Raw genomic sequence first — 72,089 nt, 5'->3', positions numbered from 1 at the left:
GATTGTTCCAATATAAATGTAGAATTCGTGCTAATTCTTGGGCTGCCCTGGTGAATTTGCATTAGGCAGAACACTCTCCATCACGTAGCAGCAAGAGGGGAAAGCCCTGGTTCAAATACAAAGAGCCCTTCCTGTTCCGGAGCACGTCCATCATCAGGACGAACCAGGTTGGATCCTAACAGAGGCTTCTTTGCCAGAGCCTGGGTTTTCATCATGTCAGTGATTCTTTCTCCTTGTAATTACTGATAATGTTGCAGGGTAAACTGAAGACACATTGAATAGGGAATTAGATGTTACATCTCTCTGCTGCAGAACATGTAAAGACAGCAGCCTTGCTATTTACATCACACAGACTTCAAATGCAATTTTTGGATCAGTGCTCCCTGTTCTCATTTTCACTGTCATCCATTCTCTCCTCATTTGCCCTGTGCAATATACTTTGCACATTTGCATGTCATCTGCACTCTTTGGAATTCTTATTGAAAATCAATACTATATATACTATGACTCCAACTAAACTTTCCTTTGAAGTATTCATCATTTGCCAATTGTGAATAATGAAATAACTACTTTTTTTTATGCATTGCTTACCATAACCTCAGGAATGACTTAATCCATCAAAAATGCACAGTTGCTTGACATTTAACCTAAGTGTATTGATGCTAGGATAGAAAAACATCACTGCTTTGCCATAGATCTGTCCACAAGTTCAGAGTTTTGTGGCTACAGGAACTGGCAGGTCAATCATGGAGACCATTTCAGTGACACATATACCCTGGTAACTATTACTATTCCCTGTGGCAGGCCATTTGTGAGTTTTCAAATATTTTTTTTCAAAACCTTTCCTTGGAATCAGAAATAAATTTGATATATACTTTTAAAATTATTTAAAATATTTTTAATAGCTTTTATTTTGCGAAGTTCTAAGTATGCCTTATAAAGGTAGCCATTTCACATCTTCTGTAGTGAACTTTTTTTTTACTTTGTCATCAGTTGTCTACTCCTTGAGACCAGTAGACTCTTTTCTTGACTTCTTTTGATCTATTATTTCTATACTTAAGGACCTGGCCCAGTTTTTGTAGTCTAGCTAAACTGGGGAGTTCTAGAGTTACTTTGGATTAACCATTTGAGTTTTAAAAGCTTACCTGACCCTTGATTTTAAAGTATCTTGAAGATTTCTTTTAGTGAATTGGAAAAGTGAATTGCTGTTCTCTCATTACCCAGACCTTTCTACTGAACAGAATTGTACTTAATTCTAACCTTGGATTTCCTGAAGTTTGAGTGGGTTCAAATCTCAGTATATATTCCTTTCAAACCAAATTGCTACCAAGAACACTGACACCTCCAGATGCTGCTAGGTTTTCTAAAATCACCCAAAACTCTTTAGCATGTACACTGTAGAAAGAAAAGCAACAGCATGTCCTACTGAGCTGAGATTGAGGTAAGGAAGGGGAACAGCTGTTAGAGCCTCTTTTCTGTTTCCTTAGAATTAATGTAGGGATGTGTCCTGTCGTAAAATATCAAGAGCTCTCTTCAAAATAGTTTTAATAAATTTCAACAGGAAAGTGAAGGGAGAATAATCCTTGCACAAAGGGGCCACTTTAAAAAATCTTTTTGAAAAGTAAGGAGAATGATGTTTTACTTTCTCTGATTGGTTTGTGCAGAAGAAATCTAGAAGTCCTCATATCTCTGAGTTTTAATTCCCTTTTCTTAGATTTGAATGAAAATAATATCAAACAAAAAAATTAGGCTGTAAGGCTATAAAAAAATCCTGAAAATTGCTCTCTTGAAGAGATACGTGAGTTACATAATCATTTTTTTATTTAAACAAAACACAACAAAAACTCCTTTGCAAGGGCAACTATAATGCAATGAAATGAGACATCAAAATTACCACAAGAGAAAAATAATGGAAAAAGTTATTTCCTTTGCTTACTGTTATATAAAAAAGTCAGCCTTAGCTATAATCCTATTTAAATATTTCATATAAAATATCAGGTTGCCTTGAAGAGTAGGCTGAGAAATTTTACTGGGCTTATGCAATATAAGGTTTCATTTTTTGAGGTGCATTTCAAACAGCGATAAAGAGAGATGTTCAGGTTAAAATGGCTGATTCAAGCTGTATCATAGCTTGAATGAAAAACTTTCCACAATGGCGAATGAAAAACTTGATAAATCCCAACAACAACAATAACAAACAAGAAAAAAACAAAAAACAAACTAAATCAACCAACCAATTAAGAAACAAAACAAGGAAAGAAATGGAATATTCTGGTAAGAATTGGTTGTTAACCATTTTTGTATTTCCTGGGAAGAATTTTAATGAAATAAAAATATTTCCAAATTTGGAACAACTTAAACCATCTCGGCACTGTTTCTCTTCCTTTTTTCAACTGAGTAGTAAGGGAATGAGTATTGGGAGTAAGGTTGGGATAAATTAAGAAAAGAAAAATAAAGCAGTAATTCTGTCACACAGCGGATTTCATGGCTGCCCAATACATTGTTGAATGAAATGGAAACTTGGAAGATATTCCTCCATGGAATCATATATGTCCTCCAATTATATAAAGTGAATCTTGGTACAGAATATTTAACTATTTCCCAAGGAAGAACAGAAGCAAATATTCCAACAACAACAACAAAAATTGTACCACATTAACAATTATATGGGCCTTCTCCTAACACAGAAGAGCTTTGTAGATAGAACATAAATAATCACTGTTAATCTGTCTTTCAGGGAGGAAAACCAGCAAGTCTCAGATAGAGTTGTAAATATTACACATGTAAATTGTCACAGTATTGTATCAGAGCAAATAGAAGTTTTGGAAAGAAATCCCCAAGCGTGAGCAAGATGAAAATAAATGATGAACTTTTTGTATAAATAAAGTACAGGCAAGAATTCAGTAAGAAATAAAAATGGAAAGAGAAGGAGAAAAGGAATGAAGAAAAGGAAGAAAGAAAAGGGGAGGGAGGGAAGGAGGAGGTATACAATAGGCAAAGGGTTCTACCTAAAGGAAAACAGAACTCAATGAACAGGAAGACATTTTCTGTATTTGTTTTATTCCCTACTTTAGCATCTTACTAAAAATTAATTCAATAACAAAATTTCAAAAAATAAAATGGATATATGATACAAAAAGAGAAATTACTGATCTAATGGCATAAAGGACCAAAATAATTTCTCTGGAGAGCAACGTTAAACTGTTATCATTAGTAGTTTTTGTTTAAAATGATAGGAAAAAATTCTGAGAAAATGTAAAGGGAAAGGATAAATATATTAATGGAATCTAAAGCTAGTAGATATTGAAAATAATTAGGGATTATTGGTACTTTGAGGTAGAGAAGCCAATACATGACAATAAATGCTGTTCGAAGTAGAAAATGAGGACATATTTTTTCTGAAGTAAGGATTCTACATTTGCTGTTTAAAATGAAATATTACAGAAAAGAATCAGGCATTAAGCTATTTACAAGAAGGCAAATGTCCCTCAGACCTCAGACCTCTTCACAGCAGTTTTTGTTGTGACAATATAGCAAGATTTTCAGGGATCCAAAAGTATTTTTAAATGTATATTCAAAGTATATTATACCAATGCACACCAGTCACAATATTGTATCAGAGCAAATAGAAGTTTTGGAAATAAATTTCATTTATAAAGGAGCCCATTTTGAGCTTCTCAAGTTATTCTGTTTTGATTTCACAATCTATCATTTCATTATTTTCTTCACAATGTATTTTTTCTATATCAGACCTGCAACATTGAACTATGCGTGATATACTTGAGAGCACAAAGAGTTGCTCAAGTTTGGAAGACATTTGAGGATGGTAAGATTGCATTCAGTCATTCAACTAACAAGCAAACAAAGACAATTGTTTAGGCCAAATAAGAATGCCAGTGTGTGGACTTGCTTCCTATGCCTCCTTAGGCCCTTAAAGATCTGAATGGACTTGGTAATCACTGTAGCCTCCAAGGAGAGAGGATCCCACTGGGTTAGGGAACTAGAAGCTTGGTCTAGTCAGCTTACATACCATTAGGCTGGAGGTGAGTTGAGGTGGAAAAACTACATCACTACTTGACATACAGCCTGATAAGAACATTTCTATCCTACAGATTAAATTTTCTTCTTATTTTGTGCTGTCTCGTCACACTTACATTTAAATGAACTATGGTTTGTTCCAATATGTATTAACTACATTACATGATCAAATTGCTAAAATATCCTTCTCATTTTTGAGACACACTGTTAGTATATGGATGATAAATTAATTATCTTTTATATTTTCTTTTTATTGTCTTCTCTAGTTTGGGTAACAACTACAGAAAGAGATGCTGGCTGTTAGATTCCATAAATGATAGAATAAATTTGAATGTTATTTATTTATTCTTAATGTTCATCTGTGACTTAAGATTTACTTGTAAGTACATCTGACCTTACATCTGTCCTCACTCTAGAGAATTTTTATAGTAAAACAAAATTAAAAGAGTCCATGAACTGAGCTTTTGATAAGGGAGATACTGATACTTACATCTCAGTAGTGCATACAAGTAGAGAAGTTGAGATGAAAAAATCCAGAATGGGATGAGTTCTTGTACCTTTGGTACATGTTAATGATATTTCAAAGTCAGATGCACCACACAAGGATTCTTAGCATCATTCAGTGAAGTACAATTTTAACTTATGATGCATTTTTCTGTTATTGAGGAGTACAGTAACATTTTCATCCGGTCATCTACCCATCCACGTGCCTGTCCATCCATTTATTCAAGCAATATCATTCAAATTCTCCTACATGTCATGTGCAGTGTTTGATGAGTAACTATCAGAAAAGACAACAAGCAAAATCATTGGCATCATTTAGCAACATTTTGAATAGTTAGCTACACTCTGTGTAAGTATATTCCATGCTTCAGTAAAGTGTATCAGGTTTTAACCTAGATCTTATGTCATACCATTTGCTGTAATCCCTCCATACTCTCAGATCCGCGTGTCTCACTCTGTGATTTTCTATGTTTCCAGCTCATTCTCTCTGGTCCCAAAATTGTAAAATTTTCTTCACTGGGACCTTCATTCTATTGGTCCTTCTAGCTTTCACTGTCCTTCACTTTGTAAAGGGAAAGATGAGTTTTCTCTCGCTTTACAGCTTAGATTCCATAGTTAACCATTATAATTACTCTCTGCGTTTCATTGACTTCCGCACCCTTCTCTAACTTCATTGCACTAACCTACAAAAATCAGAGCCTTTGTTAAATCTAACTTTGCCTGTTCTACATCTGTTACCATTTAGCTGTAAATGACTGGAACAAAACATGCACACACAAACAAACAAACAAACGAACAAAAACATGTGTATTTGAAATTCACAACACATACCTTGATGAGTTCTTAAGGCTACTTGGAAATAATTTTAAATTTCCTTAATAGTTTCACATCTTGCTCTATTCTAAACCTTTATTGCATCCTCCCGACAGCTGACTTTTAGATAGTAACTTAATTTCTTATTTCAAGGGAAAATACAACAAATGGAGAAAAACTTCATAGACCCACAGACTTCCACCAGCACATATACTCACTTCCAGCATTCATTTTCTCTGCCTTTTAGCATTTCATCATAGATGAAATTTTCATCGTTTCTGAAACTAGTCACTCAATTCATAGCTACATCCCATCCCTTCAATCATTCCCTGTAGTATAAAAACATGCTTTTATGTCTCTCAGTTTTTAAAAGCCTTCTCTTGAATCCACCAACTCTGTTCCACTTTTTATCCCCTTTGCAGAAAAGCTTGAAAATATCTACACGATTGCTCTTCAATTTTTTTTTTTTCCTCTCATTGTCTGTTAAATTAATGACTATAGTCAGGATTTCACCCTCAGCAGTCACTGGGGCTGTTGACTTCTCTCTTGCTGATGTCAATGGACAATGCCCAGTCCTTTCAGCAGAACTGGACAGAGTGAACCACTCACCTTTTGAAGAACAGTCTTTACTTGGATTCCAAAAGCCTGCTATTCATTTTCGTTCTCCCATCTCCCTGGTTGTTCCTACTGCCTCTCCTTGGCTGGCCTCTTTGCTTATCTGTGACCACCTTAATATTGAAGGTTCCCATTCCGTGGTCGTCTTCTCATCTCTTCTCTAACAGTCTCTTCCAATATTTTCTATGATTGCCATAATATTTTGAAAAATATTCCTGGAGCAATGGAAGTCAACACAAGAATGTATAAATGATTTTGATTCAATTTTGAATTATTGATATCCTTCTTTCAAGTCAAATTGAAAACTATTTTCTTGAGGAAGCTTTTGATAAATGGGACACTTTGCTAATAATGAGTTGCCCAAAGGTCATAACATCAAAGCATTTAGAAAGAAAATAAATAAGTCTTCAAGGCAGAATTAAATGTCATAGAATTTGAAAACTTTCAAGTAAATCGGTCAGTCATCTGTTGAAGAATATGGGCCCAAGTTAGATTACTTTATTAAGAAACAGTTATCTATCTACTCTTCTCTGACATAAGTGTAAATAACATATAGTAAATTATTGCATTTCATGAGATGTCACATAATGATGGGTATGACAATGAGAAAAGTTTGGATTATTTTGCATGTAATAGTACAATGTTTCTGAATTTGTTTGTTGGTTCCCTTATAATTTTAAATGTGTGTGTCTATTAAAATTCAATTTTTTCCCCTTGAGGAAGCAGTTTAAAACTTTAGTGACTTTATCAGGGAGAATTTTGTTTGTGTGACAGTTGCTTTAACAATGGGCTTTCTTCTCAGGAGGGAAAATATCAATGTCATGTGGTATGTCAGTTGCTATGGTAACTATAACTCATTCCTTTTTTAAATAACAGTTTGAACTGGCTCTTAAACCTGAGCAAAACCCTGCCCTGCTGAGGAGTAAATTGCTGCCTCACCAGAGCTCAGCTCTCAAACCCTACTCCCCCGCCCAGCCTCCCCCACCTCTAGATGCTTATTTGATGCTTATTCACGGATAACTCTTATTTACTGCACTTAGTTAGCTGTGGAATGCAATAAGAATTAGATTCATTCGAGATTACTAATTAAAAATGAAGAAAAGGCCAAGTTTTCCAGTTTATCTCTGTTAATGCAGAAAATGGGTTGACTTTATTTCTCATTAACCTATCAGATTTCTTGACTTAATGTATTAACTCCACCTCTACTCTTCCTACAGAACTCTGGTTTGAAATGTTTGACCACAGTTCTCTACCTCAGTCTTTGTAGTGGCCATCTGAATACAAATGAAGATCAAAATAGACTTGAGTGTATTTTAATTTCTTTGTAATTGAAATGAAGTTTGGACTACCAAATCTCTAATGTGAAAGCAAGTAAAGTACACTTTGACTCATGTCGTAAAATAGCATAGAGAAATCTGATATCCTCTCCACTGTTCCTTTTATAACTGCTTGTGAAATAAATCATAAAGGACTTAACAGTTTATCCTACAATCATGATCTTTATTTTTTTAATTAATTATTATTATCATTATTATTTTTTGAGACCATGTTTCACTCTGTCACCCAGGCTGGAGTGCAGTGGCATGAACTCAGCTCACTGCAACTTCCACCTCCCAGGTTTCAAGGATTCTCCTGCTTCAACCTCCTGAGTAGCTGGGATTACAGGTGTGCACCACCACACCCATCTAATTTTTGTATTTTTAGTAGAGATGGAGTTTTACAATGGTGTCCAGGCTAGTCTTGAACTCCTGACCTCAAGTGATCTGCCCACTTTGGCCTCCCAAAATGCGGAATTACAGGCTTGAGCCACCGCACCCAGCCTTTAATCATGATCTTTAATTAATAAAGTTTATTTTATTGTGATGAATGAACTTGTCAGTATTATAATAGTTTTTATTTTAAAATTCCTGTCGGCCAGGTGCGGTGGCTCATGCCTGTAATCCCAGCACTCTGGGAGGCCAAGGCAGGTGGATCACCTGAGGTCAGGAGTTCAAGACCAGCCTGTGCAACATGGTGAAACCCAGTCACGACTGAAAATACAAAAATTAGCCAGGCATGGTGGCACGTGCCTGTAATCCCAGCTACTCAGGAAGCTGAAGCAGGAAAATCTCCTGAACCTGGAAGGCGGAGGTTGCAGTGAGCCAAGAATGTACCATTGCACTCCAACCTGGGTGACAGAGCAAGACTCCATCTAAAAAAAAAAAAAAAAAAAAAATTACTGCCAAGGACACAGAAAGATCTAAATGCAACATAGCTTATTAATATAAAGTTCTGGATTTGTGTTCATATGTCCTTCAAAACATACACCTCAAAATATATGCAAAATTAAATTTTTAATCAATCATAAGTGTTAAGTACTATTTTTATAAGAGGATAAAATAGATGATATTGATATTCTTACATATATACTATCATTTTACTTGTGTTATATTAAACACTGTTATTGTATTCTCACATAGGTCTTGAAAATATTATCTTCAAATATGCATAGGGAATCAGTAAAATATAGCCTTCCAAAATCTTCATTACATGTATATATTTTACATATTTTTATATGTAATAGGTATAAATATGTAAGTATGTGTGTGTTTTATAAGGTATATTATATTTGTGTGTATATACTATGCACAGTATGAAACATGCCCAGAAATGTAGAATCCAAATATTATGATTAATGTTTTTAACGGCAAACCAAGATCTATTTTATTGAGAATAAAGTCCTCATCACATTCTCCTGTCCCCAGAATGAATCAGGGAATATGAACTAACACAATGACTAGAGTCCTGACAGGCAGCCTGAAGATTTAGGATGCAGTTGAGGGCTTAGTTTGCTAAAGAAAGACCCTGCATTTTCTTTCAGGCCAATCGTAGAGGTAAAATGAATCTTATTCCCTGTAGCACACTACCTCGCTTCTTCCCATTCCTGCTATAGGACCCCTAGAGCACATGGCCTACAGGACTTGTGGATTCTTGAGTACATACACAGTGTGACTCTTCTCACATAGCCAATACTAAATTTTAAAGAGTAACCCAGGGTAGAAAAGGAGAAATAGCCCCTTCTGTAATGTAATACCTAGTATATTAGTCAAGGGTAGCCAGAGAAACAGCAGCAATAGGATAATATAAAGAGATTTATTCTAAGAGATTGGCTTGTATGATTCTGCAAGTTGATGAGATCTAAGATCTTCAGGGTGAGTCAGCAAGTTGGAGACCGAGAGGAGCCAGTGATGTGGTTCCAGTCCAAAGCCTGCAGGCTCGAGAGCCAGGAAGATCCAACGTCATTCTGAAGGCCATCAGAGAAGAAGAATCCCCTCTTTCTCTGGGGAGGTCAGCCTTTATGTTTTACTCAGACCTTCCGCTTAATGGGTGAGGCTCACCCACATTAGAGGGAGCAATCTGCTTTACTCAGCCTGCCAGTTTAAACATTGCCGTCATCTAGACACCCTCATAAAAGCACCCAGAATAATGTGTGCCCAAATATCTGGGCAACTCTTGGCCTAGTCATGTTGACTCATAAAATTAATCATCACACCTAGGTTATTTTCTGGTTCTGCCGCTACCTAGCAATTAAACCTTGCCAATCACTTAACCTTTATGGACCTAATTTTATTACCTAAAAATGAAGAGATTGAGTAACATAAATTATAAGATCCTTATTCATTCTAAAATATATTCTTATGCAGGTACAGCCAATTTAGCAATATTCATTTAACGTCCCATGGTCAAATACACAAGAGAATCCATAGTAGAAAATCTGCCAAAAATATTTATTATCATTAGGTCGGAAACACCAATACCTTGTTCTTCTATTAATCTTTAACTTCATTTCAATTGTGAAATCTGAAGAAGACTTTAAATAAATTATCACAAATAGGACCAAGGACACCTTTGGGAAATTAGCAGGAAAATGAAGAAAAAGGTTCAGTAAAAATGAAACAATGCATTTATACTCAGATAAATCCATACAGTTTTTGAGCTGTTACTTACCTCTTTCCCCTGTCTTGCATACAATCTTATTATCACTCCAGTGAAAAACTTAGGAATTGACAGCTTTCTAAGATATTGAGACACAGAAGAACTTGAAAATAAGAGGTATCAATGTGGTGAGAATAACCACGAAAAAAAGTCCTTGAGGTAGTATGTGAGATAATGGACGGGATGCACTCAATTCCCATCTAAACAAGTACAGTGTCTGTAGATGTATGTATTTAAATGAGAGAGCAATCACATGAATCCCTGGGGATGTGTTGATAATTACACATTCAGATGCTATTTGCTCTTAGCAGTAACTTAAGAATCATTTACAGTGGTTTCCAAATTCTTCGCTTTGCATTTCTCACCAATAAATATTTCTAAGTATGCCCCCACGTACATATAAAGAATATAAAGAAAATGAAATTGAAATAAATCAGAATGGAAATTTTAACATTTTTTTCCTCCCTCAAATGGAACATCTCTCATTAATCTCTCAACTCTACATGCATCTATAATACACTGATATCACGTTGTGCCATTTTGAATAAAATTTATTCCTAAAGATTGGTGGGGAAGATAAAGGAGGAGCTGGTACAGCAGCCATTTAGAAATGAGAGAGGATTGATCACATGACATTAGGAATTTACTAAAGTTAGGATTTGGAATGTTATGTATCTAATCAGCATTCAAGTTTTCTCATTCTTAAAATGAGATTGTTATAGTCTATTGTTTTCCTTTAGCTCTAAAACTTCAGTTCTCAACCACCAGTTTCTGGTGCAGCATATAAAGAGCATCGAATCATCAATCACATTCTCACAGCACCAGAAAGACCAATCAAACCCTGAAAATCAACAGCTCCTCTTAGATCCATCAGGAAATTAAGATCCCATGGCAAACTACGGCAAGACTGGGAAATTCAAGAAAAAAGTGGCAAGACTGGGAAATTCAAGAACCATGGCATAAAAGGAGCAGAAGCCAGAAGCCAGCAGCTGAACTGACAGGAGCACTGTGACTATAATTGACAAATTACCAGAGGCTCAGACTCGAAGGGTTTGAGTTAAAACCTCCAAAGAAAAGGACAATCTTAGGAGTGTCTTTATGCTTTCCTGAGTTTTACCACCAAGAACCCCACCAGATTCCCAGGGTGAAGACCAAAGAAAAATCCTCGTTTATTTCAGGCAGTGAAAGGAGAAAAGAACCATTGTGAAATATACCTGGAACATATTGTTCTCCTTAAGAAAGGACTGCCGTCAAAAGAAGCAATTATGCCAGAGCCTAGCCCATTTGGGTTTTATCAGAACCTGGCTTCTCTGAGGGAAGAAAAATGCTGTAGTTCGCCCTTATTCACTGGGAATAGCTTCCAAGACCCCTACTACATGCCTAAAACCAGGGATAGTACCAAACACTATATATACTATGTGTTTTCCTATACATATATACCTATGATAAAGTGTAATTTGTAAATCAAGGACAATAGGATGTTAGTCTTAATAACAAAAGATAATTATAATAGTATAGCATAAATTATGGAAATATGGTCTTTCTCTCTGGGTCTCAAAATATCTAGTTGTACTCTACACAGCTGTTTTCTGACCTCAGTTGACTGTGGGCAACTGAAACTGCAGAAAGAGAAACCGTAGATAAGGGGGAAACTGAGGTACCCGACTTCTGCTCACACTAGACTTCGTGCTTCACCTAAGGAAAGAAGGACCTAAGAAGCACTTGTGAAGGTCACAGTCAGAAAGGCACAGCCTCCCTGAATGACAGAGCTCTAACCATAGGATTACAGAGCACTTTTCGCTGCCCACACCTTCCCACCACATCAGTGGGGCTCCTAAATAACAACAAGGCTTACAGAACTGCAAACCTCAGACACTACTTAGGAAGGAGCCTCTAAGAAAGCCCAGAGATAACAGAGGAGACAAAACCAAGGATATTAGAAGAAATTTTAGTCTTTGCCACACAACTACAGCAAACAATAAGCAGCATATCAACCCTAGCCAGACAAACATAAAACCTCAAACGAAAGGCCTATTTTTCTCCGATTCTTTTACCTGATACATCACGTCTGGCTTTCAACAAGAAATTTAAAAACATGCAAAGAGGCAAAAACATAGTTTGAAAAATCAAAGTAATATCAGAACCACACTCAGATATGGCAGTGGTTTCAGAATTATCAGAACGGTAGTTTAGAATAGCTATAATTAATATGCTAAGGAGTCTAATGGAAAAACATTCAGGAACAGATGGACAATTAAGCCAGGAGACAGAAACTCTAAGAATCAAAAGGAAATGCTAGACATCAAAAACACTATAATAAAAATAAAACGTGCCTTTAATGGGCTCATCAGTAGATTCAGCATGACCAAGGAAAGACTTAATGAGCTTAAAGTTATGTCAACAGAAACTTCCCAAACTGAAATGCAAAGCTATAGAAGAATAAAAAGTATGGAACACAATATCCAAGAACTGAGGTGCATTATAAAAGATGGAGCCTGCCTCTACTGGGAACACCAGAAGGAGAAACAAAGAATATTTAAAATAATAATGGCTGATAATTTGCTAAAATTAATGAGACACCAAACCACAGATCCAGGAAACTCAGATACTAAGCAGAATAAATACAAAAAAATCTGCACCTAGATTTTTAAATCCAGAAATTAAAATTACTAATATCAGAATGTAAAAGAGACCATAACTACTGATTCCATATACATATTAAACTGCAAACTGCAGAAAATCAAAGGCAGAAAAATCTTGAAAGACATCAGAGGGAATAAAAACACAAAGGATAAGAATTGCAACAGACTTCTCTTAAGAAACCCTACAGACCCTTCCAAGAAGAAAATGTTATGAAATACTTAAAACACTCAAAGGAAAAAATCACCCACCTAACATTCTATATACAGCAAAATTATCCTTCTAAAGCAAAGAAGAGAAAAAATGTTTTCTCAAACAAAGATTGAGTATACCTGCCTTGCAAGAAATGTTAGACGTTCTTCAGAAAGAAGGGAAATTGTATAGGTCAAAAATTTGAATCTATATAAAGAAAGAGCATTAGAGAAGGAATAAAGGTAAAATAAAATATCTACTTTTCTATTCTTAATTGATCTAACAGATACAATTTTTTTCAAAATAATAACAATGTGTTGGGTCATTATAGTTTGTGGATCAGTGAAATGAATGACCATAATACAGTGAGGCGCAGGAGAGAAGAATTGGGAATACTCTGTTGGGATGCGCTTGCACTACTCATGAAACAGTATAGTGCTATTTGAAAGTGGATTTAGAGTAGTTGTAAATGTACATTGAAAACTTTAGGCCAACCTCTAAAAAGTTTTTTTTAAAAGAAATATAACGGATATGCTAAAAAAAGAGAAAAAATTGAATAATGTGAAATTCTTATTTATAGCCAGAGAAGGCAAAAAAAGACTGGAAGACAAAAAAGGGAACACAGAACAAGGGCAGTGAGTAGAAAATGGTAACATATATGGTAAATATTAGTCTAACTATATCAATAATAACTTTAAGTGCAAGTGGATTAGATGCATCAAATTAAAAGACAAAGACTGAGTGGATTAACAAAGAAGAAAAAAGATTCAATTCTATGTTGTCTACAAAAAACCTACTTCAAATATGAAGATACAGGTAGATTAAGATATAGAAAGATATACCAGGCTGACACTTCTCCAAACAAAGCTAAAGTAGCTGTATTAATTTTAAACTAAACAAATTCAGAGTCAGAAAAATTATCAGGAACAAACAGGTGCATTACATAATGATAAAGGTCAGTTCCCCAAGAATAAATAGCAAGCATTAACTTGTGTATGCCTAACAACGGAATGCCAGAAGATGTAAGGCAAAAACTGATGCAATTACAAGATGAAGTAGACAATTCCACAGTTATAGTTGGAAAGCTCAATACCTCTCTATTAATAAATAAAATACCCAGCAGGCAGAAAACCAGTAAGGACATGGTTGAACTGAACAGTACCATCAATCATTTGTATCTAATTGACATTTATAGAACGTTTCTTCCAACAACAGCAGAAACCATTTTCTTCTCAATATCACATGGATTATTCACCAAGTTAGTCCACATTCTGAACCATAAAGCATTTCTTAACAAATTTCAAAAGAATTGAAATCATAACCAACTATGCTCAGAGACCACATTGTATTAAAGTATTAATCAATAACAGAGAGATAGCTGGTAAATTTTAAAATATATGGATATTAAACAACATACTTCTAATAAGACATTAATCAAAAAATTCAATCAAAATTAAACATATTTTGATGAAATAAATACAAAAATGCAAGCTGTTAAAATCTGTATGATGCAGCAAAAACAGAGATTAGAGGGAAATTTGTAGCATTGAATGAATATTTTAGAAAATAAAAAAGACCTAAAATCAATAAAAGAAGCTTCTAATTTAGGAAACTAGAAGAACAACAACAGATTTAATCCAAAGTAAGCAGAAAAAAATGAATAAAAATTAGAGTAGAAATCAGTAGCAGTGAAAACAGAAAATTCATAGAGAAATCAACGAAGCCAAAAGCTAATTATTTGAAAAGACCAAAAAATTAATAAACTTCTAGTCAGCCTAACAAGAACAAAAGAGAAAATACAACTTGCTAATGTCACAAACAAAAAGAGATGGTAAATATTGACTCCATAGACATTAAAAGGATAGTAAGGGAATATTATGAATAACTCTGTACTCATAAATTTGATACCTTAGAAGAAACTGACTTATTTCCTGAAAGGAAATACCTACTAGAACTCTCACAAGTAGAAATAGATCATTTGAATCGGCCTTTATCTATTGAAGAAACTGATGAATAATTAATAGTCTTCCAAAAAAGAAAACACCAGGGCCACATGGCTTCCCTCTGAATTCTCCCAAATATGTAAGAAAGAAAGAATACCAATGCTCAATAATCTCTTCCAAAAACGAGAAGCTGAAGAAAACTTTCTAACTCATTTGATGATGATAGCATTGCCTTAATAGCAAAATCAGAAAAAAAATTACGAGGAAAAGAAGTAAAAGACCAGCATCTCTCACAGATATACATGCAAAAATCTTCAACAAAATATTAGTGATTTTATGTAACAATTTATAAAATGAATTACCACAACAAAGTGTGATTTATCCAAGGTATGCAAGGCTGGTTCAACATTCAAAATACAGTTAAGTAATCCATCACATCAACAGGCTAAAAAAAAAAAAGAAGAAAAATGAAGTGATCATATTGATAGATACAAAAAAAAAAAATGACAAAATGCAATGCCGATTTATAATAAAACCTTTTAGCAAACTTGGAATACAGAGGAACTTGCTCAACCTGATAAAGAACATCTACATAAACCTACAGCAATCAGCATACTGAATCGTGAGAAAGTAGATTTCCTCTTAAGATCAGGAGCAAGGAAAGGATGTCTCCTGTCACCACAGTAATATAACTTCTTACTAGGAGTCCTAGCTAATGCAATAAGACAAGAAAGAGAAATAAAATGTGTGCAGATTGGGAAAGAAAGAATAAAACTTTATTCTGTAGTGGCATACCATGATTTTCTATGTAGAATATCTCAAAGACTCAACAAATAAAACTCCTATAACTAATAAGTAATTATAGTGAGGTTGCAGGATACAAGGTTAACACACAAAAGTCAATTATTTTCTATGTACTAGAGATGAATAGTTTGAATTTTAAATTAAAATATAATCCACTTACATTATCTCTGGAAAAATATCAAAATAGCTATGTATATATAACAAAATACATACTACTTGATGTGAAAACAACTATAAAATTCTGATAAAAGAAATTTTTAAAGATACACAGATAGCAAATATGCTATGAAAAGATGTTCAAGATCATATGTGCTCATGGAATTGCACATTAAAACAATGAGATACCACTACACACCCACAGGAAAGGCTAAAATCTGATATACTTACAACACAAAATGCTGGCACCCGTATGAAGCAACAGGAACTGTCATTCATTGTTGGTGGGAATGCCAAACGGAACAGTCACTTTGGAAGCCAGTAGGGCAGCTTCATACAAAGCTCAGTATCATGTGACCATACAGGGCTATAGTCATACTCCCTTGTATTTACCCAAAAGAATTAAAAACTTATATCCAAAAAAAAAAACCTTATGAGTTTCTTCATTATTACAAATTTGGAAGCAACCAAGATGTTTTTCAATAGGTGAATGAATAAATCAATTGTAGGGCATACATAGAATGAAATATTTTTCAGTGATTAAAGGAAATGAACTACCAAGTCACAACGAAAGACATAAAGGAAACTGCAATGCTTATCACTAAATGAAAGAAGCCAATCTGAAAAGACTATGTATGATTCCAACCATAAGAAATTCCAGAAAAGGCAAAATTCTACTCGATTAGACAGTAAAAAGATTAGAGGCTGTCCGGGCTTCCAGCAAGGCAAGGAGGATGAATAAGTGGAACCTGGGAGATTTTTAAGGTTAGAAAGTGTTCTGTATGGTACTGTAATGGTGAATACATAACACTGGGCACTTGCCAAAGCCTGTAGAAGGGTACAACATGAAGAAGTAATGCTAATAAGAGCTATGAACTTCAGTTAATTAGAATATATCAGTATTGGCTTGTCAGTTATAACAAATATACCACACCAATGCAAGATATTAATAAAGAGGAGATACTAGGTGTGTAGGAACAGGATGAGAGTGTATATGGGAAACTCTACTTTCTGTTCAGTTTTCCAGTAATCTAAAACTTTTCTTAAAAATAAGGTCTGTTCATATGTTTAAACAAGAGAAATTCGATTCTGTAAACGCATGATTATCGAAGCCTCGTTGGTCTCTGCGTAGTGCGTAGCCCAGGTTGTACAGAGGCATGGAGCTAAATGAAGTGTTTAGGAGGAGATTACCTACACACACACACACACCTGTGTATATATGTATGTGTATATGTATATTAATGTATATATGTAGTTATGCATGGCATAGTGACACTCTGGTCAACAGTGAACCACATACGTGAGTCTGCCAGGGCCACTTCTAGTCTGACACACTCCATTCATGGTAAGTGCCCTATACAGGTATAAAATTGTTATGTTTTATATCATATTTTTACCCTTCCTTTTTATGTTTAGATACAAAATACTGTGTTACAGTTGCCTACAGCATTCAGCAGTCACATGCTGTACACATTTCTAGTCTAGATACACGAGGCTTTACCATATAGTCTAGGAGTGTATTAGGCTCTACCATCCATGTTCGTGTGAGTACACTCTATGATGTTTGCCCAATGACAAAATTGCCTCACAAGGCGTTTCTCAGAACAAAACCTCATCATTAAATGACACATGACTAAATGTGTGTGTGTGTGTGTGAGAGAGAGAGAGAGAGACATCTTCTCATAACTATTTTATTTTATTTTATTTTTTGAGACGGAGTTTCGCTCTTGTTGCCCAGGCTGGAGTGCAATGGCGCGATCTCGGCTCACGGCAACCTCTGCCTCCCGGTTTAAGCGATTCTCCTGCCTCAGCTTCCCAAGTAGCTGGGATTAAAGGCATGTGCCACCATGCCCAGCTAATTTTGTATTTTTAATAGAGATGGGGTTTCTCCATGTTGATCAGTCTGGTCCTGAACTCTAGACCTGAGGTGATCCGCCCAACTCGGCCTCTCAAAGTGCTGGGATTACAGGTGTGAGTCACTGCACCGGGCCCTTTTTTTTTTTTTTTTTTTTTAATTTTTTGAGATAGAGTCTCGCTCTGTTACCCAGGCTGGGTGCAGTGGTATGATCACAGCTCACTGCAGCTTAGCCCTTCCAGGCTCAAGCGATCCTTCAACCTCAGTCTCCCAAGTAGCTGGGACTATAATAAGTGCATGCCACCCTGCCTGGCTAATTTTTGTATTTTTTCTCGAGACGAGGTTTCTCCAGATTGCTCAGGATGGTCTGGAAATCTCCCTACCTCGGCCTCCCAAAGTGCTGAGATCACAGGCGTGATCCACTGTGCCCTGGTCTTCTCATAACATTTACGAAGAAACTGTTCCCATGTTAGGGATGAGGAAATGGAAGTTCAAGAAGGAAAGAATGTTGTCCAGGGTTCAACAGCTGCTAAAAAGCTAACCCCATAAGTTCATGTTCTTTCTTTGATGAAACATTTTGGGGTTCGGATTAAAGTCGTTAATGAGAGAGTGCCTGGGCTTGCTCTGGAGATTTGTGTCCAAATTGGCCCACAAGCATGTGGGGTTAAGTATAGAAACAAAATACCTGAGAACCAGTGAAAATGCAAAGGAGAAGCGGCATTATTGGTTTCCAGCCTCCCAATTTCACTTCAACATTATCCACGAATCCTGGCATGTTTATGGAACTTGTCTCCACTGGGTTAAAAAGACCGTATTCTTTCGAACCACTGTGTTCACCTTACTCTTAGCACGTGACGTTGACTGACTGTATAGAGTTTGATAAAACCAGCCCCTGAAATTTATAACAATATGTCCGTGATAATACCTGTCAAAATGACTTTTTTTTTTTTTTTCCGGCTTGTTTTGCTATGTTGAAGACATTTTTAATTCCTCAAATTAAGGCTCATGAATATTTGTCTAAAATGAAACCACTCTCTTTAACATTGTAAAGTGAGTTAGAAAGGGTTCCTTCCTCCTATGTACTTGGAGTTTGTATAGAATTGGGATTAATTCTTATTTATATATTTGGTAGAATTTGTCAATGAAGCCATCTGGACCTGAATATGTCAGAGGGTTTTTACAAGGAATTCAGTTTCATTAAAAGATATAAGACTATCCAGGTTCTACTTCTTTTCCTGTGAGATTTTGTGTCTTTCAAAGAATTTGTTCATTTCATTTAGATTGTTGAAAATAGTTTCCTCATTGGAACATTTCTTAGTTTCCATCTCTCTACTGATATCCCTCCCCTTTTTGTACATATTTTCCATATTTTAAAATGGAGCCTTCAATATTTTAATCTATTTACATTCCCTATATAATAGTTTCAACAAACGGTGATCTGTGAATCTGTTCTCTATATTGCCATGTGTCATGATGAATTTCTTTTTTTTATTATTGTACTTTAAGTTCTAGGGTACATGTGCACAACATGCAGGTTTGTTACATATGTATACATGTGCCATGTTGGTGTGCTGCACCCATTAACTCATCATATATATTAGGCATATCTCCTAATGCTATCCCTCCCCCCTCCCCCACCCCACAACAGGCCCCAGTGTGTGAGGTTCCCCTTCCTGTGTCCAAGTGATCTCATTGTTCAATTCCCACCTATGAGTGAGAACATGCAGTGTCTGGTTTCTGTTCTTACAATAGTTTGCTGAGAATGATGGTTTCCAGCTGCCTCCATGTCCCTACAAAGGACATGAACTCGTCCTTTCTTATGGCTGCATAGTATTCCATGGAGTATATGCTACCAATGTCTTTATTCACAGAATTGGAAAAAAAACTACTTTAAAGTTCATGTAGAACCAAAAAAGAGCCCGCATTGCCAAGACAGTCCTAAGTCAAAAGAACAAAATTGGAGGCATCACGCTACCTGACTTCAAACTATACTACAAGGCTACAGTAACCAAAACAGCATGGTACTGGTACCAAAACAGATGCAGACTAATGGAACAGAACAGAGCCCTCAGAAATAATAACACACATCTACCACCATCTGATCGTTGACAAACCTGAGAAAAAGAAGAAATGGGGAAAGGATTCCCTATTTAATAAATGGTGCCAGGAAAACTGGCTAGCCATAAGTCGAAGCTGAAACTGGATCCCTTCCTTACTCCTTATACAAAAATTAATTCAATATGGATTAGAGACTTACATGTTAGACCTAAAACCATAAAAATCCTAGAAGAAAACCTAGGTAATACCATTCAGGACATAGGTATGGGCAAGGACTTCATGTCTAAAATACCAAAAGTAATGGCAACAAAAGTCATGATGAATTTCTTTTTTTTTTTTTTTTTTTAATTTTGTATCTATGCTGCTGAGTGTCTCATAGTGCTTTACTCAAGCCAAATATCTTATGTAGAGCAAAGGACACGGAGGTAAAAAGTACTTCCAACTACAATTGGCATTTAGTGTTGGGGATTGAATCCACCTAATCTAGAATTGATCTATGGCCACATTCTTTGCACTGCTGGTTTCAAATTACTCCAAGAATGATTGAGGCTGTGTGAGGGACTGCAGTGCTGGGGGTGTGGGGTGTGTCCAGTGTGCTCTGCTCTAAGGTTTGAGCCACCCCTTACATTGTGCCACAGAAGGGTGCAAGCTCTTGCTCTTCTCCCCACAGTACAGCACGGTTGCTTATTACTCAGTGTTCCAAGGTTGATGTTGCATGACACAGGGTGGGCTCTCCGCATGCCTGGTCCAGACGTAGTCTCAGGTCAGCTGTGTGTGCCAAAGACTTTGGGGTGAATTTTTCTCATCATTTCTCCTCTTCCTCTGTGTGCCAAGTTTCTTCCCGCTTCTCATCCAGAGGTAGGAGACCTCTGAGAGTGTTCATAGAAGATACTGGTACCCATACTTTTTTTCTGCCCTTTTGAACCTTTCCCAGTTTCAGAAGATTCTGTTGCAACCCCTTCAGAAAGGGATAGGACCTCAAGGCTCTGTTTGCTGCTTTTCTCTCAGAGCCTTACGTTTTTTGAGAGAATAATCCCTGCAGGTGGGTAGATGTGTATGCCTTTCTCCTGTTCCATATTTATACCAACAGGAAAGCCTCTCACCAGTCTTTGTTCCACCAATCTTTCTCATGAGCACCCAGTGGAGGTTCATGGAAATCTTCCTGCAAGTGGGTACATGTTTCCCTTGTGCCTGAGACTTCCAGGGGTTCTGTTTTCCCATATCAACAGATACTCATCATTTTGCAATGAGTTGATATGTTATGTTCTGGCCCTCATGCCTATGGTATGGTCTTCCCATGTTTTTCGACAGCTAAGACATTCTACACATGTTATTTATCCATGGGGAATGGGGAGCTCCTCTTCCTTGGGCTTTGAGCTATGTAGTTGCCCTGTGACCTCAGCTGTCTGAAAGTCGTGATTTTATAGTTTATCCTACTTTTTATTTTTGTTAGGATGGGAGCAATATTTTTCATTTTTCTGCATCTGAGCCAGAAATGGAAAACTCCAATTCTCTTTTATATTTTCAATATTTTCTTCTAAATTGATTTTTCTCCAATAAGATTTAAAGATTTTTTTTCTTAACACACACACACATGCCCCCGCTCCCCCAACACACACACACACACTCCTACTTACTCCATATCTCTTTCCAAACTATTTTTAACTGCTTCCACTTGCTCAGCTTCACTCACCCCTTTGGGCAGTGCAGTACGGCTGGCTTCTGACTTCAGCACAATAGGAGCAATTGCTTTCCTACAACCTTGTTATGGCTAAATACAATAGTCTTAGGTCAGCTGTGGACTTAAATTTAGTTTTGGAACAGAGTCAATAAGTCATCAGAGTAAGGGAGTTCTCAGACCAAATAAGGTTCTAGAATTTATAGAATGTTAGCAGAAAGTATTTCTTATAGGAAACAGTTTACACAGGATAATACTTGTGTAAGATTTATTGTTCATGGAGGAAATGAAAAAAAAAAAACAGAAAAAGGGTAGACAGTGGAAAAAGTAATAGAGAAATGAATAGCTGAGTGTGAGCAACTATTAGTCACTTTGAAGAAGGACTAAGTGGCTAAAAAGAATAGAGAGAAAAAAAAAGAAACTGAGAATCATTCTGTGAATTATAGTATAGAATGTTCCAATGAGAAGGACTCAAGAATAGGAGTACTAATAAAATAGAAACAGCAATGTATGCTTAAGCAACTAGGAGTCTACATAGGAAATAATGTGAATAATACCGAAAAAGTGTTTTTGCGATGACACACATGCACACATAACATTATATGAGATAACAATGCAGATTTCCACAAACACTGACAGATCCTTTTAGAAGCAAGGCAGGAGTGGGTCAGGAAGTGGTTGATATCTTGAATAAGATAAATGAAAATGAGGAAGAGGTATTTGAACACTGTATTTTAAAATAATACCTTAAATTATGTGAGAGAATGTTTATACCTGGAGAGCAAAGAAAGCAATCAGTAAGGATTTTCTCTACAGAAAGAGATTTCACCATAGGAGGAGTATCTATATATATATATTCCATAAAGGGAAGGGTAAGATTTCACTTTGATAAATTCACACATTAATGGGAAAGGGGGGTGGTGGCAGGAGGAAGAAACAATGTCTTGCCAAAATTTCCTGTGAAAAGATCTTTGCAAAACCCAGTAGCTTTGCACAGCTCTGTCACTTGTTCACAGTCAGACTCTTGAAATCACCTTTAGGGCCTTAGGCTATTCCTCCCCTTGCTTTGAGTCCCACCTCTAAAAATTACACAGAAAACGAGAAATGCTTGCTCACAGGAGTCTAATCATCAGATAAGTATTACCTTTCTTAACTCTAGCACATACCCTCTCAGGAGAGCCCATCAGTCATATCACTGCATGAACACCCCAGACATGGTGGGTGACCCTAAAGAGCAATGAGGAAAAGGAGAAAGTTTGGTTTCTAGACCTTTCTCTTTGCTCCAGAACCATTGAGTTGGCTGTGGGATCATTGTTTAATGAGATTTAATGAAACATTTTTATTGTTTTAACTTTCCCCCAAAAGGTATAACAAGTCCAAATTTTGTAATTCGTGTTTTAAGTGATCTAATGCACATTATATTATTCGAAAGCATCCAAACGGTACCCCAGAGAAGAAAGAGACCAGTGCTACTGCCTACCAGGTCTCTAGAATGAAAAAAAAAAAAATGAGCCGAATTTATTAAATTTCAAACTTCTATGATAATTTAATATGAATATGATCCTTTGGTTTATATGTATTGCATACAAATGTATCTGAAAGTTTGCTCTAAAGTAGTAAAATAGGAAAGATGACTTCTTTTAGAAGAAGAACTAAGCATCAAACAAGGACACCTGTGTGCCACGTTAAGCACATTTCTCTGGGGGAAACTTTATGGCACAGGTTGTCAGTGACTAAATATTATAGCTCAATATTCTCCTGTAATACTCTCCTATAACTTCCCGATGGTCCTAGTGTAGGGGATAAAGAAAGGCCAAGGATACTGGTGAAAGTCATGAATCCTTTCTAGCCCAGTTTTCTGTTAACTCTTCAATGAGAAAATGTCCAGTGGGAAGCCCACACATACTTATTATTTTTCTTTATTTTCAGTCCAATAAAACTGCATCATTTTATCATTGAAAATATTCTGTTACTTCCCAGGAGCCTTGGTTTGGTTTAATTCTACAATTCCTTCAATTTTATGATGATAAAATGGCCTACCGACCTTTAAGTCTATTGCAAATTCTAGAATATGAACTGATATTTTTCTAGCGGTTTTGCAATTTGGTGTACCTGGCAATTATTATAGGCTCTGAAAATGTTTAGCTGTAGTGAAACCTGGTAAAAATAGCATTTCTTATTTACATTACTTTTAATCTTCTAGTTCAATATACTAAAATGTATGTTTTTTTTTTAATACCACATTATTGGTTTGTGGTGAGACAAATAATTGAAAAGGAGTTAGCTTTCTGAAGTAGTACATTTTGGATGATAGTGTTTTTCTTAATATAATATTGTGAGTATTTTCATATCATTAAATGGTCTTTAACAGGCTTTTTTTTTTTTTTTTTTTTTTTTTTTTTTTTTTTTTTTTTTTTTTTGAGACGGAGTTTCACTCTTGTTGCCCAAGCTGGAGTGCAATGGTGCAATCTCGGCTCACTGCAACCTCCACCTTCCAGGTTCAACAAATTCTCCTGCTTCAGCCTCCTGAGTAGCTGGGATTACAGGCACCCAACCACACCCAGCTAATTCTTGTAGTTTTAGTAGAGATGGGGTTTCACCATGTTGGCCAGGCTAGTCTCAAAACTCCTGACGCCAGGTGATCCACCCGCCTCACCCTCCCAAAGTGCTGGGCTTATAGGTGTGAGCCACAGTGCCCGACCTTAACATGCCATTTTTATTGAGTAGTACTATTTGATATTGCAAATATGCTTTATTTGCCTCTTCTATTTTGTACATATGAAACACATTTCAATCCTTCCTTTGTAAGTAATCTTGGAATTTGCACCTTTGTACATAATAATATTGCTTTTCGGCCTTTTGAACAATCATTTTTGCCTGACACATTTCTGAAGAAAAACTTATTTACAATTATGGCAAATACTGGCCATGGTGATGGGGGTACTGTGACCATCCATTGCACTTCTCACCTCTGATAATTCCCACGATCTAAAGAGATTGAATTTGTTTTTGTTTTAAGACAGTGTCTCTCTCTTGTCACCCAGGCTGGAGTGCCGTGGCATGATCTAGGCTCACTGCAACCTCCACCTCCCTGGTTCAAGCAATACTCCTGCCTTAGTCTCCTGAGTAACTGGGATTACAGGCATCTGCCACCATGCCTGGCTAATTTTTGTATTTTTAGTAGAGATGGGGTTTCACCATGTTGGCCAGGCTGGTCTCAAACTCCTGACCTCAGGTGATCTGCCTGCCTCCACCTCCCAAGTGCTAGGATTACAGGCTACAGGAATGAGCCATCACACCTGGCCCTAAAGAGATTAAATTTGATATTGCACCCACACTGGGGTCAGGTCAGGCTCACACCGTGCTTTTCTTATTACCCACGCAGGAAAAGGTTGAAGGCTATGAGGTGAAAGAATCTCAACATGAGTTCCAGAAAGTTTTCTGTGAAAAACAGTTAATCAGGGCTGTATCTCAAGAATTCCCAAAAGAGAAAGCAATCAGAACCTGAACATAAGGGGCACAGGATTATTTTTACAATCCTTCTTCTTAAACTTATTTTTTTTTTAAATCAGTCCATTAGATTTAGAAGAGAACACTTGATGAGCTGCCACCATTTAATGCACATGAATAAATGCATGTACATATGTTGAATCTAGAATGCTTTTTAAACATGCTAGCTCTCTGATAGTTCAGGAAGAACACAGTGGTTGTTAGTTGACCTTCATTAGCTTTTGTCATTGGGAAAAAGTGTTTGTGTGAGCATTTTTGCGAGAATTGTGTGAGCTTATGAACGTGTGACTGTTTGTGTCTCTTTTTTTTCATCAAGAATCTTCTATTTGTTATTTACTTGGCAGGCTTATTCCTATACTGAGGAGGACGAAACTCCAAAAGCTCAGGATTGCAAGCTCTTCAGCAGGAACTCACCCCTGTTTTCTTCAACAGCCTTCCGTACTGATCTTTGGGCCTCCTTAAAACTGATTTTATCAGAGATGCATAGAATGCTGGATCTATGAGGTTAGTTCAATTCTTTCGCTTACTCATGAAGAATTAAGTCAACAGAAATCACATGCAAAAGATCATGCCTTAAGTGAATAATTGAATTAAGAATGAAATGTGAAGTATTTGGTCCCTGAAACTCTAGTTTGGTCAATAAACTAGCTTAAGGGATATTCTGTCCCACTGGTGACGAGATAAAGCAAACCAAGAAACACATCTTGGAACTAGAGCAGGGTTTCCCAAACCTTAACCTAGAAATGAATCACCTGGTGGGCTTTGAGATTCTGCTTTACTAACAAACAACCAGGTTATTGCTGGTTTGGGACCAAAGTTTGAGTAGCAAGAATTAGAAAAAAAATGGCCGGTCCTTTTGCCCGTAATATAACAGTTGCTCATACTAGAACCCTTTTTGTGAATGTGGAAATGTGCATGGAAATATAAGTGGTATCTCAGGATAAGTAAGCTTGAAGAAAGTATAGATAACCTGTTATATTTTAAAGATGGTTAAATTCACACCTTCACATCTTACAATCAGAAGTACTGTCTGATTTAATTATTGAGTAAGTAGGAACATTGTGAAATATACCATGATGCCCTATGAAAATATAACACTAGTTTCTAATATATACTTGAAGAAACACTAATATATTCTTCAAACCATAAAAGGAAGTATGACGTTAAAAATGATTTCTGTGTTATCTGACACAGATTCAAAGGCAAAAAACCACAGCTTGGAAAGAAAAATGGCTTTGCTTTAAAATGAAAAGTCTAACTGCTTATGTTCTTTGTAATCTGGAGCAACTTATGAACAGTAGGGGCCTGAGCAACTTTGAAATAATATCCTTTGCAATGGTCTGAATGTTTGCACTTCTCCAGAATCCAGACATTGAAATCCTAACCTCTCAAGGTGATGGTAGTAGGTGGGGTTTTGGGAGATGATTAGGTCCTGAGGGTGGAGCCCTCATGACTGAGAGCAGTGTCCGTATAAAAAAGCCATAGAGAGCTCCCTTGCCCCGTCCACTCTGTGAGCACACGGTGAGAGGGCTGTCATCTGACAACCAGAAAGTGAGTCTTCACAAGCTGTGAAATCTGCTGGTGCCTTGATTTTGGCCTTTGCAGCCTCCAGAGCTCTGACAAATAAATGTTGGTTGTTTATAAGCTGCCAAGTCTATGGTATTTTATTATAGCAGCCAGAATAGACTAAGATATCCTCTAATCTCCTACATTCTCTTGTCCTATCCTGTGCTGTTTTTCTAGCAGGCCTTGATCCCCATTCTTCTCATGAAACTCATGAAACAACCTGATAAGCTCCTTCTTACTGAGATCACTTACGGTCTCCATATTACTTCCTTCCCAGGGATAGTTGCATCTGGCCACACGTTAGAATCTGTGTGTTCCTTTTAAAAATGGCTAATACTTAGGCTCTCCCACCCACCCTCCCCAGTTAAATTAAATCAGAATTGAATTTCTGGGGTAAGTCCTAGACACTGGTATTTTCAGAAGTTCTCTAGGTGATCTTAATGTTCAGTTACGCTTTATAACCAGTGTTTAAATAAAGACACATAGAAAGAACACAAATTTGAACTCAGAAGTTAACTGGAAGACTTTCAGGGGCAGAAGTGCTGATGGTGTATGAATAGGTGATGTGGTGGCATATGCATTGTGTATTTATCATTTTTGACCCATAAAAGAACATCAAAATATGAAAGACATTTTGGGCAAGGAGATTGTGATGGTTGATACCGAGTGTCAGCTTGATTGGATTGAAGTATACAAAGTACTGATCCTGAGTGTGTCTGAGGGTGTTGCCAAAGGAGATTAACATTTGAGTCAGTGGGCTGGGAAAGGCAGACCCACCCTTAATCTGGGTGAACACCATCTAATCAGCTGCCAGCATAGTCACGATATAAAGCAGGCAGAAAAACATGAAAAGACTAGACTGGCTTAGCCTCCCAGCCTGCATATTTCTCCCATTCTGGATGCTTCCTGCCCTTGAACATTGGACTCCATGTTCTTCAGCTTTGGGACTCGGACTGGCTTCCTTGCTCCTCAGCTAGCAGACAGCCTACTGTGGGACCCTGTGATTGTGTGAGTTAATACTACTTAATAAACTCCTTTTTGTATATATATTTCTATTAACTCTTCAATGAGAAATTGTCCAATGGGAAGCCCATACATACTTATTATTTTTGTTTATTTTCGGTCCAATAAAACTGCATCATTTTATCACTGAAAATATTCTGTTACTTCCCAGGAGCCTTGGTTTGGTTTAATTCTACAATTCCTTTAATTTTATGACAATAAAATGGCCTACCGACCATTAAGTCTATTGCAAATTCTAGAATATGAACTGATATTTTTCTAGCGGTTTTGCAATTTGGGGTACTTGGCAATTATTATTTATAGGCTCTGAAAATGTTTAGCTATACTGAAACCTGGTAAAAATGGCAATCTTATGTGGATTACTTTTAATATTCTGGTTCCATAGGCTAAAATGTATGTGTTTTTAAAAATATATATTTAATAAAATACAAATATATATTTATATTTTTATATTATATAATAATATAAATATTTAAATATTTAAATATAATAATATAAATAATAAAATATAAATATACATTTATTTTTTATATATTATATATTTATATATAATTTAATAAAATAAAAATATAAAAATATATATTTAATGAAAAAATATATATCCTATTAGTTCTGTCCCTCTAGGGAACCCTAATACAGAGATCTTCTAAATACAATTTCATTTATAATGTAAAGGCTACCTACAAAAGGAAAGGAGAGAGTAAATCCTGTGATGCTGTAATGTATTCCCTGTGTTCTCACCTCTTGTTAGCAGTTTGTTTGCCACACCCCACAGGACAGAAAATTACCCAGCCAGGACTGCTCATTTATATTAGTTTTTTTCTAGTACCTCTGGGTACTTCCTTCTCAGAACTAATTCTAGTCATGTGGAAGAAGTAACTAACCAAAGGGAATTCAGCAGCAGCATTAGAACTTTTCCTGACCTGGAAACTGTGTCCCAAAGTGACATATTGGACCTTCAGTTGGTAGCCAGATCTCCCCCATCTAATCTAGTTTTAACAGCAGGACGTCATCCTTGATCCTTACACCTGAGATCATATTCTTGCAGCTTAGGTAGCAATGCAGTCCCTTCAAAGCCAAAAGACCTGCATGGCCCATCCCATCTATAATTGCAGCAGAAGCAGATCTCCTAGACTCCTGCCCCACTGATAAGGAGTAACGTTCACAGTTCAGGGCTCAGATGCACCTTGTCTGCCTGTTTTATTTTAAACAATGGCCTTACCTGGATGATAGCCAAGATATAACATTCTGAATACAAATCTGTGCAATCTAAAAATGTCACATAGGACTCCCCTAGAATTTGTTACTCTCCTGCCACTGACACTGAGCTACTGCATTTGAACCTTTACATCTTTGGTGCTCTGTGTCTGCTCAGTGGCTCCATTCCTCATCAAATTCTTCTCAGAAGAGATGAGCCAGTAGACCTCTAAGAAGTACTGTATTGCTCAATTTTCATACTGCTATGAAGAAATACCCGAGACTGGGTAATTTTAAAAGAGAAAGAGGTTTAATGGACTCATAGTTGCACATGGCTGGGGAGGCCTCACAATCATGGTGGAAGGTGAAGGAGGAGCAAAGGCACATCTTACATGGAGGCAGGTCTCAGAGTGTGTGCAGGGGAATTCCCCTTTATAAAACCATCAGATCTCGTGAGACTTAATCACTATCACGAGAACACAACAACACCATGGGAAAAGCCTGCCCCTGTGATTCAGATACCTCCCACCAGGTCCCTACCATGACACATGGGGATTATGGGAGCTACAAATCCAGATGAGATTTGGGTGTGGACACAGCCAAACTATGTAAAGCACATTCCAGTTCTCAAAGCTCACATAAAATACTATAGCATCAACACACACACACACAAACACTAAAAAGATGTAACCCAAGGATTTCAATAGCTATTCCTGCACACAATTGGATTACATTATCTTTAAAAACCCAAGATCTGGCCAGGCATGGTAGCTCACACCTTTAATCCCAGTCCTTGGGAGGCCTAGGCAGGCAGATCACTTGAGGCCAGGAGTTTGAGACCAGGCTGGTCAATATGGTGAAACCCTGTCTACTGAAAATACAAAATTTAGCCAGGCATGGTGGCACACGTCTGTAATTCCAGCTACTCGGGAGGCTAAGGCATGAGAATCTCTTGAACCCAGGAGGTGCAAGGTGCAGTGAGGTGAGATTGCGTCACTGCACTCCAGGCTGGGTGAGGGAGGGAGACTCTGTCTCAAAACACAACAACAACAAAAAACCCCAATATCCTTTTGTTAATTCATTCTTATTATTTCTTCTAAAAGTCACAAACAAAAGTGAATTTACTTACCTGTCAATTAGTTGGTGTGTTTTTGTTTCTTATTCTTATGACTGGATCCCACCTGTCTAGATTATATTGATGTTGCTTTAGAAATCCTCACACTTTCTACTTTACTTTTATCGTTTTTTCCACTTGTGGAAACTTTTGTTTTTGTTTGTTCCATTTTCTTTACATTATAGAAGTAAATTCCACTTCTGCCATCTTTCATTTTAATATGCATTTAGCTTTTTGCTTTAAGAACATTTAATGTTAGGGCCAATCTGTGATTTCTCTAATTTAAGAGCAATTCCATCTACTCCTACTATGTGAATGACAAATAACAAAACTTGGAATAACTTTACATTTGTTTCTTTAAGATGATACCTCATTTTATCTTATCAATAAAGAGGCATGTTCCTATCATACAGATATGTGAGTCATTTGCTAAAATATAAACTAATTTCTCCAAATTTTCTGTATTCCCTTTGTTCAGATTATGTTTGGTTTTCTCCTAGGTAAACTCAGGAGTATCCTGTTGTTCGTTGGTGTCTCATATGCATGTTTAGCAAAAAGGAAATCTCCACGTAGAGTACCAAGTACACTTAGCTGCTGAAAGCTAGCGATTCCTCAAAAGCACACATACTATGTCAGTAGCACAAATGACCAACAGACCAAGAAGGCAGAGAATATAATCAAGTAATCAGACAATGGCTCTTGTGGTGTAACCTAAAATATACTGCCAGTCAGATAAGATAACAGCAGAATTCTAAATGGCCAAATCTTATTGCATTTTTTTTTTTTTTTTGGTATCAAGTGTATGTCAGTGATAAACAAATAATAAAATATATGTTCAATGACTTGAAAAATAGCATGATTTGTTTTCTTCTTTTTTTTTTTTTTTGAGACTGAGTCTCACTTTGTCGCCCAGGCTGGAGTGCAGTGGTGCGATCTTGGCTCACTACAACCTCTGCCTACCAGGTTCAAGTGATTCTCCTGCATCAGCATCCTGAGTAGCTGAGATTACAGGCACACACCACCACACCTTGCTAAGTTTTGTATTTTTAGTAGAGATGAGGTTTCACCATGATGGTGAGGCTGGTCTCGAGCTCCTGACCTCGTGATCCACCCACCTCGGCCTCCCAAAGTACTGGGATTACAGGCACGAGCCACCGCGCCTGACCTATTTTCTTCTTTTTAATAGCCACTGAATAATTCTAAATGGAAAGCTTAGATAATCCAGAATTACTATATATGCTTATGTAATATACCGTAAAATTATATCAAAGTATTTCTGGTTGTGTACTATAAAATATATCATAAAATTAATTAGTTTTGGTTTAGTTAAAAGAAGAATTTAATGTAGTGGGAATATCTCCTAGAGTGTTAGAAATGTTATAAAGTGTAGAAAAGTTACTGTTGTAGAAGGTTGAATATTCTTGCCAAGAATATTCAGGTAATTAGAGTGGTATGGACACGTAAGAGATTAGACAATATGCAAAACATTCCTCTCCGACTTTGAGTGATGTTTTATGATAATGGTGCTCTCTAACATGGTAATCAGTGATTTTAAGGCCTGTGGTAGAAACATCTGCACCACAGGGCAGTAAAAACAAGACAAATCCTGAGAGCTCCTTGTATATAACATTTTGAAACACACTTACACAGAGATAACTTCATACATTGTGTTCATCTTTTGGATTCTGGCTTTACAAATTTCTGGCTGCCTGGTGTCTGTCCTTGTATAAAATGCATGAAGTTATTATGCATTTATGTGTGTATTTATTTGGGTTTAGCTGGAGCAAATGATGACATATCCTCCTGTCATTGAAATAACATAATCTATCTTGATTCACTTGTATTATTTGTTCCCAGCCATAAAATTCATCTTATACTAGTCTATATTTACTCTATTGAATTCAACATTTTTTAATGTCTGAGTCTCAGCTCCTTGAAAAGTCTCTGTGCAATAATAATGGTATTGTTAACATTTTTATTTCCATATACATGCCTTATCAAACCAATATTATACATGATTTTAATTTTCTAATGCTCTAGAGTAAATGGGCAGCTTGAGAAAGAGGTGATATAAATAATAAACATAGTATTTATCGTTTTTACTTTTAGTGCTGGGTTAGCAGACAGTACTTAAATTGCTTTGTATACATTGTCCTATTTATAACTCTCCTAACCTTAGGATATAAGTACTAATCTCTTATGAAATTTATTGACAAAGAAAATAATGATTCTCTCTCACATATGTATATATATACACACACACACACATATATACAGAAAGAGTATAATATACACTGCATATTGAACATTATATATAGTTTTTGTATACTGTATATAGTTCATTTTTGTGTTGTATACTGGCTTTCATGTCTGCTGTGTTCTTACTGATTTCTCTCTACTTTTTCTGTCACTTGCTGAGAGTGGAGTATTAAAATTTCTACTATATATATGATAGCATATATGTATGATATATATAGTTTTATATATATATATATGAAATTGTAATACTCTCCTCTCAGCAAGTAACAGGAAAAGTAGATAGAAATCAGTAACAATACAGCAGACATGAAAGCCATACACAACACACCAACTGACTGACATTCACAGAGGATTCTACCTAACCAAAACAGAATATAAATTATACGTTCACAAAGCTAGACTCTACGTTTGACCATAGAAGAAAGCTCAATACATTTGAAGTTACTGAAATAATATATATTATGCTCTAATATCATAATAGAAATAAATTTAAAAGGAATAATAAAGGTATTAGAAATGTTTCTAACATACTTCTCAATAAATAATGGATTAAAGAAGGAGTTAAAGGGAAAACTAGAAAATATATTGAAGTGAATGAAAACAAAAGCAAAACCTATCAAATTTATGGGATTTGGTTACAACACTGATTAGAGAGAAATCTTTAACTTTTAAAGTTCATTTAAAAAAATCCCGAAAAGTTTAAATCAATGATTATTGTTACAAGGTGGAAAAAGAAGAATAATTAAACTACTGTAAAAAGACAAAAAGAAATTAAGATAAGTAGGAATCAAAGAAATAGAAATGAGTAATAAAGGCAACTGAATCGGAAGCTTGCCTTTAAAAAATCAATGAAATTAATAAAACTCTAGTCAGAATGATCAGGATAAAAGATATAAATTAAGAAGTAATAAAAGCGGGACTCATGACAGCTACTGTAGGAACTTGTACAGTATTAGGGAAAGTAAATTTTATGAACCACTTTATGCCAACCAATTTAAAACTTAAGTAAAATGGGCAAATGGCTTGAAAGACACAAACTCACTGAAGAAACAGATAATCTGAATAGTCAAATATGTAGGAAAGAAACTGTATTGCTAATTGACAATCTTCTCACAAATAAAATTTCATGACCAGATAGATGATTTTACTGGTAAATTATATCACAGTTAAGAAAAAAATACTAAGAACTCAATTTAAACTTAAGGAAAATAAAGGATGAGGGAACACTTATTTTATTAGATCAGCAGTATTCTCAGATCGTACCAGACCAGATATTATAGAAAACTTTTTAAAAGCCCTACAGATCAGTATTCTGTGTGAACAAAGATATACATTTCTTTGAATAAATATGAAAAAATAGTAACCAATCATCCGCTAAAAAAGATGATATATCATGATTCAGGAAAAATTTCTCACCCACTACCAGTTTCATGGGTGAGGCACCAACAACAAAGATGGGTTAAGAGGAGAAAAGTGTATAATTTTATTTAATAGAAGTTTTGCATGACAGAGCAATCTCCTTAAGGAAATGAGGACCACAAGAAAAATTGAAACTCCTGTGTTTTTTATGCTTAGGTTAGATGAAGGGTAGAAAGTCATGGAGAGAGGTGATGGGAGGACAGAGTTTATTCATGATGATAGACTAGGGGGAACTTGGCAAAATCTTTTTCTTCAGATTATTCTTTTCAAAGATAAGGAGTTCCTTTCTTCTGTATATAGAGTGAAAACCGCTCCACAAGGGTCTTATGACCTACTTCAAGAGAATACCAGAAAATTCTTTATTTATGTATTTCTTTTTAATTTTTTATTATACTTTAAGTTATAGGGTACATGTGCACAACGTGCAGGTTTGTTACTTATATATACAAGTGCCATGTTGGTGTACTGCACCCATTAACTTGGGTCATTTACGTTAGATATATCTCCTAATGCTATCCCTCCCCCCACCCTATGACAGGCCCTGGTGTGTGATGTTCCCGACCCTGTGTCCAAGTGTTCTCATTGTTCAATTCCCACCTATGAATGAGAACATGTGGTGTTTGGTTTTCTGTCCTTGCGATGGTTTGCTCAGAATGATGGTTTCCAGCTGCATCCATGTCCTTACAAAGGATATGAACTCATCGTTTTTTATGGCTGCACAGTATTCCATGGTGTATATGTGCCACATTTTCTTAATCCAGTCTATCTTGATGGACATTCTGGTTGGTTCCAATTCTTTGCTATTGTGAATAGTGCCGCAATAAACATACGTGTGCATGTGTCTTTATAGCAGCATGATTTATAATCCTTTGGGTATATACCCAGTAATGGGATGGTTGGGTCAAATAGTATTTCTAGTTCTAGATCCTTGAGGAATCGCTGCACTATCTTCCACAATGGTTGAACTAGTTTACACTCCCACCAACAGTGTAAAAGTGTTCCTATTTCTCCACATCCTCTCCAGCACTTGTTGTTTCCTGACTTTTTAATGACTGCCATTCTAACTGGTGTGAGATGCTATCTCATTGTGGTTTTGATTTGCATTTCTCTGATGGCCAGTGATGATGAGCATTTTTTCATGTGTCTATTGGGTGCATAAATGTCTTCTTTTGAGAAGTGTCTGTTCATACCCTTCACCCACTTTTTGATGGGGTTGTTTTTTTCTTGTAAATTTGTTTGAGTTATTTGTAGATTCTGGATATTAGCCCTTTGTCAGATGAGTAGATTGCAAAAATTTTCTCCCATTCTATAGGTTACCTGTTCACTCTGATGGTAGTTTATTTTGCTGTGTAGAAACTCTTTAGTTTATTTAGATCCCATTTGTCAATTTTGGCTTTTGTTGCCATTGCTTTTGGTGTTTTAGACATGAAGTCCTCACCCATGCCTATGTCCTGAATTGTATTGCCTAGGTTTTCTTCTAGGCTTTTTATGGTTTTAGGTCTAACATTTAAGTCTTTAATCCATCTTGAATTAACTTTTGTATAAGGTGTAAGGAAGGGATCCAGTTTCAGCTTTCTACATATGGCTAGCCAGTTTTCCCAGCACCATTTATTAAATAGGGAATCCTTTCCCCATTTCTTGTTTTTGTCAGGTTTGTCAAAGATCAGATGGTTGTAGATGTGTGTTATTATTTCTGAGGGCTCTGTTCTGTTCCATTAGTCTGCATCTGTTTTGGTACCAGTATCACGCTGTTTTGGTTACTGTAGCCTTGTAGTATAGTTTGACGTCAGTTAGCGTGATGCCTCTAGCTTTGATTTTTTGGCTTAAGATTGTCTTGGCAATGCGGGCTTTTTTTTGGTTCCATATGAACTTTAAAGTAGTTTTTCCCTATCCTTTGAAGAAAGTCATTGGTAGCTTGATGGGGATGGCATTGAATCTGTGACATGTTTGTATATTTAGAAAACCCCATCATCTCAGCCCCAAATCTCCTTAAGCTGATAAGCAACTTCAGCAAAGTCTCAGGATACAAAATCAGTGTGCAAAAATCACACGCATTCTTATACACCAATGACAGACAAACAGAGAGCCAAATCATGAGTGAACTCCCATTCACAATTGCTTCAAAGAGAATAAAATACCTAGGAATCCAACTTACAAGGGATGTGAAGGACCTCTTCAAGGACAACGACAAACCACTGCTCAACAAAATAAAAGAGGACACAAACAAATGGAAGAACATTCCATGCTCATGGATAGGAAGAATCAATATCGTGAAAATGGCCAGAAAATTCTTTCTATGTTTTATGACCTGCTTTAAGAAAGAAAAGTGAGGGGAAGGTGAGAGAGACTTTTTTGCTTCGACTGTTTTCTCAAATACCAATGTGCCATATTTGGGGGAAGCATGCCTTGAACCACATCACAGACTTAAGTGGAGATTACATCAGCAATGAAAAGTTTGTGTAACACTTGAAAATCAATCAATATATTCATTCTTCATTTTAACAACATGATGGAGAAAGGGCATATGATCATCTCAATGGTGGAAAAAAACAGACTAAATTCAGCATTTATTTATTATAAAAATTACAGAAAACTAGAAATAGATGGGAATTTTTAAACCTGATTGAAGGAATGCACAGTAAGACAGGTAACATTTTAAGGTCAGGCATAAGGCTCAGATGTCCACTCTCATAGCTTTTGTTCAATAGGTACTGGATGCCCTAATGAAAACAGTAGAGTAAAAAAGGAAATCATATGAATGCATATTGGATAAAAAGAAGTAAACATGTCTTTGTTCACAGACAAAATGTTTGCAAAAAATGTATAAGTTTTCTCCAAAAATGTACTCTATACCTAATATTTAACAGGGTGACAAGATTATTATACAAAATTTACTGTTTTCCTGTACATTAGCAACAAATAACTGGAAATAAATTTTAAAACATAACATTATTTACAACATTCAATTTCATAAAATACTTCGGTGAGTATAAAACAAAATATGATGCAAGACTTGTAGAAAAAACAATTTTGAAGAATTGTAACATATTACAAATATTCAAAATGCATCACTCATTTCAGGCTGTGATATTTTCACAATATTCTCTCCAAACAGACATTTAAATCCAATGTATAAATCCTTGATCAAAGCCTTAGCAGCTTTTTTGTGGAAATTATCGTGCTGAATCTAATATGCATATAAAAATGCAGAGGATATAGACCATCCAAAATAATACTGCAAAAGAAAAAAAAACATTGGATTTTGAGATTTGCTATAAAGCTACACTATTCAGGACAGTGTATGATATTGGTATAAAAATAAACATCTAGATTATTGGGACATAATAAAGTCTCAATGGACTTTGGACAGTGGTGCCAAAATTTTCAATGGGAACACGGGGGTGTGTGTGTGTGTGTGTGTGTGTGTTTGTGTGTGTGTGTGTATGTTTGTGTGTGTTTGTGTGTGTATGTATAAGTCTGTGTGTCTTTTTACAGATGGCACAGGAAACAACAGAATACTTCTCTCTATCTGTATCTATAGCCACCCTTGTCATTTTCTTATGCTATATACAAAAGTATTATTTTAAAAAAAAAGCTATACAATGACTATTTTCCTGTTCCAGCCCATTTCTGACACACCGAGACTCTGTTAACTTGAGTATAATAAATTCAACACACCAAATTCTTCTACAGAAATGATTTGCCTGGCCTCCTCTGTTTAACAGATGTAATCAAGAGATTATATGGATATTGAAAATAATCAAATTGTTCTCAGGTAGCTGTGGATGAATTTATAAGGGAAATATCAATGAGTATCTGATTTGTGGCAGTAGTTCTTGAAATTTTTGGATAATCTGCTGAAAACCATATCACTGAATTTTAAACACAATTTCAGGGATTTATGGATTATCTGAAACCCACTCATGGATCGAGTTTCAGTGAAGTACACATAGTATGTAGCTTAATTCTATGCTATTTTTTGTCATACTGTCCAATATTACCAGCAATTATGCTTCATCTCTCTCACTGACATTAGAATTTTAAAATACAGTTAAAATGTATGCTGAATTAATTAATCTTTATCCCAAACATCAATAAGCTAAAATTCATACAAATTAACAAACCACTCAATAAGCCCAGCCTCACAAAATAGATCTAAGAATGAGCAGGAAAATGGAGCAACCTGGAATATGAGGGCAGAAACAAGAAAATACCTGATTTATCTTAGACTTCATAAGGTATTACACAAAGGTAAGAAACCTGGAATGATAGAAATTCTTGTTTTATCGGGGAATGTATTTATTTTAATAATGTCTCATTGGAACCAAGTGATTTGAATTCCCTGGAGATTTGGTTGGTATATGGATTTTGCTAATGTCATCAAGATGGAGTTTAAGTTCATTCATTTTATTGAGCATCTGCCATGCAGTAGATGTTGTGTTTAGGCTGTGAATATGAGGATGGATGAAACACAGAATTAGAGTTTTGGCTCTCAAAAAACTTGCAGGAACAGGAACAAAATACACCCTAAGCAGAAAAGGAAATGATTAAATATTAATGGAAGTTGACTGTGGAACTTTGGGGAAAGACTTTCCTGGAGAAATAATCTCAAAAGTGAACTTTGAGGAAACGATTTGCTGAAAACAACTGATGATTTGGTTATCAATTGATAACCCATTCTTTTAACTGGTCACTTGGCACAGGGAAGCCACTGAAATGTCATTATAAACCTCATCGTCATAAATTAACTAATTTGCATTATACAGCCTCTTATGTAATAGAGAAAGCTTGTTGTTCTTAAAGTACATGACAATTAAGCATAGAACTACTGCTGTGGAAAAGAAGTGTTACAAAAAGGCTTAGAGGTGTAAATCCTTTTATTGCTCCAATGGGAGTCGTTGCATGGAGAAAAGATTGAATTCTTACTGAAAAGCAGACCAGAGTTACAAACCCTTCAAATCCTTTTTTTTTTCTTTTTGCTTTTTCTTCTTTCTGTGATACATAATCCCTCTGCAAGAAGAGATGAAAATCAAGTTGTGTATATGCAAATATGTTTAAAGCAATTAGGTAACTGACAATAACACCATGTGACATTTTCACAGTAGGCTGGTCTATTGATAAGAACCATCATTCAAGATGCCAACCTCAATATAAACTAAAGACGCTGTTGTGAATAGGCTAAAGGCAGCAAACAATAGATTGCAACAAATAAAACCTTGATGTTTCTAAGCCATGAATCAAGGGCTTTGTGTCCTAGAGACAGCAATGACCTTCACCTTGTAAATGCTTGGCAAAATGAGTCTGAAGAGTATGACTGATGTAGATCACACAGAGCGGTTATAAAATTACAGTATATTATCTGCCAAATCACAAATGAAGATCACCTTTTATTGGATCTAAGAAAATCAGTGTTTCTGAGTCTGAGTTAAGCATTCATAATATTTGTCAGCATCCAAGAGTTATGCTTCAGGCAATCTTTTCCTTTTATTAAAGAAGAAGAGGGAAATTAATTTGGGGTCAACTAACCACTAGAAGCCTTTATATTTTCTATCGGTGAAATACTTGAAGGTCTTTTAAAGTGTTGTTCAAAATAAAAATGAAACCAGTGACAATGTGGAAATGTCTAAAGTAAGGTGAGTAACTACCAGGCAGCCTTCTCCTTCTTGTTATAGTTTGTATCTTGTTGTTTTAATGAAGAGTGATGAGACAAAACAGAGCAAAGAGAAACCGAGGCAGAATGTTAGCAGTTCTTGTGTAGTAGTGAGATCTGTTAGAATGTGGATGGGTTTCCATGGGAAGCTTCTTCACCTGAGTTACTTAAATCCGAACTGGACAGAGAACATGCCATGTGTACAATCTTGCAGTAGAGCTGGACATACTAGATTACCTAGTAGTTCTTTTTTTTTTAAATTATTGTTTCATATATATGAGTTTTTGCTCAACAAAAATTCATCTCAAGAATGAATTATATCAAGACAACATAAACCTTCTGCTTAGGGTGTGAAAAGACTTGAACTAATTTATTGGCCTATTATGGGCCAAACATTATGCTAGGTGTTTTTCTAATAAATATATGAATATATTGTCATGATAGAATTATTACTCCAATCGGATGAAGATGCTTATTGACAGAGACTTTAATGTAACATGCATAGTCTGGTAAAAAAAAAAAAAAAAAAAAAAAGATTGAAGAATGAATGAATGTCAGCTGGTGTTGGACCAGTGTCTCTCTGCCATCAGTCTTATGCTATTCCCATTGCAAACCGTCATACCATCAAAAATCAACCTAAGCGTCTCATTCGAATCTCCAAATATTGAACATACTATAATTACACAAGTTGATAAGAAATCACTCTTTGGATGATTACCAGATATCCCAACCTGGTCAGTGTACTATGATCTATTAATTCCCAAATCCGACTTAACCTCTCATTAGTTTCTCTATGAGGACAACTCTGATTACAGGATGAGTGACTGAGGTTGATGTCTTCCACATGCGATGAGGTGATGAGGGTAGAAAAATTAAAAAGGGTTAGAGTAAAACATGCACAGAACAATGAAAAGTCCAAGATAATTGTCATATTCTCTCTCATTGAAATAATGGAGACTAATAAATCATCTTTCTTTGCCTATGCAGAGAAGTCATGGTTGCCTAACTGTGAGAAGCAAAAACGATGTAAGAGTTTCTTATACATATTTGCAACCAAAACTCATATTTTCAACACTACTACTCATGTATATTAGAAAAAAAAGAGATAAAAGTAGAAAACAGTGTTTTTTATTTTAATTGATTTTAAATTATGACAATAATTTTGATAATGAGGATAAATTATGAAAGGATCAGCAGACAGCCCCTTCTGCCATGGATGAGTAAATCAAAGGAAATTAAATCTAGTCAAAAACAAAAAACAAATTGCCCTCCTGATGTAAATAAGTAGAAACATAGGAAAAAAATAAGAAAACAAGTATTTTCAGACATTGACTTTTAGACTGCACTACTATCTTAGAAAAGGGAGACAAATGAAGTCCCAGCTTCATAAATCTTTCTGCCTGGGGTCTATTCTAGAAGTGCAATGCAGAGAGAACCCAGATAGAGCCTAACCATCTTGCTTAGTTGAGAACAGAGAAATCAGATATCAGGGATACTTAAGTGCCTATGATATACTAGGCAGATTATTGATAAGCAGAAAGTTATCCTGAGACAGTGGCTCAAAAATCCTTATGGATCTTTCTCTATTCTTTGGATGATTATGAATCTGCACATAAAGACTTTAGGGGTGTGTGTGTGTGTGTGTGTGTAGGGGGGTGTGGATGTGGGTGTGTGTGTGCTTTGAAGATACTATTCCATTGTCTTATGACTTGCATAGTTTCTGATAATAAGTCTGCTGAAATCTTCCCTTTGTTCCTATGTAAAGTATCTTTTTTTTTCTTTCTTTTTTTGTCTGGCTAACCTCAATACTTACTTTTTCTCTAATAATCAGCATTTTTAATATGGTGTGTCAAAAGGGTTTTGTGTGCTTTGTTTTTACTTAGCCTGCCTCATGTCCTCTGAGCTTTGTTGACATATGATTTAATATCTTTCATTAATTTTGAAAGACTATTGGACACTATCCCTTCAAATTTTTTTTGTCCCATTCTCTCTTCTCCTTTGGGATTTCAGTTACACACATGTTATACTGTTTGGTGTTGTTCACATCTCTTGTTTTTGCTCTATTCTTTAAAAAAGCTACAGAAATCTTTTCTTTCTTTTTTTTTTTTTTTTGTGGGTGGTTTCCACTGACCTAATTTTAGTTTACTAATTCTTCTCTTAAGCTGTCCAGGAGTTTGTCAAACATGTATTTTTTAATCATGTTTTTAATTTTAGCATTTCAATTGAATTTTTTAGTTATGTTTCTGTCTCTCTGCTGAAATTTTCCATCTGTGCATCTGTATTGTTATCTTCTTAGTCAAGAGACTCTTGCACTTTAGTCATAGCTATTTTAAAACTCCCTGTCAGATAGTTGTAACATCTGAGTCATCTCTAAAACAGATTTCATTGAATACTTTGTCTCTAGAGCATAAGTTTGTAAATTTTTTCTTGCTTTATTGTGGGTCTCATAATTTTTTTTTGTTGAAGCTGGATATATTGTATATGACAGTAGAGACTGATTTAAATAATGTATACCTGAGATTGAGCATGCCTTGATTTTTGATAGGCCTTTGTTGGGCTATTGAATTAACTTGGTCTGTTTTTGAGCTGGGTTTGGGGATTGTTGTGTGTAGTTACTCTCCTGCACCATAGGTAACAATGATTCTCGGTTCCTGTAGCATTGTCTTGCATTTAGGGTGGGATTCTTTTGACAAAAGACTTCTTAATATCTGTTTCACCTTTGTGTTAGGTTTTCCTCTTCTTTCTACACCTCAGAGAAGGTCTCCACCAATCTTCTTGCTCCTCTCCATATAGTATATTGTTGTTAGTTACTACTCAATGCTTGCTAACCTCATGGTAGAGATGGAGGGTTTTCTGTTTTTCCGGTTCAGCCTCAGTCTTCATAGGTGCTGTGTCACTGGGTCTTGGAGGTAAAGTCTTATCATTGAACTTTTTCTTTGCTCAATGGAAGGGAACCTTTCGTGGTCTCGGTTTATGATGTTTTCTTTCTCCTTCTATGTTAGAGTTTTGTTTTGTCTTAAATTGCTATATCAGATGCAAAGGGTGCTACTGTTTCCATTGTGATGAAATCATTGCTCTGTAAGGGAGAGAGAGGATCTGGACCCAAGCAGAGCTTCGTACCTTTCTTATAGTTACTGCCTCTCCCCTCCCCCAACCTTGCCAACATTGCTGCCAGTCTTTCTCAGGAAAGCCTTGTGAGCTCTATGTACAATGATTTGTGAGTTCAAATTCCTCCAGTGTCTTTAACTCCACCGGGTACCACACTCAAGTGGGTCCTTGGCCTTAGCAATTCATTACAAATTTTCAAATTTTACTGATTTCTTCTCACGAGCTGGTATGGGGTCCAGTGTCTGCCCCAGGTAAGCAAGTGCATGCATCCAGTGTATCACTGAGGGTGAATCTTTCCCTACATTGGGAATTATTCTGTTGCTTTGGCATTTCAGTTCTATGATGGAAAGGCATTGATTATGAAGACTACCTACCACTTTCTGTTGAACAGGTAGAAAAACTTTCCAGCTAAACTAAGATGAAGCTGAAACACTTCTAAGATACTAAATTGTAGGTGGCTTGTTATGCAGCAATTAATTAATAAAAGAGAAAAGTTAAATAATGCTCATTTTTATTTTACAAAAGAAATGCCTTAAAAGCTACACATTTTCCTCTACCTAAACTTCATTTGTATTGCATGATTTTAACACTTGCCATTTTCATTATTGTTTAGTTCAAAATGATTTGTAATTTATTTTGTGATTTAATTTTAATTTATGTGCATTAAGAGCATTTAATTTTTGTGAATGCTCTTTTACAAAATTTGAATCTTATGTGTTATATATGAGTTCTTTTCTTATTAATATAAGTGATTATTTTCCCATGTCACTAAATATTTATCAAAATAGCTTTAATTAAAATATTTTATTTCAAATGTAATTTTATTTCAAAATATTTTATTTCAAATGTAATTTTAAATAAAAATAACCAAAAAAGTATAGTTTTTAAAAACAAAAAATACTTAAGCTTTTGGGTAAATAGTGGCATTAACTTTAAGTTTCTTTGAAATGATTACAGTCTTATTGCTTATGTAAAATATACTGACTTGGTTTGGAATCAAAGGTTGTGTATATGTTCCACTTAAAACAACACTCAAACTTGCATAGGCATTCTTTCAAAGACAATATACAAATGGTCAATAAGCACATGATGAGATATTCTGTATTATTAATCATGACTGAAATGCTAGGGCAAGGGTAGAATGAATAGCTAATTAATGGGTAGAGACTTTCAGCTTGAGAATATGAAAACGTTCTGGAAATGGAGGGTATTTCTGCACAACAATATGAGTATACTTAATGCCACTAAACTGTGCATTTAAAATGGTTACAGTGGTATAAAAATTTATAAACAATAGAAAAAAAGCACTTGATTCAGGTATAGTTACTAACAAAACTTTGTTATTTCTGATAAATTAGCACTATAATATCATACACAACTATCAGGCATTTAAGAAGAAACCTGATTCCTCATACCCCAGCTGTGTTAATGGTAACTCCAATTTTCTTCTGCATGAGTACCAATAATTCTCCTTTATCACCCCAGAGGAAGTAGTGACATGTTATTTTGTTTATACTTGCCTTAAAGAGAGATTTTGATTAGATATATGGGAAAAAATGGCATACTAGCATAAGAGCAAATAATTCTTTCTTAAATTTGACATTTAAAATCACTCAGAGAAGAGAAAATGCATTAAGTGGCCGGTTAGGAAGGAACTTACAATTCTGAGAACTCAAAAATATTCTTAAAGATAATTTGAACATAGCTTTGCAATTATGCAAATCTCCATATACTTTAAATGGTTAGCCTGCAATTTGTATCTAATGTATGAATTGTAGGAGTGCATTATTGCCTGAAGGATGCTAAATACTTTAAGCTGTAAACAATATTACCTTTATTAATTGTATATTATGCTCTAGTGTGTTATTTTTTTCCTATTGATGAAATCTCTGGTTTTTCAAAGAACTCAGTTTAAGAAGACAGGATTTGTTTCCTCTTCAGAATATATTCTAAGTCTGATATCCAAGTTCCACACTTCCCTCACTATTTTTCCAAAATAGATGCTATCCCTGAAAGACTTGTTTATTTTATATTTGTATTTATGTAATTATAGTTTATGACTACTTGATAACAATTTACAATTACAACATCTTGTAATAATCACTGAGATCTGAAGAATGGAGAGCCTAGACAAATAATGAAGACAAATAATTAATACCAGCTCAACAGTAATTAATAGAAAATCACAGAAGTCCTGGATACATGAAATACTATCATTCTTTTTCTCAAGCTCTGTTTGCCCATTCTTCTTCTGCCTTCATGTGGCACATCTAGTGATAGCGTTCATTTCCTGATCATATTCAGATATCACAGAAAATAGCACCCACCAGCCAAATTTTACACTTGGAAAAGTCCCAGAACATATGTTGGGTGAAACTATTGTTGAGGGAGTGGTGGTGATACGAAGGGACTGGCAGAAGAAGAATAATGGTATGCATCTGTGATTATAACTATTTCCATATATTGTGTCTTCCCTCTTCCTATATTATTCTATTATTCATCGTACTTCAAATAATGTACAGTATTTTTCCCTTTTAATATGATTTATATACAGTGTGTTGTTAGGAACTTAGTTGATGACTAATAATTGGAAATTCTCATGACGATAAGGAGCAAGGAACAATTGGAAATTATTTCATCAATTACTCAGCTAGACCTCACTGATGGTTGAGGTCATTGTCATTGAACACTAAGTGGCAAGATCAGTGACGCATGAAAAGCTCTGCAGAGCTGTCCATCCTGCCACGCTTCCCACCATGAAGGGTGAACGATTTCACTTTACTAAATCAGCCATTGATCTCTTTGTCTCTGTTACCCTTTTTTTCTACTTTTGTTACTTATCCTGCTGTAGCATCCGTTCAAATCTTTCTCTTTGCTTTACATTCAGGATTCTTTAACAAATAAATGACCATTAAAAGCTTCCAAAATAGATCATCCTTATTGAATATAACTATTTTGTAGCACAGTCTATGTAACCTGTGACAAGGGTACTTATTTTTATACCAATCATTCCTTCTAGAAATTAGTAATAACGATAACAGAGCTTTTTGGAGAATATCATGTGCCAGAGCTTTTTAGGGATTTTTACATATATTACTTAATTTAATTTTCACTATAATGCTACTGAGTGGTTGCTATTGATACATTTAGCTCTCAGAGTCAGAGGTAGCATAAATAAATGACCCATAATTACATAACTAACAAGTGACAAACCTGAATGTTGGCTCAATATTCTGCCTCCAGGTTTTAACTTTGAACCACCATGGTATACTGCTTCTCTGGACATCTTTTTGTGTCCCTGTAAAATGAAGATTTAAGATTCAGACCTGTATATACATATTACTCTTCAAATCACACAATGTATTGTAACTGAGGCACTTGAATTAATTTCCTGCTGGCTTTCCTCAGAATGGCACTGGGCACATGACAGGCACAACACATTTCCAAAAAAAAAAAAAAAAAAAAAATCTTTCTGTGTTGTAAATTCTTGGATGGTAATAACTATGTTTTATATTGTTTTCACACCCACCTGCCCAGTACCATGGCTTATGCATGTAGCTAATTAAAGAAAATAGTTCCTGGAGGAATGAAGATGCTATGGTGTAAATGTTTGTCCTTGCTAAAACTCAAGTTGAAACTTCATCTCCATTGTAAGTGTATTAGGAGGGTGGGAAATCTGTCTATGGTATTTGAGAGGTGAGAATCATTGGGAGGTGATTAGGATTAGATGAAGTCACAAGGGTGGGGCATAGTGGCTTTGTAGAAGGAGAAAGAGAGACCTGAGCTGACACTCCAAGCCCCTCACCATGTGCTACCCTGTCCTGCCTCAGGACTCTGCCAGGAGTTGCCAGCAGCAAAACAATCATCTTCAGAAGTGGCCCTTCGACTTTGGACTTCCCAGCCTCCAGAACTGTAAAATATAAATTTATTTTCTTTATAAATTACCCAGTCTCAGGTATTCAGTTATAGCAACAGAAAACAGGCTAACACAGAGAGGGAAGATAACTAGCATGTGAAGTGCCTACTATAACCAGTCAAGTCCTAGATACCAACTAAGTCTGAAAATATAAACATGACATGAACTCCCTGTCAACAAATAACACTAATAATAGTTCCACACTATTCATATGGTATGTTGAGAAAGACAAAAAACATTTAGAGATGTAAAGTAACTTTAAATAATAGAGTTTGTGGCATAATGGGTATATCATTGAATACATTATTTGAGCCAGTTATTATTCTGAGTCCAACACGTAATTATTTTATTTAGTCTTTTTGGCTTTATAAGGTAGATATTATAAGTAATGAATTGTGATTTAGCAACATTGCCTTCTGCGTCTAAGGTTTTATTAGCATTATAGAAGAGAAGCCAAGAACTATATTTCCTGGAATATTTGTCTCTAAATGGTTCTCAGTTAGAGTCAGCCAGTGAAAAGCATGACTTAGAAGGAGGAGAGGAAGAGAGTCCATTATTCTTAGCAGAGAGTGTGGACAAACACAGTCTAATTTCAGATATTTTTGTAAGCTCTGGCCTATCAAATCCTACTGAACTTCTATCTTGCAATTGTGGCAGCCAGACATTGCATTTTCTCAGATTTCTGTGAGTTCCCTTTTCACACTTCTTGGGGCCAGATGCTCCAGAATCTCAGACTTTTTGTGTGCTTTGACTGCTCTGTTCATAAGGCTGAAGGGGCTGTTTCTCTGGTCCTCCAGCTACCGCCTTCTTATCTCAATCTTCCCTACCCAACCTTATCTCATTTTTACATTATTGAATCCTTCTATTAAACTGTTTTACCAATAAAAATTATAGTGACTTTTTTGAGGACCAAACCCAATTTTCTATCTCCATTTCACAAGTAAAGTAACTGTATTAAGAGGAGTTAAGACGCTTGTTAACAGTCCCCAGTTAGGAAATGTGGAAATTGAGATGAAAACCCAACAATTCTGACTCCAGAGGCCAAGTCATTATCCAATAAGATCGACCATCACTCCACCCGTATAAGAAAATAGGATTCTAAACCAGCTTCAGCTGATTCAAAGATTTTTACCTTTTTCTCTAGACAAGTAAATATTTCATGGAGTTAAACAAGATCTTAATTTTGGAAGAGGAAGTGAAAGCTACTTGTTAAATCAGAAATTGCATGGAAGTTAGGTGCATACAGTAGTAGTTACGTTAATATTTGGATCATGCTATTTTCACCTTTGGTTCTTTTGTAGCTTTCTTTCATTTTTATTTAGTTGAATACGGATAGGTTTTAGACACTACTAATTTCACTCCCTTTCTATGTATCCAGGGAAAACACTGACAAATATTGAACATGGGCTATTGTGCAAGAAAAAAGTAAATAACCCAAGATCTGTAAAATAGACATTGGACTTATTAACTGTAGTATGTTCATATATACTACAATGAAAACCAGAAGGGACAGATCTTAGTAATATAATATTAAGAAAAAAATATGGGATCTAAAAGATCTTATACAAACAAATACAATCTGTGTAAAATTAAAAATAATTAAAAACAAAACTGTGTAGGAAAGCATGCTGATGCATACAACTACCTAAAAAAGAAAGCAAAGAAATGTGGCAATGGGGTTCAGAATGATGATGATGGCTGATAGAGGGAGTTGAGGAGATATGATGGGGAAATTACAAGATCAGAGATAGATGATTCTTGGCAGCAAGGTCACCTTATTGCCATAATAAAAATAATTGGCTTTTAATAGTTCACATACTGCAAATATACTTAACATGGTTTAACATTCTAATACTTCAAAATTTTAAAAAATGTGTTAATTGGCTAACATACTCAGTTGTTCTCATCCCTTATGCTATACACCTTTTCATAAAGAAAATTTGAGGGATTGCTGCCTTCTAGAATTCCATAGAGTCTTTGAATTGAAGAGTTTATATGGAAACCATAGACGTGAGAGGGAGGTGGAACAGAATGTTGGTTCTCCAAAGTAATTTTCACCTCTCTTTAAATGTATATAAGCAGTTTCTTCTAAATGCGTTTGCTCAATGCAATAGACATATGTTCTTCTTGAATACCTGTGCAGAGTAAGTGTATTGATGTTGAATTTTACTCTATCTTTGGGCACTGACCATTCAGTTATTACTAACTGTAAAGGGTGCTGACAAGATGGCTTTTTGGCTGTAAGACATCTTGTTATGTAGGTTTAGCTCTTGCAAGTAATGTAAGTTATTTCCTCTGCTGTTGGGAAGAGTACAGAAAAAAATGAGTGGGGGGAAATATGTAGATTTTGAGTCACAAAGGCAGGTCTGAGATTAGATTTTTGTTATAATTTAATAGCTCAGACTGCGTTTTTTCTAGTCCATAACCGTTAGCTCTTTTAAAGTGCAATGATGCCACAGTGATGATTTGCCTGTAGATTAACTTTGAATAAACATTAATAAATTTGCAGCATCTTTCCAGTGAAGCGTGTATTCCCAATTATATTTATTGCCCATATTTTGATTTATTTTCTTCCAGATCTTAATTCCATTCTAACTATTGCTTCTACAGCACTCAATGGATACATAAAATAAATCTGTGGAAACTTAAAGATCTGTGGTAGACTCAGAATCAAGTAGCTGATGAATTCCACATCCATATTATTTGAAGTTATTTATATGGAGGGGTGCCAGGAACTTTTTGCTTTTGCAGGAGCTTAGGTTAAGTCATAGGCATGAATGGGATGGAGAGAAGCAATGAGAAGAAGGAGAAAATGAGTCACAAAGATACTGGTGTGCACTTTGTAAACTACAGAGTCAAGTGATACTTCTTGTATACTTTGTTCATTTATACAATTTATGAAACAGGTACTGTGTAAGAACCTGTTTAAGTGCCTAGGCTTAACAAGATAATAGTAAAGTAAGCCACAATAAATGAGGTAAACATTTATATGCAGCTAATCACAACACAATTTGAAGGAGCAATATGGACAAAGGCTTAGCGTACAGGCCATGGGACAGTTCACTCTGAGGATAGGGATAAACATCAAGAAAGCCTTGGTTAGAAGTCATACAAGGAGGTGATGTTTGGGTTTGATCTTAAATTCACCAAAGAGAGAATTAGAAATGGAGAGAGTACAAGGCAAAAAGAGGAGAACAAGCAAGCAAAACAAGGGGATGTATTTAAAAAAAAAAACAATCTGGCCAGGCACTGTGGCTCACGCCTATAATCCCAGCACTTTGGGAGGCAGAGGCAGGCGGATCACTGTAGCCCAGGAGTTCAAGACCAGCCTGGCCAACATAGTGAAACCATGTCTCTACTGAAAATATAAAAAAGAAAAAAAAAATAGCCGGACATGGTGGCACATGCCTGTAATCCCAACTACTTGGGAGGCTGAGGCAAGCGAATCGCTTGAACCTGAGATGCAGAGGTTGCAGTGAGCCAAGAGGCACGACTGCACTCCAGCCTGAGCAGCAGAGTGAGACTCCATATCAAAAAAAGAAAAAGTGTGTGTGTGCATTCATATATCATGTATCTATCATGTATATATATCATATAATGTATATATCATGTATATCATGTATATACATGATATATGATATATATACATATGTGTGTGTGTGTGTGTGTATATATGATAAGGGGTATGACAATCACAGCCATGATAGTCATAGGTAGGATGAAGATACCCCAGGATGAGCCAAATAAATTAATACTCTCAGGGACATAAGCAGCCTCTCAGATGCTTTCAGTTGTACAGTGTTCTGAGTGACCATGTACTTGGTTACTGGTAAGATAGGCAATGTGAAGCTTTCAATTATTGGATGCTTGGGCTTCCAGGACCACTGCCATCATTGCATTCATTCTTACTAATCTTGATCAATGGCAGAGTCCAGGTCCCTCAGATAACACATGAAAATTACAATTAATTCCCATACATTTTTCCTGCATGTTCTATAGTCAGATTCCATTTCTCATCTTTACCTCCATTTCAGGGCTTCCACCATGTTTTGAAAATCCCTAGTTCTTCATTAGCTCTTCTTTAAACATTTTCCCCCATGTTCACTCCTCACTGACCATTGCCCATGTTTTCTCAAGCATGACGCATGGCTCAGGACTTCACTATGAGACATGTTTCCTCTTGGTTTCCCAAAGTCACTTACAAATGATCCTTTTCTTCTTTAAAACGCCCAGCTCCTTTGACTTCCCCAATGCCAGACTTGACTTTTCTTATCATTCATTGTTGCTGTCATCTATCAGTTTTCCAGGAATACTCCTTCATTAATTGATAACCTCATTACTTCCAGTATTAGTCCTGTCATAATTCATGAAGTCATCAACTCTCCAAACTCTGATTTTCTATTTGCTTTCCCTCCTTGGGTCCAATGTTATATTTTTCATCCATTCCCCACTCAGCCATTCAATGGTCTCAAAGAATCCACTTCCAATCTACCATCTCCTTTCCTTTAGCTCACTGACTCCATTTCCCCCATGCCAGCATTTCTCCATCTTCATGGAGACAAAAATTTATTTCACTCTCCATTACTCTTCTTGTATTCTGTTGTATAGACAATAATCTATTACTTAACATACAAAACACTCCTTCAACAATACTTCAATGTACTGGTGTCACTCTTCTTACTGGCAAAACTCTATCCCAGGTTAAATTCAACTCTACACCTTATATTTGCATGAACAGAAGTCTATGGCAGAAAAATATTATAGAGTATATTGTTTCTATTGTTAATAGATAAATCTCTGAACAAAAATTTCAAGCGGTCAAGTTTTCTGACACAAATATTACTTTGGCACACAACACGAAAAAGTTATAATACTAGCAAGTTCCCGTCTCCACCCTCTGGGATGCCCATCTCACACTTCTCTCTTTGCTAACACTACATCCCCCATCCTTCACAGCTAATGCCTTCTCTACATACTTCGTAGAGAAAACAGAGTCAGCAGAGAAGAATTATCTTACCTTAAAATACCAACAACTACAGCCTAAGTGCAATACTACCCACGTACTTTGTGGTCACTTCTGTTATGGTAAAATAAATGCTTTTGTTTAAATTTCAGTCTCTCCTCTCCACTTGTTTCAATTTTGTACATGTGTGTATCTTTTCAGACTTTTTCCTTACATTTTCCTCTTTCTCCTGTATTATTCCTTTCTCATTTTCTTACTTGATTAAATCCATTGGTGTACAAATATTTCTTAATATTACCTACCTTAAAAAATACTAAGCTACCCTTGTCCTTCTGTCTCTTTGATTTACATTCATGTTTTCCTGCTCTTCTTCATCATAAAACACTTCAAATGATTCTCTATGCCTTGGTCTCTGTTTTCTTTCACTTGCCTCTTCAGCTGACTTCAATAGTGTTTTTCACCATACTATTTCATTGAAATGGCTCTGATCAAACTCTACAGTATCCTGAATCATCCACACACACATACACACAAAAAAGATTTCATTTTAATCTTTGTTGTATTTCTCTTTCAGCAGTATTTGACAAAGGCGACCATATGTGAATGAAATATTTTCTTCTCTAGGCTTTAGTGACATTACACCTCCATGGATTTCTTTCCTTCTTATTGGTTTATCTTGCGAACTTACATGCTGGCTATTCCTCCTCCACTAAGGACTTCTAACTGTAGTAATGCCCCGGCATCTGTTCTTTCCCATTTACATGATCTCCTTAACCCTATCTCATCTAGTACTGTGGCTTTAAGTTATTGCCTATAAACTGAATTCTCTCAACATCACTTGTAGAGTATGACTTTTAAATGTGAATGAGGTTATGTGAATTCCTTAGCTCCAAACCATCAAATGACCTCCATTTCATTCAGAGGAAAAGAAATGTCCTCAAACTGATGTGCCTGCCCTTCATTACTTCACTAATCTCTCTCCTGTTCCCTCCACTGCCTACTCTGCTGTGGTTACAGGGTACTCTCTGATCCTCTGATCATCTTCAAGAAGGATAGGCGGGTTCGTGCTTTAGGGCATTTGCCCTGGCTGCACCATTCCCCACATAAAGCGTTGTTCCTACAAGTGTCCACCTGACTAATTCTAACTGTCTTCAAGTTGTGTTCAAATGTCACTGTGTTAAAATCCATCCCCTTTGGAAGTCCTGTTCTTATTTGCCCTGATCTTTCTCTTCCATAAGATCGATCTACTCCTATCATATTATATGACAATGCATGTTTTTTGTTTGTTTGTTTCTGTTATTTAAAAAATTTTTGTCTTTCTCCAGAAAAATATAATCTTCATGAGCCATGAATTTTTAATATTTTTTATGTTTTTTCCATTTATATAACCAAGCACCTACCTACCTGCATTTGATAAAGCCTCAGGATGAACTGGTTGACTGAAGACATGTCCATCGGAGAGGCTATATTTTGAAAACCAACATATTACATTTTGACAACCATATTGAACAACTGGAAATAGCATATTTTGGTGGAATTTCAAGTTGATGTAAGCATTTCAGAAATTTTTTTGGCAGTGTGTAATAATTCTGAACATAAACTTGTCTAACAAACATGTGATTCCAGTTCTATATTCTAAGCATATACCCAAGAAAAATGAGTGTCTGTTTCCTCTAAACACATTCTAGAATAAACATATTCTAAAATATTCATTATAACATTATTTTTAATGAAAGAAAACTTTTTAAAAATTCTAAAGTATCTGTTCACGGTAGAGTGGATAAGTAGCTTCTTTGTAATTATACAATGGAATTTTGTGTAAAAATAGTAAATATCAATTGCACACAGTGACATAGATAAACTAAAAACAATAGACAAACAAACACAAACTAATGTTGAGAAAAATAAACCGTACACAAAATAATGACCAACGTGTGCTTTTACTTCAGTGGAATTCAGGAACAGAAACAGACACAAGTAGTCCATGATAATTGCAGAAAGCGTCCTCCAAGATGGCCCCAACTTCTGCTTGTGACCTGGAATTTATGCTCTTGCATAATGCCATGCACTTGGGTGTGTGCTTAATGTAGCGACTTGCATTTAGAATAGAGAACATGGTATAAGCAATAGGATGGCACTTCTGATACTGGGTTAAAAACCAAAAACAAAAACATGATGTCTGTGCTGGGTGACTCACACCTGTAATCCCAGCACTTTGGGAGGCCCAGCAGGTGGATCACAAGGTCAGGAGATTGAGACCATCCTGGCCCACATGGGGAAACCCCTTCTCTAATAAAATACAAAAAATTAACCGGGCGTGCTGGCACACGGCTGTAGTCCTAGCTACTCAGGAGGCTGAGGCAGGGGAATCGTTTACACTAGGGAGGCAGAGGTTGCAGTGAGCTGAGATCCTGCCACTGGATTCCAGCCTGGCAACAGAGCAAGACTCCATCAACAACAACCAAAAAAAAAAAAAAAAAAAAAGAAAGAAAAAGAAAAAGAAAAGAAAAGAAAAGAAGAGAAAACATGGCACCATCCATCTGGGGAAGCTTTTTTATTCACTAGCTATTGCTCATTCTGAGAGAAGCCAGCTGCCGTGTGAAGAGGCCAAGTGGCGAGGAAATGAGTGAAACTTCCAGCCAGTAGCCAAGAAATCAGAGATGCCCTTAGTTCCACAGACCAGGAAGGACATAGTTTCTTTTTCTTAACAACTGTGTGAGGGAGCCTGGAGGTGGATTCTCCCCAGACAAGAACTACATAGCCCCAGCTAAGAAATAAACAATAGCGTCATTAGAGCACTCAAACTGGAGGTACCCAAGCACACACATCAAGATTCCTAGTCCACAGAAACTGTGAGAAAAATAAACGCTTCTGGGTTTTTTTGTTTGTTTTTGTTTTTTGATATTTGGAAGTAGATGCTGCCATAATAAAATGATAAACTACGGAAAGGTCTTTGGATCCAGGCAATTAATTTTGAGGAGCATGTTAGTAAAAGCTTTTAAGTATCTGGAAAAGACTATAGAATATTGGACTTTGGTGAGGTTATTGTTGAGAGTTTGAAGGGAAGAGAGAAAAATCTTATTGAAAATTAGCAGCAAGGGGTTATTTTCCTATAGTGGCAGAAAGCTTGTGAACATTGTCATTGGCCATCATGTGGAAAGTAGAATATGTGCCTAATGAACTGGTGATCTAGCTATGATTTCAGTGTAAAGTGTTCAAGATGCTAACTGGGTTCTTTTTTGTTTGTTTGTTTTGTTTTGAGACAGAGTTTCACTCTTTTTGCCCAGGCTGGAGTGCAATAGTGAGACCTCGGCTCACTGCAAACTCTGCCTCCCAGGTTCAAGTGATTCTCCTGCCCCAGCCTCCCGAGTGGCTGGAATTACAGGCACCCACCACCATACCCGGCTGATGGTATATGTTTAGTAGAGACAGGGTTTCACCATGTTGGCCAGGCAACTCTCAAACTCCTGTCCTCAGGTGATCTGCTTGCCTCAGCCTCTCAAAGTGCCGGGATTACAGACATGAGCCACTGCGCCCGCCCAACTCGGTTCTCTTTGTTGTTTATAGTAAAATGAGAGAGGAGAAAGATACATTGAGAGGACTTTATACAGAAAGAATCCCAGGTGGACTCATTGGTTTTAAAAATGTTCAGCCTATCCAGATAGTTAAAATTAAGAAATGGCTTCTGACTAAAGATCAAAACCAGGTCACTGCCAGAAAAAATATAGTCTAATGATAAAGCAAAGAGTGTGGTTATAAACATTTTGTTAAGATCTAAGAAAGTGAATTATGTGTTCCAGAGTACTATTCAGTCACACAAAAGGCTCTTTAAAGATATTATGTCTGCTTTCATTCAAACAACAGGGTCTCTAGGAAGATTAAAGCCATTTTCTCTCAGCAATCTTGATAGAAGCCCAAGGTAGAGAAGTCTTATCTAGAAGAGATCTGTGGATGTGGTATTTGTCCAGTGAAGTGAACCAATGAGATTGCTAGGAGGCTCACAAATTTTTGTGAGAATTTTATCCGCAGAATTCTAACAGCTTAGACTGAAAGAGACACAGAGAGTACAAAATAAAAGAGGCTTTTGGACTCTAAGATTCTACTGAAATCAAGAAGCCAGGAAATAGCTGCATGTAAGTGCTACTCTCCATGAAAATGGAAGGATGACTTAGAAGGTGAAACAGGAGCCCAAAAGAAGATTTGAAAGCCATGGAAAATTATTCACACATTCTGAGATCTAATCAAGCAACTTCCAACATCTACACAGATGTAATCCAGAATTTCTGTGGATCACAATATCTTATTCCGTTGACTTTTTTTCCACTCTGCATAAGAATGTCTATTGTGATATAGTTTGGCTGTGTCCCTACTCAAATCACAACTTGAATTGTGTCTCCCAGAATTCTCACATGTTGTGGGTGGGACCAGGGGAGGCAATTGAATCATGGGAGCCAGTGTTTCCCATGCTGTTCACACGATAGTGAATAAGTCTCATGAGATCTGATGGGTTTATCAGGAGTTTCTGCTTTTGCTTCTTCCTCATTTTCTCTTACTGCCGCCATGTTACAAGTGCTTTTCACCTCGCACCATGGTTCTGAGGCATCCCCAACCATGTGGAACTATAAGTCCAATTAAACCTCTTTTTCTTTCCAGGCTTGGGTGTGTCTTTATCAGCAGCATGAAGATGGACTAATATAGTAAATTGGTACCAGTAGAGTGAAGCATTGCTGAAAAGATACCCAAAAATGTGGAAGTGACTTTGGAACTGGTAGAAGGCAGAGATTGGAAAGGTTTGAAGGGCTCAGAAGAAGACAGGAAAATGTGGGAAAGTTTGGAACTTCCTAGAGACTTGTTGAATGACTTTCCCCAAAATGCTGATAATGATGTGGACAATAAAATTCAGGCTGAGGTGGTCTCGGGTGGATTTGAGGAACTTGTTGGGAACTGGTGCAAAAGTGAGAACTGGTGCAAAGGTGACTCTTGTTATGTTTTAGCAGAGACTGGTAGCATTTTGCTGCTGTCCTAGAGATCTGTGGAACTTTGAACTCAAAAGAGATGATTTAGGGTATCTGGCAGAAAAAATTTCTAAGCATCAAAGCATTCAAGAGATGAGTTGGGTTCTGTTAAAGGCATTCAATTGTATAAGGGAAGCAGAGCATACAAGTTTGGAAAATTTGCAGCCTATGTGATAGAAAAGAAAAAGTCATTTTCTGGGGAGAAATTCAAGCTGGCTTCAGAAATTTACATAAGCTGCAAGGAGCCTAATGATAATCCCTAAAACCATGAGAAAATGCCTCCAGGTCATGTCAGAGACTCATGGCAGCCCCTCCCATCACAGGCCCAGATGCCCAGGAGGAAAAAGTGCTTTTGTGGATCAGTGCCAGGGTCCCCGTGCTGTGTGCAGCCTAGGGACTTGGTGCCCTGTGTCCCAGCCACTCCAGCTGTGGCTGAAAGGGGCCAATGTACAGCTTGGGCTGTGGCTTCAGAGAGTGGAAGCCCCAAGCCTTAGCAGCTTCCATGTGGTGTTGAGCCTGCAGGTGCACAGAAGTCAAGAATTGAGGTTTGGGAACCTCTGCCTAGACTTCAGAGGATGTACTAAAACACCTGGAGGCCCAGGCAAATGTTTGTTGCAGGGGTGGGACCCTCATGGAGAACCTCTGCTATTTCAGTGCAGAAGGGAAATGTGGAGTTGGAGCCCCCACACAGTATCCCTACTAGGGCACTGCCTAGTGGAGCTGTGAGAAGAGGACCACTGTCCTCCAGACCCCATAATGGTAGATCCACTAACAGCTTGCACCATGTGCCTGGAAAAGGTACAGACACTCAACACCAGCCCATGAAAGCAGCCATGAGGGAGGCTGCACTCTGCAAAGCCACAGGGGCAGAGCTGCCCAAGACCATGAGAACCCACCTCTTGCATGAGTGTGACCTAGGTGTGAGACCTGGAGTCAAAAGAGATCAATTTGGAGCTTTACAATTTGACTGCCCTGCTGGATTTCAGACTTCCATGGGCCCCTGTAGCCCCTTTGTTTTTTCCAATTTTTCCCATTTGTAACAGCTGTATTTACCCAATACCTGTACCCGCATTGTATCTAGGAAGTAACTAGCTTGCTTTTGATTTTACAGGCTCGTAGGCAGAAGGGACTTGCCTTGACTCAGATGAGACTTTGGACTGTGAACTTTTCAGTTAATGCTGAAATGAATTAAGACTTTGGGGGACTGTTGGGAAGGCATGATTGGTTTTGAAATGTGAGGACATGAGATTTGGAGGGGCCAGGGTTGAAATGATATGGTTTGGCTGTGTCCCCACCCAAATCTCAACTCGAATTGTATTTCCCAGAATTCCCACATGTTGTGGGTGGGACCCGAGGGGAGGTAACTGAATCACGGGGTCTGGTCTTTCTCCTGCTATTCTTGTAATAGTAAGTCTCGTGAGATCTGAGGGGTTTATCAGGGGTTTCTGCTTTTGCTTCTTCCTCATTTTCTCTTGCCACTGCAATGTAAAAAGTGCTTTTCACCTCCTGCCATGATTCTGAGGCCTCCCCAGCCATGTGGAACTGTAAGTCCAATTAAATCTTTTTTTCCTTCCAGTCTTGGCCATGTCTTTATCAGCAGTGTGAAAATGAACTAATACAGGTGGTTATGCTATTCCTGATCCAACATTGTATGTTGAGCCTGTAGAAATAAAAATCCTAAAAACTATTAAAACAAATTGAATCCAACAGCAAAAATAAACCACAAAAACCTTCAGCAAACTAAGGAACTTTCTAAAACTCATAAAAAGCACTTAGAAAAAAATATACACTTAATATCACACTTAATAAAGAAAGATTAAATGCTTTTCTCCTAAGATCATAAAACAGTAAGGATCATTAATCTCACCACTCTTATTCAACATTGCATTGAAGATCTTAGATTTGTTTTAAGGCAAGGCAAAAGAAAGGCACACACACTGGAAAGGAAGAACTAAAGCCATTTTATTTACTGTAGAGAAATCTCTGTTGGAAATCCTGAAGAATGTAAAAAAAAAATCCAAACAAATAACGAGACTTTGCATGTTTCAAAATTCAGGGTAAATATAAGCAGACCAATTGTACTACTATATAATATAAATAAAAATTGAACGTTGAATTTTCAAAAATGTAGTTTAAAGTAGCTTCAGAAATAGGAAATATGTAGGAATAAACTTCACAAAATGTGGGGTAGATCAGTACATGGAAACCTATAAAACATTGGAGAGAATAACCAAAGAAGATATAATAAATGGAGAGAAATACTATTTTCAAGGATTGAAAGAATAAAATGTATCTGTAGATTCAACGCAATTCCAATTGATATCCTAACTGATTGTTTTAGAATTTAAAAACCTTATTTAAACTTTTTAAATAAAAATCCAAATCTCCTAGCTTTGAAAAAAAAAGAAGTTAGAAGATTTGCATGGCCTGAATTCAAGACTTACGAGTATTAAATAATTGAACACTACTACATTGGCATAATAACTGGTATAATTCAGCATTGAAACATCACATTGTAACATACTAATATGTACAATTATTATGTATCAATTAGAAATTAAAAAATTCACAAACAATGTTAAGAAGCACACATAAACAAGAGTAGGTATAATTAAGTAGAGCAGAACAGACTAAAAAATATGCCCACAGATATTGATATGTGGTAAATTTATTTTAGAAACATGTGTCCAAAAAATTTGACAGGTAAAAGATAATTTGGTCAACTGTTGAACAGAAAGTCATACTCTAAAATTAAGCCCTCAAAAGTAGTCTCAGAAACACATTTTTTTGTCTGACCTTTTCTTGTCTTCCTGTCTCAGTCCCACTCTCCTCCAAGGCTAGCCAGAAAAACTAGAAACTTTCTTCCCCAAGGCGAGTCAAAGAAACCAGAAACCCTTTTCCCCAAAGTGAGCCATAAAACCTAAAAATATTACTCTTTCCCCACACCTTTCTTTATAAAAACTGGTCATAAAAACATTAACTGACCAACCCTGTTTGACTATAGATCATAAGATCCCCATTCCAAAGAGTGTCCTACTCCTACAAAAATGAAAACAAATTCGTACTCAGAGAGGCCCCCCAAAATACAGACAGACTAACCTTGCTGAGTTTCCCTACTAAGTCTATCAACATTAGATTATACTCTCTTTATCCTATCATATCGCTACACAGCTACCCATATTTTCTTAAATCTAAGCGTAGAAATTGACAATTTCCTCTGTATCTTTTGTCTTCATTCTGAAGGCTCCTGTGCCAAGTAAAACCATAATCACATAAATGTACATGCCTTTTCTCCTATTAATCTGCCTCTAATGAGTGATTTTCAGCAAACCTTTAGAGAGTAAAGGATAAGTTTTCCTTGGCCCCAACACAACAAATGGTGGTGGAATATATGAATATCTATATGGAAAAACAAAAAAACTCTATCTTTATCTCATATCAGAAGTTAATTTTAACTGGCTTAGAGCTCTAAATACAAGAGCCAAACCTATAAAACTTCTAGTGTAAAAACTAAAATAAAAAGTAAAAACCATAAAAGAAAAGACGAGTCACATATCAGTAAGGAAAATCTGCTCTACAGAAAATGAAAATGCAGGTTACGAAATGGAAGAACATATCTGCAGAACATATTTATGATAAAGGACTATTTCCAAACTACTGGATATAAAGAACTTTTTCACTCATAATAATTCAATTTAAAAAGCATAACATAAGATTTAAATTCTGACTTTACCACTTAGTAGGTATATAACCCTGAGGAACCTACTGGACCCCTGTAAACTCTGAAAGATGTAAATAATGATAATAGAATCTAGTCATTGGATTGTTTTAGGTTAACACATACAAAGCATATGTGCCAGGCATGCGTTAAGAAAATAAACATCTTTACATAAGAGACTCTTCAATATTTTCTGAAAGTTGTTAAGAAGAAAAAGTTTACATTTGCTTTAATACCAGGCATTAAATGTTTGAAGAGCTCTTGTGGGGAAGAGTCAATAGAATTGATATAAATAGCATTGGTGGGCAAAACTAGCGGGAAATTAATGTGAAACATATTTTTGACTCAAGGTAAGTAGCACAATTTAGAACTAAGAGTTGCCCCTAATCAGAGTGGGTGGGCTCGTTAAGTGGTGAGCTCCCTCTCCAGGATGTTAGAGAACAGGGTCATTCAGACTATGTTTAGCAGAGACTTGAGGACCCTGCACCTCTATAGAAGAGGTTGTGGGAAAGAGGAATTTTATGGGTGCTGTTCCCAGCCAGAGTAACTCAACTTTTTTTCAATTTAGCATACTGTTTATAAGTAGAATTCTTTTTGAAGGAAGTGTCTGCTATTAAAATAAACATTTAAGCATCACTGCTACAGATGATATTACTGCACTCAAAGGAAGGTTAAACTAAATAACCTCTTAGATTACCTCCTAGTCGAAGATGCTGCATAACTTGCTCCAGTTTTTCCCATAGGCAAGCATGCAACACAGTCAGCATAGAGTAAAAATATAGAGCTGAGAGAATGCACCTATTATGCAATATCTCTACATGTGCCTTTCTTTAAGCTCACCTAGCACTTGTCAAGCAGAGGCAGTTTCTACCTTTTGCAGCTTTGAATTTCACCCTTACAGGAGATCCATATGGCTACATTTAGTCTTCCATTTTAGCTTTTGGAGACTTTATTCAATCACTCAACAGCTTATTGATGCACAGTTCTGTCATCTAAAAGCAAAAGTGAAAAACTCCAGGCAATTTTTCAAAGTGCTGCTCCATGTTAATGGGAGGATTTTGAAATGCCGCAAGGGAAATCATTAGAAAGAAAAAGAAGGAACCAGATTAAGCCACCCTCGATGTTTTTTAAACTTTTAACAGAATCCTTTTAAAGTCTTTCCAAATTCTTAGAAAACAAGCACAATTATTTACAGATTCATTATCTTTAGCACATTCATTTTTTTCATAGCTAAAGTACGATACAACTGCAGGGGTTTATGCACACACATTTTTACAGATTTAGAAAATGATATTGCAATCATGGATAATATAAAGTTTATAGTTGTATTTTTTCTTTGATGACTCAATGGTTTATAAATGTGGATTATTAAGAAAAACAAAACCACACCCCTCTAACTCCTGATAAATGTGTTCCTATGTAAAAATAATATCTGCTTTGTGTTAATTTATATAATGGTATTGTTTCTGAGACTACATAGTATTACAATAAGCTAAAAGTTTTTCCTCTGAACTACCCAACAATATGATGCTACAGTAATTTTTGGATTTTAAGGGTTGTATATACAAAGACTGCAGTTATCCAACCTTAGAATATTTTAATAGCTTTGGAATAATTTTTCAAGCAGGTAACACTTCGTAACTCTAAATTTAGATTAAAATTATTTGTTTGACAGGTTCATCATATTAGGCAACAATTTTCCAGATATTACAGGTCTTTACAACTGATCAAAGCAGATGATTTGGCATAGTAAATCTTACTACTGCTTGACTTCAAACCATTTTATGGCAATCTGGTTCCAATATGAGCATGTCGAATAACTATAAATGAAGGCAAATATCGCCCAACTCAGGAAAATATTTTTCTGCATTCTTGAAGAGATTTTCACTACATTCTGGTCAAGTTCCCTTATATGACTGACAACATTGGGTTAATTTAAATTTCTTTCTAGTCAATGGCAGCTGTTAAAAGTACAATCAACGACATTTTCAATATCAAACCTTTAGCAAAGAGAATAACTACTTTTCCATCATTAAGATTCTTCCTTATTGCTGATTCAATAAAACTACAAATGGTGTGGCAAAGTACTGAAATTCCTTAGTCTTTAGCTGTCTCAGAGTAAATTTTTTCTTAAACTAACCATTCTATGGATTATACATAAGTATATTCAGAATAAAGAATAATGTAGAACCACATCTCAGGTAATTGAGTGCTTAGACTTTATGAATTCCTTCCGTAGAAGGCGTCATTACTGTTTTTGAATACTATATGTGTTATGCTAAAGCAATTCTCTCCACCTGGTTTGGTTTGAACTCCTTTGGATTGTGAAATAATGAACTAGAGACCGGTATGACTGATTTGAAACCTCCAAACACTTTGCACTTAGGCCCTAGGGGATACATTCTAGAACTTGTGAAATAAATTTACAATTTAGGATATGGACAAAGTGGGGAATGACACATGTAGGGTTGTATCAGCGTTGGAGTTTCAGTTTCTTTTACTACATTTGCATGTTTTATAGATTTTTTTATTGATATATTGATTCAAAACTATCTCAGAGTTTACTGGGTCTTATTGACTATGATAGACCCTAGTAAGGAGAAAACACATTAGGAAATTATGTCTGTGCTTTCAAATATATTATAGTATCACTGTGAGAAAAAGCATGTAATAGTATAGGATTATCTGTTTTGGATTCTTTGCAAAACCAGTACTCCCCAATACTTCAACTTCTTTGTTTTCTCTTTACATGTTCCTTTGAAATGAAGGAATTTTAAATCTGGAAAGTACATTTGTAAATCATTGGACTCCTCCACACATCATTCATATGCTAAGATCCTTTAATGCAGCCAAGATTTACCAATCACTGATCTAGAAAGAGGAGCCTGTAAAGATGAGCCAGTGAATGAATTATCTGGAACTCTAATTTCTTTCCATTTCTCGTCATAAGTCATTTTATAGTTTGTTAAGATCTTTACCAGAGGTTGACTTGGAAGTGAAGAAACAACAACCAAATAAACAAATGAACAAAAATCATTGCTATTGTTACCCATACAATGGGTGGGTTCTGTTGCTTCGCGGGTATCAACCCAATAACCATAACTTAGGAGGATGTAGGAAGGGGATTTTATTGCGACAGGTAAGGAGAACACCACTGGTAGTTCCCAAACCCATATCTCCCTCTGCTGGGAGCTGAGTCAAGCTTTATAAGCATAGGGTAATGAGGTGTGATCAGATTGGATCTTGACCTGATGTTGGGAAGAAGTATCCAACTGGGCTCTGCCGTGATGGTGATGCCAGGGCTCAATCTGATGGGATATTAGATTCTACTATGTGATTTCCCTTCTTAATTGAGTCCCTACTCCTTGGTAGGGCACTGAGGTTCCCCTTGTGATTATACACCCGGTTCATTTGAGCATACTCAGGTTATCTGACCCAGAGGTCCATGACAACTAAAAACAGTGCTCAACTTTGTTACATAAAAGCTGACCCAGATTGGTCTGGTGCAGTTACGTTATTTCACATCATCTTGAGAAATAATGTAAACGACAATGACCAAAGTAGTTGAAAGTAGAAGCCAAAATAAATGTATAATGTAAATTACAATGACCAAAGTAGTTGAAACCAGAAGTCAAATAAATGTTTGAGATTTCAACTATCATGGCTATTTCTGTGCTTCAGTCATACCTACCTTACCTATAAGAGCGCTGTAGCACATGTGAGCATGACTTACTTTATTTTCCCACTCCTGCACTAGTTCATGTGACTTTCAAACTACAGAAGCACTAACGGCCTAGAGAATGATATTTTTGTGTTTGTGTGCACCTATGCTAACAATTATTATCAAGTCCAATTGATAAAAAATACTCAGAACTGAAATGTCATCTGGACATCAGAAAAATAACTACAATGAAGTCAAAGATGAAATCTGGACATCAGAAAAATAACTACAATGAAGTCAAAAATAACTACAACTAAGTTTCTTTCTAAATCATCTCCTGTGACTCATGGGTCCATCTGAATCTCCTCTTCACAAATTACCCACATCTTGGAGATGTTTTCTTGCCAGCTGCAGGGAGAAGCTCTCTTCTCTACTGCGGCAAAAGTCTCATACTTAATACTAAAAGCAAAGATAAGTTACCACCTTATACTTATTACTAATGCCATTAATGTTATGGGAAGCTGGGTGGTTGTTACAGTATTTTTCATCAGAGCTCGTTTCTTTCTGTTCCCATCAAATATGCCTTTATGAACCCCAGAAGAGCATGGTTCATTGAACATAGAAACCATTAGGTACCTTTTACAATCTTCTCTAGATTGTTTTCAAAATCCACTGGATTATCTGAAATGACCTGTCCAGTGTCAAACAACAAATAATTTGAAAAAAGCTACCAAGGAGTTGTATTTCAGTGATTATATAAAAAACAATATATTCTATTCATATTTCTTCCTTTGAACAAAAGCTGGCCAGTAAAACTCCTTGTTTATCATAGGCATGGTACTCATTGCCAAAATAACATTTTAGATAAAAGGGGACAATGAAATATTGGATGGGATGGGAGATAAGTAATAGTCCAGAAAAACATGATAAATTGACACCTAACTCTTAAAACATAACAGCTGACCTGAGTGTTGAAATATCTTATGTGTTATGGGTCTGATAAGGCCTTTTTTTTTTTTTTTTTTTTTTTTTTTTTTTTTTTTTTTTTTTTTTTTATCTTAGCCGTCCTGTGTTTAAATAAAACAGATCACTCTTACAGAAAGATGAAGTCTGTTTTCTAGTCAGTGCAGTATCAAAAGGAGGTTCACGTGGTTTTTCATTCCATTCTCCTTCTGAGACGAACTCAGTACAGGATATTTTCACGGGAATCAATCCAGTCTTTAATGACCATGACTATTGTTGATACAAACAGAAATGTATTTGTTCACAAAAAGGTTGGTTTCCGTTAGCAGAACTAGGAAATAGAGAGTGTGGGTTGCATAAAGATCTTACTTGCTCTAGCTGCAGATTTTCTTTAGCTCTACAGGTACATCCTTTAATTTCCATTTTTCTATGCAACAAAGTGTTTGAATAATATGATTTGCACATAGTTTTAAATTTAATATTTGATATTTGTAATTGTTTTTATTTAACTTATATAATAATGACCCTAAGGCGATAATAGGTTTACTTACTGCCCTCATAGGACAACTTTCAATGGTTAGCCTCTGTTTATGATATTAGTCACGATTTTCACAATGAAATTGATTTATATTTATTGAGTGTCTATGAGATAGTTAATATTGAGTATCAATGTGATTAGATTGAAGGATGTGAAGTATTGCTTCCGGATGTGCTTGTGAGGGTATTGTCAGAGGAAATTAACATCCAGTCAGTGGACTGGGAGAGGAAGACGCACCTTCAATGTAGGTGGCACCATCCAATGGGCTGCCAGTGCCACTAGAAAAATCAGGTGGAAGAAGGTAGAAGAAGGTGGCTTGCTGAGTCTTCTGGTTTTCATCTTCTCCTATGCCGGATGCTTCTTGCTCTTAAACATCAGTCTCCAGGTTCTTTGGTCTTTAAACTCTAGGACTTACTCTAGTGGTATGCCAGGGGCCCTCAGGCCTTTGGCCAGAGACTGAAGGCTGCACTGTTGGCTTCCCTGCTTTTGAGGCTTTTGGACGTGGACTAAGCCACTACTGGCTTCCTTTTTCCTCAGCTTGCAGACGGCCTATCGTGGGACTTCACTTTGTGATTATGCAAATAAATTATCCTTAATAAACTCTCTTTTGTATATACATATATCCTATTAGTTCTGTCCCTCTGGAGAACTCTGACTAATACAGTCTACCATTTACATTGAATAGTTATTTAATCTACAAAGGATCTTACCGACCATCTAACCACGTCTTTCTCTTTAGAAATTATAAACTGGGGCCAGGCATGGTGGTGCACACCTGTAATCGTAACTTTTTGGGAGGCCCAGGTGGGAGGATCGCTTCAGGTCATGAGTTAGGGAACAGCCTGGACAACATTAAAAGACCTCATCTCTACACAAAGTGAATAAATCAGCCAGGTGTGGTGGTACATGACTGTAGTCCCAGCTACTCAGGAGGCTGAGACAGGAGGATGAATTAAGCCCAGAAGGTTGAGGCTGCAGTGAGCTATGATTGCGCCACTGTACTCCAGTCTGGGTGACAGAGTGAGACCCTGTCTTAAAAGAAACAGCAAAAACAAAAACAACTTTTATTCCTAAAATTTATCCCAAAGAAAGTCCTCCTACTTCCCAACTCCTGTTGATGAATGTAAAGCTTATGGGGAAGAGAAGAGGGAAACTCAGTTGTGGTTAGTTCATAGCAGATGGCACACACTGTGTCACCATATTTTCCTTCAAAAACCCTGTGAGCTGTGTGCTAACATTCCTTCCAAACAGAGAAAAGTCTCAGATGAAATTCGAGCCACCCTGTCCTCTTGACAAAGTTGTGTCACCTTGACAATTGTAGACACACCTAAAATTTATTATTAGACTATTCCAAGGCTATGCATATTTAATTGGAAAGTGATATAGATTTTTAAAAACATGTAGACATAAGAATTAGAAGACTGAGTTTGAATGTAGCCCATACCTCGTAGTATGTCTTTACCATGTGACAATTCACTTAATATTCATGAGTCTCAATTTTCTCCATTTAAAAACAGGGTTAGTTATAATATATGTATTATTATTAGAATTAAATATGTTGTATTAGTCGTTGGAATTATTAAAAATGTAATAAATATATACTAACCTCTTTGTCTCTTTAATATATAAATGTATAAATGACACGAATGGAACAAGAAATTTCCCCCACAACAGGGTTTTCCAATCAGCAAATTTTGTACATATACATAATTATGTATAACTTACATATAATTATATATTACATATAATTTACTTACATAATTCTAAATTCTGTATAATATACATTATTATATAGAATATATAGTTTATTATATAAGATATATATCAGTGATATTTATCATCTCACTTATCTTTTTAGTATAAACATTTTTCTTATATATTTTCAATATATTCTAAGTTTCAAAGTCAAATAATTTGCAGATATAGAAGACAAAGATTTATTCTCCTTGTTAACTTCAAGATCCATGTTTTTTCCTGCAGAGAATCAGAACGAGTATTTTGAGGAGGTTATAAAGTTGGCGTTTGCAGGATCACACTTGAGAATTACCTACTATAAAATTTCTATACACACAGGTCACAAAGATCACCCATAAATCATAAAAAACAACAACAACAACAAAGATTATTTTCCAGGCTATATAACTAAATCTGGCATTTGCTTGCACACTTTGTCTTTGCTGACTACTGAGGCAAATAATACACTTAGTCTCTCAGTCATAAGAAGCTCAGTGTCTTCTAACTTGACTTAAACTCTCAGGCTCTGTCTTGACATAGATTCTTAGTCTATGGTAGAATAAGTTGGAGGATAAAAATAAATGTATAAAATTAGTCATCTTTCTCCCCGTCATGTATAGCCATGGAAGTTGTTCATTGTCATAGGCAGTCTTTAAATCTGAGCTGCTTTTCTCATAAACTGGTATTTGCTCCTTCTCTTAGCCTGCTATGAATCATAACGCTGTTCGTGAAGTGGTGGTGTTGTCTGGGGTAAATACCCAAGGTCCGCCGTCTCGTGCCAAGATTAAGGACACAGACACACAGGAGGACTGAGTTTAGGAGTGGAGTTTTAAAAGGCAAAAGAAAGAGAAAGGAGAACAGCCCTCTCCCTTGCGAGAGAGAGACAGAGAGACTTCCAAAGGGAAAATCTGGCCCCTTGTAGATGGCACTAGATTTTACAGGCAGGCTTGAAGGGGCGGTGTCAGATTTACATAGGGTCCACGGATTGGTTCCAGCAGATGTAACTTTTACATATCAGCGGGGAAGGCTGGTCACCCCACCCTAATCTTATTATGCAAATAGGGTATTTGGCTGGCTGGCGCCATATTTTCTTCTCCTTACTCTACAGGTGATTTGCCAAAGAGACGGGAAGATGGAGCAGCCGTTTTGAACATGCCTAGTCCCAGGTAGTATATTCCTGGGGACAGCTGCCGGCATTCACCCCTGCAAGCGCCCAGCTGGCTTGTCTGTATCTGCAGCTCAATTTTACAGACTGTTCTTCGTTAGGAAAGAAAATAATTTGGGGGCTTCTTGTCATTAAATGGCAAACCTTACGGAGGACTCCCATCCCCTCGCTATCTGCCTAAATAAGTTCTTCTTAACTCCTATATCATTAGGTTGGTGTAAAAATAATTGTGGTTTTTGTCATTTTAATAACCCTATCTCCAAATCTGGTCACATTCAGAGGTGTTAGGTATTAGGACTTTAACATATGAATTTGAAGGGCGTGGATAAAATTCAGCCTGTAAGAGTTCCCATGTCTGTAAGGTGTTGCTGTGAGTAAATGAAATGCTCTTTAAGAAGGAGCTTGCTACAAAACCACCAAATAAGGGCCAAAATCATTAGCAATAGTTGCTACTTCTGATATTTTATTTCAGAAGTAATGTCTCTTGATAATTTTTATTACAGCTGTATCGAGGTATAATAACATAAAATTCACTCTTTTAAAGTATACAGTTCAACATGTTCTTAGTATATTCAGAGTTGTTCAATCACCTCCACAATCTAATTTTAATAAATTTTCATCTCTTCCTAAAGAAACCTCATACCCATTAACAATCACTGTTCATTCCCTTCTCCCCTTGGGTACTAAAAACCATTGATCTAGTTTTCTATCTCCATGAATTTGTCCATTCTGGATATTTCCTCTAAATAGAATCTTACAATCTGTGGTCTTCTTTCACTTGGCATAATTTCAGATTTGTTTATGTTGATGTATAAATACTTGTATTAGTCTGTTCTCAGGCTGCTAATAGATATGCCCAAGACTGGGTAATTTGTGAAGGAAAGAGGTTTTTGAAGAGGTAATTTGTAAAGGTAATTGACTCACAGTTCCACGTGGTTGGGGAGGCCTCACAATCATGGCAGAAGGCAAAAGAGGAGCAAAGTCACATCTTGCATGGTGGCAGGCAAGAGAGCTTGTGCAGGGGAACTCCACTTTGTAAAATCATCAGATCACATGAGACTTATTTACTACCATGAGAACACTGTGGAGGAAACTGCCCTCATGATTCCATTATCTCTACCTGGCCCAACCCTTGACACATGGGGATTGTTACAATTCAAGGTGAGATTTGGGTGGGGACACAGCCAAACCATATCAGTGCTTCACTGATTTTTATTGCCAAATAATATGCCATTGTATGGATATACCACATTTTGTTTATCATTTATCAGTTGATAAGCATTTGAATTATTTCCATATTTTCACTGTTGTGAATGGCGCTGCTGTGAGCATTCATAAAATTGTTATATAGACATATGTTTTTATTTCCTTCTCTTGGACATACACCTAGGAAGGGAATAACTGGTTCATAAGGTAACTCCATGCTTAACGTTTGAATGAACTGCCACTGTGTTTTCCAAAATTGTTGTACCATTTTATAATCCCATTAACAATACATCAGGGTTCCAATTTCTTTACAACGTTGCCAACATTTGTTATTGTCTATCTTTTTTATTTTAGCCATCTTAAAATAAAATAGGCATGAAACTAACTTATTGTGATTTTGGCTTTCCTTTTCCCAATGACTAATGAGGCTGAGCACCTTCCTATGTGTTTATTGACAATTTGTATATCTTATTTGGAAGAAGATCTATTTAGATCAATTAGTCATTGTATAACAGAGTGACCTTTTGTCATTGAATTTAAGACATCTTTACATAAACCATATGAATCTCTTCTGAGACCTATGATTCGCAAATATTTTTACCTACTTGGTGAGTTAACTTTTCACTTTCTTAATGACGTTCTTTGAGTACAAAGTTTTCTAATTTTGATGACTGTAGATCATCTAATTTTTATTATTGTAGATCATCAATGTAGTGGATACTAATGTATTCGTTTGTTGTTGTTGTTTGTGCTTTTGGCATCATATCTAAGAAAATATTGCTTATTCCAAGGACAAAAATATTTACTTTCATATTTTCTTATCAGATTTTTATAGTTTTACTTCTTACGTTTAGATCTATGATCTATTTTGAGTTGATTTTTATATATGGTATGCAGGAGGGTCCAATTTCATTCCTTTGCATATGACATTCATTTGTCACAGCACCATGTGTTCGATAGACAGTACTTTCCCAATGGAGTTGTCTTGGCATTCTTACCAAAAGTCATTTGATGATAAATTAAAAGTTTATTTCTAGAATCTTATTTCTATTCCATTGATTTATATTAGATGTCTATCTTTTTGTAAGTACCACACTTTTTTATTATTGTAGATATGTAAGAAGTTTTAAACTTGGGAAGTATAAATCATCTTGCTTTGCTGATTTCCAAGATTGCTTCAGTTAGTCTTGATCCCTTGCATTTTCATATTCATTTTAGAATATGCTTGCCAAATTCTATTTTTTAAAAGCAGCTTGAGTTTTGATAATTATATTGGATCTATAGATGAACTTGTGGAGTACACCCTTTTTTAGAAATATTAAATCTTCTGATCCATAAATATGAGATGTCAATCAATTTTCAAGTTTTCTTTAATTTCCTTCCATAATGTATTATAAGTTTGTTATACAACTCTACGTTTGTTAAATTTCTTTATAAATATTTTATGTTTATAATACTGACAATTAAAAATTTTAAGTTTATTTTTGGATTGTCCATTTCTAGTATGTAGAAATGTCTATTTTTTTAAATATCGAACATGTACCTAGCTACCTTATTGAACTTGCTTAATAGCTCTAACAGTTTTCTATAGGATTTCTTACATTTTATTATGTACAAAATCATGTCATCTGAAAGTAGAGGTAGTTTTATTGCTTTCTTTCCAATCTGGACATTTTTCTTTTTTAAAACTTGTATGGTGCCCTGGATAGACTCCAGAAAAATGTTGAATAGAAGTGAAACAGACATCCTGCTTTTGTTTATTATCTTGGAGGAAGAGCACTTGGTTACCCCATTTAGTATGGTGTCACATTTTAAAAAATGTGAATTTTTCCTACATTCCATATATCAGGCTCAAGAAGTTTCCTTCTATTGCCTGTTTGTTCATATTTTTATCATGAAAGGGCATTGGATTTTTTCAAATGTGTTTTATGCATATGTTGACATAATAATGTGGTTTTTGTTCTTTAGTCCATTTAACATGGCGTATTACATGGATTGTTTTTTAGATGTTAAGCTAACCTCACATTCCATGGAAAATTCTATTTGATAATGGTGTATTGACTTTTGTATTGCTGGAATTGTTGTTCTATTATTTTGTTGAGGATTCTGCATCGATAGTCATAAGGGATGACTATATTGGATTATAGTTTCTCTTAATAGAAATAGTTCAGATTTTATGTAGATGTGTATTTCTCTCTGATCACTGAGGAATCAAAAACATTTTACTTCCATTAGGGTGCAACATTGTTTCTACCTAACAAAATCTTATGCTTAATTTTAATACCCACATACCTCATTTTATAGCATTTTGCTTTATTGTTCTTTGCAGATATTGCAGATTTTAGAAATTGAAGGTTTGTGACAACCTCCTCAAGGAAGTCTGTTGGTGTTATTTTTCCAACAGCAGGTACTCCATATCTGTGTCACATTTTGGTAAGTATCACAATATTTCAAAATTATTGTTATGTTATTATATGATAATTTTTATATTATTATTTCTATGATCAAGGACCTTCGATATTACTGATGTAATTGTTTTGGAGTGTCATGAACCATATCCATGTAAGACTGCGAATGTACTAAATGTTTGTGTTCTGACCGTTCTACCGGCCAGCCATTCTCCCACTCTGTCTGTCCCCTTAGGCTTCCATATTGCCTGAGACAGTTTTGAAATTAGGCCATTTAATCACCCTGTAATGACCCCTAAGTATTTCAGTGAAAGGAACAGTGACCTATCTCTCATTATAAATCAAAAACTAGAAATGACTAAGCTTCTTGAGAAAGCCATGTCAAAAGCTGAGATAGGCAGAAAGCAAAGCCTTTTATGCCATGTTGTGAATGCAAAGAGACAGTTCTGGATAGAAGATCAAACCAGCCTCAACCTTCCTTTAAGCCAAAGCCTAACCCAGAGCAAGACTCTAACCCTTTTTAATTCTGTAAAGGCTGAGAAAGGTGAGAGAGCTGCAGGAGAAAAGTTTGAAGCTAGCAGATGCTGGTTCATGGGGTTTAAGGAAATAAGCTGTCTCTGTAACATAAAAGGGCAAGACGAAGCAGCAAGTGCTGATGGAGAAGCTGCAGCAAGCTATCCAGAAG

The sequence above is a fragment of the Chlorocebus sabaeus genome, chromosome 9 (assembly GCF_047675955.1).
Source record: "Chlorocebus sabaeus isolate Y175 chromosome 9, mChlSab1.0.hap1, whole genome shotgun sequence".
NCBI classification, from domain to species: domain Eukaryota; kingdom Metazoa; phylum Chordata; class Mammalia; order Primates; family Cercopithecidae; genus Chlorocebus; species Chlorocebus sabaeus.
The sequence above is the reverse complement of the archived record's forward strand: the minus strand, read 5'-3'. Positions refer to the sequence as shown.